This window comes from Pinus tabuliformis, chromosome 5_2, assembly GCF_031772625.1.
Source record: "Pinus tabuliformis cultivar Carrire ecotype Pingquan chromosome 5_2, CPIR1, whole genome shotgun sequence".
Classification (NCBI taxonomy): Eukaryota; Viridiplantae; Streptophyta; class Pinopsida; order Pinales; family Pinaceae; genus Pinus; species Pinus tabuliformis.
In genome coordinates this window covers 739,787,177-739,859,265 of record NC_142306.1, presented here as the reverse complement: position 1 = coordinate 739,859,265, position 72,089 = coordinate 739,787,177, and the positions used below count along the sequence as shown (strand labels likewise).

General features: G+C 35.9%; 3 protein-coding genes across 7 annotated transcripts; 2 read left to right on the top strand and 1 right to left on the bottom strand.

Annotated features, from left to right (window-relative positions):
• The first annotated feature begins 37,017 nt into the window (after positions 1-37,017).
• On the top strand, positions 37,018-41,152 carry LOC149161358 (uncharacterized). Of its 3 annotated transcripts, none has more exons than XM_089436960.1 (7): positions 37,018-37,154; positions 38,510-38,994; positions 39,122-39,568; positions 39,771-39,832; positions 40,045-40,128; positions 40,287-40,389; positions 40,847-41,152. In XM_089436960.1, exons 2-7 carry the CDS (start codon positions 38,560-38,562, stop codon positions 40,874-40,876), a joined length of 1,161 nt encoding a protein of 386 aa, XP_089293086.1. In that variant the 5' UTR covers positions 37,018-37,154; positions 38,510-38,559; the 3' UTR covers positions 40,877-41,152. The 3 variants fall into 3 exon arrangements, with proteins under 3 accessions (XP_089293086.1, XP_089293085.1, XP_089293087.1); XM_089436959.1 differs by lacking the exon at positions 37,018-37,154 and adding an exon at positions 37,187-37,271; XM_089436961.1 differs by lacking the exon at positions 37,018-37,154 and adding an exon at positions 37,486-37,899.
• A 109-nt stretch (positions 41,153-41,261) lies between these two features.
• On the top strand, positions 41,262-42,699 carry LOC149161357 (guanosine deaminase-like). 3 transcript variants are annotated; one of them, XM_089436963.1, is made up of 4 exons: positions 41,262-41,365; positions 41,557-41,799; positions 42,073-42,132; positions 42,455-42,699. In XM_089436963.1, exons 2-4 carry the CDS (start codon positions 41,784-41,786, stop codon positions 42,691-42,693), a joined length of 315 nt encoding a protein of 104 aa, XP_089293089.1. In that variant the 5' UTR covers positions 41,262-41,365; positions 41,557-41,783; the 3' UTR covers positions 42,694-42,699. The 3 variants fall into 3 exon arrangements, with proteins under 3 accessions (XP_089293089.1, XP_089293090.1, XP_089293088.1); XM_089436964.1 differs by lacking the exon at positions 41,262-41,365 and having other exon boundaries at positions 41,372-41,799; XM_089436962.1 differs by lacking the exons at positions 41,262-41,365; positions 41,557-41,799 and having other exon boundaries at positions 41,842-42,132.
• A 7,295-nt stretch (positions 42,700-49,994) lies between these two features.
• LOC149161356 (uncharacterized) lies at positions 49,995-55,829 on the bottom strand. The gene is made up of 3 exons (XM_089434852.1): positions 54,351-55,829; positions 52,896-54,215; positions 49,995-52,760 (listed from the first exon to the last, which is right to left on the bottom strand). Exons 1-3 carry the CDS (start codon positions 55,827-55,829, stop codon positions 49,995-49,997), a joined length of 5,565 nt encoding a protein of 1,854 aa, XP_089290978.1.
• Between the last annotated feature and the right edge of the window lie 16,260 nt (positions 55,830-72,089).

Sequence of the window (72,089 nt, the reverse complement as noted above, 5' to 3'; positions counted from 1 at the left end):
AGACATGAGCTTTAATCATTAGGACCAAGTTAAATTTCAACAAAATTTCATCCAAATGAGTTGGCATTGGAGAGGTCCTATAATTTGCAAGGTTTAAAGAGTAAGTTCAAAACCTTATCTACTCAGCAAATTCTTCACATTCTCACTAGCTTCTCATTGCAAAAATGGAGAGTCACACACTACCTTAATCGCATCAGCATATTGATAGCTAGCAAAAGAGGCGATGAATTGCAGAGTCAATAACTACCAAAAGAGGTGACAGATTGTGCAAACGGAAAATGCGGACACCGCACAAAGAGACAGGTAAAACAATAGTGGAAGAAGCTTTCATTGTGTGGAGTGCAGAGCTTTTCTTATAGATGTGGTATTCTAGCTCTTACATAGCACCTCAATCCTGCACAATTAAATCCACCTTTGCATAGGTTTCCTCTGCATCTTCGTATCTCACATAATGAAAGGAATCTTCGCATAACTTTGTCTAGAATTCTACACTCCCCATTGAAAGCTTGATCCACACCTTCACATTCTGAATGTCTACATTTTCGAAAATTGGCAAAACAACAACTTAGCAAAGCCTGTAGAAAATCACTTTATAGGATCTCAATATTGAATATGTTGTATATCTGTAATGGTGGATCTCCAAGGTATGAAATTTCCTCCTATGGTATCCCTATGAGTCCTTTTTCCAACGCGATAAGTCTGATCGATATTGGATTCTCCAAGAAAGCATTATGCCTAATATCCCACAATGACCTAATTATAGACTCGTTCAGTAGAGCGAACTTATACGAAGTGCCACATGTCATTGTTTCAACCTTTGAACCTAAAAACGATAACTAACAAACTACAGTCCATCCTCTTTCTGTCACTTTTTATGAAGTTCGAATCCGATGCTCAGAGAGAAATTTATGACGATTTTACCAAGGTCACCTATTTGAGATGGAAATCAAGAGCCTACAAAAACCCAAACTTGCTTGGATCATATATCTGAAAATATAGCAAGACAAGATATGAAATTTGGACACGTTGTTCATCAAGATTTCCTCTCAAATGGGTTTTTTTTTCAATATCTAAAGCTTCATAGGAAAAAAGTTATAGCTAAAGTGCCACGATTACCTCTTTGAAGCAGCGAAACCCTAGAATCCAAAGCTCTAATACCAAATGTTATGAAACTAACTTACAAAAAGATAGAAAAGATAGATTAATGACTTTAAAATCAGCCTCTTCGAGGGGGAAAACTCATTTAAATTACACAAATAACAATTCTTGGATGATTCAAATGACAAAACCTCCTTTATATATATAGGAGTTTAAGGGGTCATAATATAATCAGAGCCGACATAACAATAATAATGTAAGAGCACAATAATAACAATAGTGGGCTTCTATGGGGCACAATAATAACAATATGGGGAAAACATGGGCACAACAATAACAATAAGGGCTATAATGAAAATGACAAAGGCGAATACACTAGTATTATAGGGACCTAACAATGGTTGAACATGGTTAATTTACATATCAAGACAATTTTTGTCACAATGTGATGTTTGACCATCGTTGACCATGGTTGGACATGTTTCATTCTATAAAACATGGTTGATCATGACCAACCATGGTTGACCATGGTTGACCATGATTTTGAATAATTGTCCATGATTTTCATATGGAGACAATTTTTGTCATAATGCGATATTTGACCATGGTTGACCATGACTGGCTATGATTGATCATGATTGACCATGATTGATATTATAAACCAAAAGAATAATAAACCCAATGGATTAATATTATAAACCTAAGGGATTAATACTAAAACTCCAAGGGATTATGAACCCAAGGGGATAATATTAAACCCAAGGGACAAATATTATAAACCCAAGGTATATAAACTCTAAGATAAATATTATAGACACATGATTGACCATGGTTGATTTTCATATTGAGATAATTCTGATCAAAATGCGATATTAGACCATGTTTTACCATGGTTGATTTAAATATCGAGACAATAATTGTCACAATACGACGTTTGACCATGGTTGATTTTCATATTGAGACAATCTTTGTCACAATACGACGTTAGACCATGGTTGAACATGGTTGATTTTAATATCAAGACAATCTTTGTCACAATGCGACCTTGGACCATGGTTGACCATGGTTGATTTTCATATCAAGACAATTTTTGTTGCAATGCAACGTTGGACAATAGTTGACCATGATTGTCCATGATTTTCATATGGAGAATTTTTTTGTCACAATGTGACATTTGACCATGGTTGACTATTGTTGCCTATGATTGACCGTGATTAACAATGATTGATATTATAAACCTAAGGGAACAATGAACCCAAGGGATTGATATTATAAACACTAAAAAAAACATGGTTGACCATGATCAACCATGGTGACCATGGTTGACCATGATTGTCCATGATTGTCCATTATTTTCATATGGAGACAATTTTTGTCACAATGCAACATTCGAGGCCATGGTTGATTTACATATCAAGACAATATTTTTCATAATGTGACATTGAACCATGATTGACCATGGATGACCATGATTGATTTTCATATTGAGACAATATTTGTAACAATGTGCAACCATATTTGACCATGATCAGCCTTGGTTGACCATGATTGTCCATGATTTTCATATGGAGACAATTTTTTTCATAATGCGATATTCGACCATGGTTGACCATGACTCGCTATGATTGACCATGATTGATATTGTAAACTAAAGAGAATAATAATCCTAAGGGATTAATATTATAAACCCAATGGATTATGAACCAAGGGGGATAACATTAAACCTAAGGGAGAAATATTATAAACCCAAGGTATATAAACCCCAAGATAAATTTTATAAACACATGGTTGACCATGGTTGATTTTCATATTGAGACAATTCTTATCACAATGTGACGTTGGAACATGATTGATTTACATATCGAGACAATATTTGTCACAATGCGACGTTAGACCATGATTGATTTTCATATCGAGACAATATTTGTCACAATGAAACATTTGACCATGGTTGATTTCATATCGCAACAATATTTGTCACTATGCGACGTTGGACCATGGTTTTCAATGGTTGACCATGGTTGATTTCATATCGAGACAATATCTATCACGATGCGACGTTCGACCATGGCTGACCATAATTGTCCATGATTTTCGTATGGAGATCATTTTTGTTACAATGTGACATTCAACCAAGGTTGACCATGGCTGGTATGATAAACCTCAAAAATTCTAAACCATTTTATAAATTCCCCTTCCAAATATAAGCGAAATATTCTCAAGAAGACATCATCATAATGAATTTAAAACTAATATTTGAAGTTTTGAAGAGCTCCCATATGATTTCCAACATAAACGAAATCAAGTTTGGAAAAAAACAAAAAAGTGAATCTTAGATCACAAAATAAAATCAAAAGAAAAGCAAGAAAGTGGCATTTATTATTAAACATAATCTTATAAACTCTATTTTAACTTAATATAAATTATAAACACAGGTTGCATGTTTAAAATAATTTGGTAATTTGGTAATAATAATTTAGTAATAATTGGGTAAAAATAATAATTATTTATAATTATTTAATTATTTATAATTAAATTAATTATTTATTTATTTAATAAATGGATATAATTTAATTAATTAATAATTATTATTTATAATTAACATTCCATGTTATATTAAACTATTAAAAAAATTATTAAACTGTTTTTTCCCAAGGAAAAATCGTAACTTTCCATTAATTTGAAAAATTACATGTAGTAGATGCCCGTGGCATATGCATTCTGCTGGCTATAGCCTTCAAGTAGTAATAAAAAATAAAGTATGGCCGAAACCATTTCAAAAAGAGATAGTTTTGTACATATATTACCACACAGGGTATACTGATAAGTCTTATAACAGAAATATAAATATATACATAAACATGGCAATAGTTGAGCTATAAACTAATGATAATAAACAAAAATAAATTACGGCATGTCCACCCTTGGCTATGCCCTATCAATGTAGGGTCAGTGATAGTATTAGTATAGTTCTTCACCAATATGTTCTTGTATCAACCACAAGCGTTTGGGATGTGTTGTAGCCTCCTTGGATAATTTGTCAGCAGCCGAGTTACGTTCCTCGTAAATATGTTGACAGGTAACAGAGTTAAATTGTGCTTTGAAGATCTGTATTTCATCCAATATGTTTATGAGTGAATGTGCATGGCATGAATTAATGTTATTGAACCAATTTATGATGATTTTGGAGTCACCGAAGATCTGTAATTTATTGCATGAATGTGCCAATGCAAAATGCAAAAGATGCCTGAGGGAGATCAATTCAGCAAAATTGTTTGTTCCCACTCCCAACCCCATTTGTATTTTGTAGTGGTGGTGTCCAGATAGATGGAGTAAAATTCCCCCTCCACACCCCTGTGCTTGGGCTGCATCATCGAAATAAGCCCATGGAATAGAGTAATCAATCAATTCAGGGGATACTATTCAGTTTGCAGGAGAGTGATCCTCGTCGGGTAGTTCATGGAAGGCAACAATGATTTTTGCAGTGATATGAGGCCATCTAGCCTCTTTCCCCTTAAAGATAATCCCATTTCTTACCAGCCAGATTGACCAACAGACGAGGAGAGGTAGACAGTGTGTTTTTGTGTCATTGCTCGCAGCTCGCCAGAGATCCCATGCTCCAGATATAGTTTGACCCTGCCATCTGATAGGTTTGGAGAGCATATCTAAGACATGTATCCACAGCTGAGCATTCATCGAGCAATGTAGGAACAAATGATCATTGGTTTCCTCAGCCTGTTTACATAGCACACACCAGTTCGGGCCGTAATAGGATCGATGCATAAGGTTATCTCCCATTGGAGTCTTGTTCTAGATCACATTCCACATGAATAATTTCATTCTCTACGGTGCTTTGAGCTTCTAGAGCTTTCCCCACCAGTCCAGAAGTGTTGGTGGTCTATGCGCAGAGTGGATGATGGGGTAACCAACTTTTGGGGAGTATAAGCCATGATCAATCGGAGTCCAGATGAGTTCGTCTATACCTTCTTTGATACGGACATGGGATTCATTCAGGGCATTGACATAAACTTCCCAGTCCCGCTGCCAATGTTCAGGGATATCTAATTGTATCGTTGATAACCAAGCTTGCTCAAAAATGGAGTTGTTCTCCAAATCAGCCACCTGTGCAATTACCTTGATATTCCTCTGATTGAGAAACAGGATGAGGTCAGGGGGTAAACAATACATATTCCCACCTCCCGTCCAGGGGTCTATACCTATACGGACCAAAGTGCCATCATTGATTCACCAAGCTAGCCCATCTCTGATAGTAGGCAAGGTGTGTAAAATTGCTCTCCAGACCATTGATATCCCAGTTCGTGACCAGGAGGGTAGTCGAATCCAATCCATGAGATGATGTGGCCATATATATTTATGATAAGAAACTTCAGTCCAAAGGTTTTTCGATGTGAGCATGATCCATCCCATCTTGGCAGCAAGAGCATGTGCAAAGGCAGATAAGTCCTTCAGTCCCCATCCACCCCATTTCTTGGGTAGAGCAATGTGCTTCCAGCCCACCCAGGCAAATGGTTTGCCCTCCTTATACCCATTCCAAAGGAATCTGCAACAAATATTTTGTATTCAGGAAAGGATTCCCTTAGGGATCCAAGCCAGTGACATCTAGTAGACTGGTGTAGCCTCCAAGACAGATTTGATGAGGACTAACCGACCAGCTCTGGAGAGGAACCTGTGGTTCCAATTTTGTAAACGTTTTTCAATTTTAACCACGAGCCAGATCCAATCAGCAATCCTGTAGCAATGAGGCTTGATCCAGAATCCCAGATATTTGAGGCCATCCTCCAGATGATGGCTCTAAAAAGGAAATTTCTGTTGAGCAAACCTTGCTTCCTGAGGGGATGCATTGGAGAGAGTAATGGTAGATTTTGTGTGGTTTTCTTCCATACCAGTATCCGAGGCGAAGAGTGTGAGTATTTCATAGAAGGTAGAGGTGTCCCTGATGCTTCCATTGAGGAAGATGAGCACATCATCTACGAAGAGAAGATGAGTGAGAAAGAATTGGTCAGATATTTTGAGCCCCTGTAGTCACAAATCTCGTTTTGCAGAAGCAATGAGTCTGTTGAGGCCTTCCATGATAATCAAAAAGACGAGCGGAGGGAGTAGGCATCCTTGGAGAAGTCCTCTCTCAGCATGAAATAAATGTGATGTTGAGCCATTTACGAGAACACTGAAGGAGGCCGAGGTGATGCAACACATAATCCAATCGATGAAGGGGGGGGGGGGGGGAACCAAGATGTGTAAGAATCATCTTAATGTATAGCCAACTGACCCGATCAAATTCTTTAGCAAGGTCAATCTTGAGGATGGCCCCTTTTAGCTTTTTAGTTTTCAGGGAGTGAAGGGCTTCCTGCGTAGAGCCAATAGCCTCATGGATTTGTTTGTTTTGGAGGAAAGAAAATTGCTTAGGGGATATGTGACAGGATAGAATGGGCTTGAGGCGGTTGGCTATGATCTTGGCAATGATCTTGTAGAGGCAATTACAGAGCGATATGGGCCGAAAGTCATTGAAGGATGAAGGGGAGTTGGATTTCGAGATAAGTGCAATGAAGGTTGTATTGATGGCCTCATACATATGTCTTGTATTCCTCCACCACCCTGAGCAGGTCCTGTCCAATGGTCTCATAAAAGGCAAGGTAAAATTCAATAGTCCAACCATTCGACCTTGGACCTTTATCTCTTTTAAACCATTTCAAGGTGCTTTCCAGTTCCGCTAGAGAGACAGGGGAATTGAGCTCCTCGGCCTCATCCAGGTCAACAAATTTGGGGAAATGACCTGCAATCCGAACAATTTCAGCCAGAGAGGCACCTGGAGGGGCCTTGAAAAGATTTCAGAAGTGAGAATTTCCAAGATGGGATAGCTAGTTAAAGGAGGTTGCCAAGCCCCCATCCTCCATGGGCATATTCCAAATAGTATTGCTGACTTTTCTTCCCTTAGCAAAATTTTGAAATAATTTTGTGTTCTCATCTCCTGCTTTTAACCAAACAGCCCGACTCCGGAGGCATGAGGTTTCTTCCCTCTCCCTCAGGATCTTTGACCATTGTTCTTCCAACTCAATGAGGTGGGACTTAGCCTCTACCGAAGTGAAACCCCGACCCTATTCATCCAGTAGAGTGGCCAAAGTTTGTTCAATAGTTCTGAGGGTTTGTTCGTCCCGTTCTCTTTTTTCCTTAGCCCATAAAATGGATAGTCTCTTAATCTCAGTGAGATTGGCACAGAATCCTTCTGCCAAGGTTCTCCCCAAGCATAGAAAATTTTAGGGGCGAATGTTCGCCCTTTGGCGAAATTAAGGAGTTTAAATTTTTAGTGGGCGAATATTTTGTATCATAGCACATTTTTACAAATCACCTCAAATAGCCCACCTTATTTTAAGGGAGAGGGTAAAAAAGGTAAATTTAGCCCTTGAAACTAGGAGTTACAACCTTCCATTCGCCATTTTCAAGAATAGGTTTTATTTAAGTGAATCCATTCACCCATTTTCAAGAATAGGTTTTATTTAAGTGAATCCTATGGGCCAAATACCATATTTATAAAAGAGGTATGGTAAATTAATAAAAATATAAATAAAGGAGAGGTATGGTAAATAAATAAAACATTTTTTATATTTACTCCATAAGTCACCTTATATACATGCAAGGGTGTAAACAAATAAAAATATAAGTAAAGTGGAGGTATGTTAAATAAATAAAATGTCTTTTTATACTTACTCAAAAGGTATGGTAAATAAATAAAAATATAAATAAACTAGACGTATGGTAAATAAATAAAACCTCTTTTTATATTTATTCCATAACCCTCGTTCTATTTATGAAGGCTCAAGAAAGAGGTTTTATTTAAGTGAATCCTATGGGCCAAATACCATATTTGTAAAAGAGGTATGGTAAATTAATAAAAATATAAATAAACGAGAGGTATGGTAAACAAATAAAACATTTTTTTATATTTACTCCGTAAGTCACCTTATATTTACGAACACTCAAAAAATGCGTTATATTTAGGTGAAACATATGGGCAAAATACTATGGGACAAATACCATGGACTAGATTGTTATTAATACCATGCAAAAAAACATTATTAACCCTAATATTAGTATTAATAAAAATAAAAATGGCACATGGTATGAACCATGGTATTCACCAAAATGGCACATGGTATTGACCCATGGTATTCACCTAGAATGTAGCCTATTTAAATGGGGGAATTAAACCAGCATAGATCCATCTTTACTCTGGATCTACTAACCCCCAAGAGGTATCGAATATCGTGATATGCAAACTAGCATAGAGTGAAAAAATATTTGATCCCTCTCGGGGCTTGGTGGATAAAGAGTAAAAATGGATGTTGTAATTTAATGTATGTTAAACATTTTATCTTGGTTAAAATAAAAAATAAAATAAAATTCAACTATTAATTTTATTAATTTTTATAAATTACTAATAGTAATTTTTAAGCTCCAGGTTTATGATAACCCATGGTAATACCATGGTATTCATGTGAGCATAGACTATTTAAAGGGGAAATTCTATCATATCCATCTTAATTCTGGGTCTACCAAGTGCTCATAGGGATAAATAGATTTCATCCCCTAAAAGTGGTAGATGTGGAGTTAAGATGGATATAGGTTGGTTTTTATAATAATGAAGATATTAAATAGACTTACGAAATTATATTGTAAAAACATCTTAAGGTGAATGGTTAAAGCATAGACATTGGACAAGTATATTTATATACTTCTGTTTTAAACTGAAACAAATCCAGGGCTAAAAGGAATGGATTGATTGCACTAGTCATCCTTCTATAACTTTCCAACATATGCTGGAGTAAACAGATTGTAATTTGGGTAATTTTTCTAACTGCAAACAGGAACATACTTGTGTATTAGCAGGGTGGTTACGAGGTCCCTAGAAGTGATGAATTTGAATTTTTCTTGGTTTTATATATAGTATTAGGTTTTTTCTCATGCTTTCTGTGAATGACACAGGTGAATTTTATCCTACACCCACTAGGTTATCGGTATGTAATTTCAGTAATTTTGATTTCAAAAGATATTTTAAAGAATTGCGATGATTTCATTTGTGTATTCAATAAACACAATATTCTAATGGAATTCTACATTTGTGGTTTACCTATATAGATTCCATGGAGAAGTGTTAGTGGTGTGACATCAATTGTCCTCAAGCAGAGGCTTTAGTTTTACTGTTTTTGGAAGCAAATACTTTCTTCCAACATTTTTGAGTTCCATGAAAAATTTGAAAGTCCTAATAGTATTCGATTATGGGTTCAAGAGAGATATAGTATTCAATTATGGGTTAAAGAGATCCACACTGAATGATCTATCAGCCTTATCTTCACTTAGTTTAAGATTATTCACTTGGAGAGCCTGCATGTGCCCCCACTTCAAGAGCATAGTAAAGTCGTGTAGAACTTAGAGAAGCTATCTTTAAGCTTTTAGTGAAGAATGGAAAAATGTTTGGGTTCAATAACAACCAGTCGAGCATTAAGCTTCCAATAATGCTAGATTTTAACCTGGAGCACTTTTGTGATTTGGAGGAGATGCCCCCTCATATTTGTGACACATCTTCAGTTGTGAATTGGACTATTACTAACTGTCATTTCCTTTGAAAGTTACATGATGACTTGGGGAACCTCAACTCTTTAAGAATGTTAAGGAAGGAAAGAAAGTACATTATGCTAAGTTCTCTTATGCTTTTCAAGTTTTTCTTGGATATCTACAACGTTTCAGGTAGGAAAGTACATTCTATTAATGAAAATTTGTCTTGATAGAAAGGCCCAATTTCAAATTCTAATGCTTTCAAAAAACATTGTATAACTGTAATGTTTCTAAAAGGAAAGCATATTTTTCCAATTTAAGTATCATGATCCCATATTCCAACTTATTTTTCAGTAACCCATTAGGCTTTGTAGCTTTGAATAAATCCATGTCTTTTGATAAGATCCTCTTCCAAATTAGAATGCAGTTTCCTTTTGGCAATAACCACATACAATGTCTTGATTTTGTTATTGAGAAAATAGAGGTTGTGAAACAAGCTTGTGCCATACAAGGACTTGATTCATTGATTATGTATCAATTATGGCTCTTGATGTAACAATGTCTTGATTTTGTTGCTTGAAAATAGAGGTTACGCTTTACTATTTCACAGAATTTCTTACAATCTTTCCATAAGTATTGATTTGTAATCTCAGTCACTGAGGGATGACAGTATTGACAAAGGTAATATTCCATGGTTTGAAGTTACCCTCTTACTAAATATTTAAATATATCACCACAATTTAACTGTTAGTTAAAGGAATTGTATTTGATTTGTAAACAATTCATTGCTTGATTTATAGATTTTGATTTTTTCCCTTTTTACTTTTTTTCTCAGATTTGGTATGAGATATCTTCCAATATTTGGGTTCCCTAGTTTCCCCACCATAGCTATGAGGTTCATATGCTATCATTAAATATTCTCAGAACGTTACAACTTTTCTAGTAAGTGTACTTTGAAACATTGTTGTTGATTTTCCATGGTGTTAATGCAAATAAGCACTACAACTAGTGCCATTATTTAGATTAAGTGTCGAAATCTAGGTGGTCTTGTAATGATGGAGTGATTGTTTTCTAGCTACTAAGGCCATATGCATTTTTATCTCTTATGTTGTCCTGAGATATTCAAATTCAGAATAAGAATTGAGGTCTCGTTTCCATTGTAGATTGTAGTCAGTTTCTTGAACATAATATATAGTAGATTATATTTTACTAATCAACTGTGGATGTGATCCCTCGCAGGAAAAGAAATTCAAAGTGACTTTGATTTCACATTGATTTGTCAAAACATCCACACAGGAAAGGAGATTCAAAGTGACACTGATTTCACACTGATTTGTCAAAATGGAGGCAAGAGAAAAGGAAACTTTGTATTCAACAATGCTCTTAATTTCATATGTACATGCACAAACATATTAGTAGAAAATATTGAAGGGTTGCCTAAGTAATATTTTCCATTCCACTACATTCTTTACAGCTTGTAAATAAATAACTCGGAACAATTCATTACACTACTTGTTATTCTTTATTAATCAGTGGTTAAGATTTTGATATTGAACTAGCTAATATTTTTCTTCCTTCTGTGAAATTGTGTGTTCTATAATGCTTCTTTTCCATTCACTATGTATATCATATAAAGTGTGTCTAATGGAGTAGGAAGATTGGAAAGTCTTGTGATCTTTGAACTATGTTACAAGGCAGAAACCCAACGGGGCAGGGTAGGTGCATCCCCACAAAGGGGTCACAAATACCAAAGTTGGTATTGGCTAGTGCCTTGAGCTAGAAAATTTCCTTTACCTTTGTATTAACAGTGAATCCAGAGAGGATTCTAATATTATCTTTATAAGATTTATATTAGTTAAGATTGATGAATAAAATTCAGGAGACATGAGCTGGGATGTCCTTGCAAGGTGGTTGTTGATTATTGGAAGCTATGATGGCCATTATGTCAGGCTAGGTGGTTGCACTCCCTTGATTGTGAGCACGATTGTGATCAAGATGGAAGACTACATAGTCTGGATTGATTGTTTAGCAGTGATAATTAGTGGGCTCATTCACAAAAGCTTCTATTTCACTAATCCTTTTTATAGAGTTGTCAGATTCAATTTCCAAAGGTTTTAATTACACTATAGAGTTGAGTTCTGAGAGAGTTGTGATTCACAGTGTTAAGTATAGCAGCTATGACACTTGAATGAAGACAAGCATAGTAGATGTATCAGACTCTGTTATAAGCTTACCTGCATATTATAAGGGACTTGGTTGGCTTTTTTATAATTTTATAAACAAGTTCCATTTCATGGAAATGTGAAAAAAACAATGATATTGCCACCATGTGGCTCTTGTCATATATGGTTTTATACTTTTTCAAAAAATTCTCTAAGAGTTCACAATGCTAAGATTCACTAGGACCTTACAAAGTTTTATTATTTAGTGAAAGACTCACCAAGATCTTACAAGATTTTATAATTGAGTAAAATATTCGCCATGCCTGGTGAGAGATTCGCCAAAAAATTATATATACATATTATATTATTGATAAAATCGCCTTCCATTTTTCCTATATACCATGGAGATTCGCCCATTTATTATACATATAAATTTAGGGGGGGTTCTTAAAATTTTCCCTCTCCCCAAGGATGGTGGGTTTGATAACCAGAAACTGGTGACCAGTTGAGTATATGAGGGGTCCGATAACCAGGTAGAGTTAAATTTGAATGGTGCCCTTGGTTTCTGAGAGGGGCCAATGATCTCCATGAAAATGGGGGAGTGGTCTGATATACCTCCAAGACCAACCCGTTGTCTGTATAGGGATAGTTTGTGCAGTAGGGAATCCTTGATGAGGAAGCAGTCGAGACACCTGCCTAGGGCAGCCTCCCCAATTTTGCGGTTTCACCGGGTAGGTTGTGGCTTTACCATAGGAATGTCCGTCAAATGATTTTGTTCAATTAACTGCTCCATAATATTCGAAAGAGGATCCACCTAAGAATTTGACCCCCATGGTTCCCCAAATCAAATAGAGAAGTTTAGGTCGCCACCCAAAATGATATTATCAGAATTTGTAATGGAGAGATTTAAGAGATGGTTCTAGAAGACCTCTCTGTTGTGACAAGGACCATATACATTGACAATCCAGAGATCCATGCCCAAGTCTGAGGAAAAAATATCCATTTGAATGAAACTAGCACCACCCCAAGACGCCTTGAGCTGAATAGTGCGGGGGTTTAAACCCAGGGCTAGTCCACCCGATCGAACCATGACTTCAAGGGACTGGAAGGTCCATCCCGGTTTATTGTAGGAAAATAATGTCTACAGCCTCAGATTCGAAAAGTCGTCTGACGGCTAGTTTTTTGGGAGAGCTAGCCAAATCCCAATAATTAAAAGAGAGCCACTTCATGGGGGAGATTTTGGAAGGGTATTCAGTGCTCTAAGTACCCGATCAAGAGATGATTGTCTACCCGAAGCCACTTCAGACCCGGCTAATAGGATAGACTTTAACAGATGGGATTTACGCCCTCTGGTGGATTTGGGAGGGCATGAGGGAGACACTAGTCCCAACCCAGAGGAATTAGAGTAGACAGAAGGGTGGGGAAATGGGGACGGATATTGTAAGGGTGCGGGGGACCAAGGAAGGATGATGAAGAATCAACAGTAGAGGAATGATCCGTGGGAGGGAAGTAGGGAAGAGTATTTGAGAGGACCAGAAGGTGTGAGACGAGGGGACAGGGGATGGGGAGTGAGGAGAAGTCCTGAACCGATGCAAATGCAGTATGCAAATGCAATGCAGAACAATTAAGAGTAGATGCAAAAACAGAGTTAAGGTGAGGAGGAGTACCTGAGGTTCGAGCAGCCTCGGCAGCAACCCTTGATCTAGTCATCAGCAGGGAGGGAGGGTGAGGAGCGCTTGAAGTAGGCAAATGAGTCGGTGCTCCCTTCCTTGTCATCAGTGTAGTAACCGGAGGAGTCTGCCCTGGTGCAGTTGCAGATGCCCTAGCTGCAACACCCTCTGCTTCCTTAGTCGTATCTGTGTCCTTCCGAACCAAGGGGCATTCCTTGTAGAGGTGCCCTACCTTGTGGCATCTACGACATCTAAACGGTACACCTTCATAGTCCAGATATTGAATCCTGGTGAAATTCTTCCATTGCAAGGTGATTTTTTCCTCTAATCCTTCTCTAGTGTCAAGATGGACCAGAATGCGTGCCAGAGACTGGTTGCCAGATTTGATATAAGTCTTGTCATAGTCCAAGTAGGTGCCAAGCGCATTCCCAATATGAACGAAAACGTCCTCGGACCAGTAATGTAAAGGGAGCCTAGGCAGCCTAACCCATAATGGTCCTGCACCGATCTGTTCCCTCTCAGGGTCGAAAAGCGGGCTCCAGCGCTTAAGCATGACCAGAGCCATTTCAATGTGCCAGTATCTGGCAAGTGCCCAGTTGGTATAATCCTCCTGCAGAAAGTGGAGCGCAAACCATCCTCGAGCCAAAGTTTGCACCTCAGGGAGATCCTTGAAGATATTTCCCCATATCTCCTTGACCCAGAGTCTGAGCCGCTCAGCTGAATATGCTTGGCCCCAAACCCTACCAACGAGTACCTTACCAGCTGTGTCGACAACTTCCCCCATGTTCAACCCTTCCCCAAATTTGAGGGTCAGGTCCTTACTAGAGGCCTTCACACACTTGATTTTCCTCTTACCCGATCGAGGCACAGTCGGATGATCCTGCAAGGGGTTCGGGGTGCCCTGGTGCTCCTGTTGAGAGTGTTGCGCAGTGTGCCGGACTTTTATGACCAGGGTCTCAAAACAGCCGGATGGGATGGAAGAGGGGATTGTCGCCACTGCAGAGGTGGAAGGAGTGGTTGACTCAGGCAGGGTGTGTCCAGGCGCAGAGTTGTTACCAACTGAGGAGGGGAGCATGAAAGGCAACAAGTGTGATAAACCCCTTGAAGGAAAGGGATCAAATGGAGGGGAGTACAATGAGCAAGCAATAAGTAGGTGTAGAGTCGTCAGCGAGAGCGGAGGGCAATTGAGCTTCGGGGAATCAATGGAGAGGGCGACGAAGGGGAAGTTGTAAGAAGATGGCCTAGGGAGGGTGACGGCGGGAGGTGAAATGGAAAGGCGCAAATCAGACGGTTCCAAGTGATTAGTAGACGAGAAATTCAGCGTAGGGTTAGGGCTTCGCCAGATAGGGGCATAGGGGTTAGGATCGGCGAAGTAGTCCACATCTTCTAACTCCAAATCCGTCATATTGCGACAGTGCCGGCGAAAGCGATAGACAACAGTGACAACAATGATCACAGAGGGCAACCAACCATTGACAGATTGTGACAGCGTGCGCTTGCAGAGGTCAAATGGCAGCTACAAAAGCAGAGATTTCCTAACCGTAAACCCTACTCTGAGTGACCACCTATGCTAGGGTTTCCATCCTTCTCCGGTCTTATTTAAATGTTGTAATAATGTCATATATTTATTTCATTAATAAAACGAATTTTAAAAAAATGTTTCTTATAGCATAACCAAAGCACATCAAAACACTAAAAACAATTCAAACTAACTACTTCAAACTTCACCATTATAACACTACTATTCTTTAAAACACATTACTCTAACTCCCCATTCTTCCTCTTATAAATGTAGTACCACTACTATGCTAATTTTTTAATATAAAGAGTTAGACTTTTAAGAGCGATATAATGTTATAACATTTTTCCTCTTGAAAAGTTAAAATCTTAGTAATTTGGAACTCTAATCCATTTTTCATGATATCGATTGATTTAAAAAATAAAAAACTTTTTAAAACATTACTTTACTACGTACAAAATACTTGGATTGTGTTGAAACTTTAGTCATACATAAAAAAAATACCTAATTATATCATATTTGCAATTTCAGAAATGTTAAAGACATGTTCCAATGAGAAATTAAAGTGCAGAGGCTTTCAATTATAGTAACGAAATATCTTAAATTATAAAGTCAAGTAGAGAGGCGTAGAACCGAAATCTGATAGAAGGTGTGCCATCAGCCACGCTTGCTCTGTATTTCCCCGACACGTTTTTCCGCAATGATTGTAATTAGAAATCTACCACACCCATTTTTATTTAAAAGGGATGTGCACGGGTGATTTCACTATAAAATATTTAGATCTATGTATTAAATCAAAGGTTATGCCCGGTGCCATGTTTAGAGGCAAATCTAACTCTACATTCCACTAATAATCTTCTACATATGAGCATGGATAAATCTTGCATTGTCGTATTGAAAGAATAAGCCGGCAATAAACATGGTTGGTCTTACACCAAATCTTCTAGTAATATAAAAAATACAAAATGATTTGTATGAGATTGGCTAGGGAGAGAGAAAGTAAAACGAGTGGAATCTTCAACATTTAAATATATTATAAATAAGAAATTTTTAGTTAAAATTAATTGTTATATTCTAATGGTTAGTAAGTTTATTTTTACATTTATTTATTTGATGTTTGGTTTTTTATCTTGTTTTGAAGATGAATCACAGTAGTTGGTTCAAAACACATCGACCATATTTTTTCTATATGATTATCATCGAAAATTTTCTTTTCAATCTTAATTATGAATCACAAAAACTTAAGTTCAAAAACTTTCACTCACATTGAAACTTATTGAATTTAAGCTTTTGTGATCCATATCAAGTTTTTGAGACATGTTTTCCATGATAATCACATCAAAATTCATTTGTCAATGTGTTTCGAACCAACCAGTGTGGTTCATCCTCAGGACAAGATGAAGAACTAGATCATGGTAACAAGTTAAATAGAAAGACAAATCACTCCAATAACTAAAAAGAAACAACTACCTTTGTCTAGACATAAAATTAGAGGAAAAATATTTAATTCAAATTTATGTAAATACTTAAAATATAAATATTAATATCATTTTTATGACCAAAATTAGGGAAAATATTTACTTTTGATTTAAATAAATAAATAAAAATGTAAATTAATATCATTTTTATATATAACTATGAAATACAAAAACAATGATACCCAATTTATAATATGAGCAACAAATCATTTTCTTTTTAATTTAAAAATGTAACTAAATCAAATATGTATATATATATTAATATTATTATTAAAATTACGATGAGATTAATTATATGTATATATATATTAATATTCTTATTAAAATTACGATGAGATTAATTATCCAATTCATACCAAGAGGTTTAGGATAATTTATTAGGAACAAATATAAAAATATTATAAATAAAGCTAAAAAATTGCTAAAATGAATTACCAAAGGCGATGGATAAATATAAATATGAAATAAATTAAATTAAATAACAAAAAGAAAAAGGGAAATAACAAATGGGTTAGAATAAATTAACAAGTAGAAAAGGGAACAAAAAGGAAGCAAGAAATCCCGAGAGGGAATCAGAAGAGACCAGTTTCGAGGAAATTAAAACATTTAATGAGTCAAGGGAATAAAATTAAAACTAAAAAAAAAAGAAATCGATAAAATCAAAGGAATTAAGAAAGGAAAAAAAGGGGCTAAGAGGAAAGGGCAAGGATCCAACAACTGTTAATTTTCCAGCCGTCATCCCTGTTAAGATTACTAGGCCTCCCTAAACTTATGGTGATGAAAATGAGCAATCCTTACAATAATCCGTGCCTTCTCAATGCATATATGATGCTTTATCTTCTCCACATGTTCCGCCAAAACTGAAGAGTGGGTCCTCCCATACTTGATGTAGGTTGTGTGCTCATGAATCCTCTCATTAATAGAACATCCAATTTCAGCAATACATAAAGTCAAATAAAAATATAAAATAACATAAACACTTTTCATATTTTTGAAGTACATTGTATCTTTTACATAAACTTATTTAAACATACTAATACAGATATAAACTTATTTAAACCTACTAATATATAAACTTATTTAAACATACTAATACGTAAAATATATATGTGCCTCAAGACGATATTCTCGCTATCAATAACTCCTAACAATCGAACAATAAATTGTAAGATACAAATAAAGTATGTTTGATGTTTTCAAATAATTAACGGTTAAAGGAATGAGATCCTTGTCTAATAATTTGATTCCATAGAATAATAAATGTTATCCATGGTATTCACATAATTTTATTGCAAATGAATCTTTAAACCTATTCTATTGGCTGGTAAAAGGTCTTATTACCAAATTATTTAATATTCCATAGAACTTTACTAATAAATTTCGTAAATGGTAAAATTCAAATTTATTTATTTATTGCTTTTTATATAAATTAAAACTACATCGAATTAAACTTCAAAGTTTATAACTAAATAAAATAAAACTAAGATAACTAATATTTATTTTTATTATTAATTTAAAATTGCAAATTAACCAATAGAATTTTAAATAAGATTAATAGCTATAATGTAGTATAGTCCATGTCTCTATTGTTAATTAATTGATTAAGAGAGTGCATGGTTTGTATTTTATTGTTATTAAAAAATTTCAATTTTCTGAATTGTTTTCGCAATTTATTATTATTCTCACTTCTGCACATCCTTTTTGCTCACAATGAAAGCCACCTCCACACTTTGCACAATGAAAGTCACCTCTACACTCTACACTTCACAAAATGAAAGTCATCTCTATGCTAATTAATTAATTAAGGTTATGCAGCTTCCACAATCCATCATTATTTCTGCTTCAACCATTTAATGTACTGTTATTTCAACAATTTTTTCATTATTTCGTATAGTTTTCCTCTGTACCTCTATATGTCACATAATGAAAGCCATCTTCGAATAGTTTCATCGGCATTTCCACACTTTCACAAAATTTTCCCATTGCACAGAATGAAAGCTTTATCTGCATCTTCGCATTATGAATGTGCACATTTCCACAATCTATACTTTTGTCGCTGTTCAAGAATGGTCGCATTTCTGAAATGTACTATTATTACTATGTCCGCACCTTAATCCCTACTCTTCTTTTGCATCTCCACACAATGATCTTGGATGAGGGAGAGACATGAGCTTTAATCATTAGGACCAATTTAAATTTCAACAAAATTTCATCCGAATGAGTTGGCATTAGAGAGGTCCTATAATTTGCAAGGTTTAAAGAGTAAGTTGGAAACCTTATCTACTCAGCAAATGCTTCACATTATCACTAGTTTCTCATCGCAAAAATGGAGAGTCTCGCACTGCCTTAATCGCATCGACATATTGATAGCTAGCAAAAGAGGCAAAGAATTGCAGAGTCGATAACTGCGAAAAGAGGTGATAGATTGTGCAAACGGAAAATGTAGACCCCACACAAAGAGACAAGTAAAACAATGATGGAAGAAGCTTTCATTGTGTGGAGTGCAGAGCTTTCCTTATAGATGTGGTACTCTAGCTCTTGCATAGCACCTCAATCCCACACAATGAAATCCACCTTTACATAACTTTCCTCTGCATCTTCGTATCTCGCATAATGAAAGGCATATTCGCATAACTTTGTCTAGACTTCTGCACTCCCCAATGAAATCTTGATCGACATCTTCACATTCTGAATGTCTACATTTTTGACAACTGGCAAAAACAATAACTTAGTAGAGGATGTAGAAAAGCACTTTTTAAAAAATATATGTAACAAGCCCCCTCGAGAACTAATCGAGTATGCATTGGCAACGTACATGTCAAAAAATGCATGATAAACACCTGGACAATGCAACTACAAACACCTTACTTGTTAAAATTCTATTAGGTTCTCTATACTAATTTGGATTTATGCCATGAAAGCTTCATAAAACATAGATTTCCTTGAGAATTTGTGAATTGAACAGTTATTGTCCAACATTAAATGAAATGTGTTTTTAATTTTTGATTTGTGTGCAAGAACAAGTGTACAAAACAACAAACACAATATTTTTACTACAATGTTTCACACTTCTGCATGCATTCTCCCTCCACACAGTTCTCTAGCACACCTTCCTTCCACACAATAATAGTTTTTAAATTATCGGATGCACCGAAACCGCTTGTCAGGTCAAAACACATTAGCACATCTCTCAAATTGAAGATTGCTTAGAGCAAAACAGCTAGTACTGTGCAAAGGCTTCTTTGTGTGGAGCTTACAATGAAAGCCTTCATTGTGCAAAGGAAGCTTCCTCTACACTCCACATTTAGTATAATACTCTTCACACTATCAGATGCACTAAACGCTAAATACCACACTTCCACACAATTCGTTATTAAGGCTATGTCTCTTTATTAATCAAAGAATTAGTGCAATTGTTTATCCTATTAACGCACTTCAATATTACAACGACCAAACACAAGCATGTTGTCGATATCATTTGTACACATCAAACCATATACTGATAGAACGAAGGATTACTAGTAAACATTTGTGTTTATAGCATATTATATTACTTAATATTTGTAATGATAACAGGTAAAGTGCAAACTGTTAAAAGCATTTAGTACCAAACCATGCGAGAAAGGAAAAGTGTACATGGCAACCATATATGGAGAAATTGTGTCGATACGGAAATGTTTATGAAGATAAAAGAACCTGAAGTGACGAATACTAACTACAGTGTAAATGGCTCTGCACTTAGCAATAAGGAATTAATTAAGGCTTAGCAGTACTATTAATAACTATTTAGCAAATTGATGCACAATCAGGTCATCGTTCAAGTGCTTAATATCATTTACTCTAACGCATTATGTAATGATTACTGACTGCAAACATATTAATAAAATTGTATCTATCGATATTATAAAATATTCTTTTCGGCATTTATTCGGTGAATCAATGCATAATCAGCACATCATTCGAGTGCTTAATAACATTTATTGTTTGTAAACAATTCAAGAGTATGCACAAGTCTCTGTAGCTAGTATCCTTCATAGCAAATTGAAACAAGGTCTCAATCACCCTTCACACACTTCTATTCGCATATTTCTTCCTCATAATGGAAGCTTCGTCCGCATATTTTCACTTTGCACGTGTAATTATTATTCGTCACAAACATATCAAGAATATCATATTTATCGATATTATAAAATAGTATTTTCAATATTTATTCAGCGAATCGACATGTAACCAACATAATTGTTAACAAGTCAAGAAGATGCATAGGGCTCTACAACTAGTATCCATTATAGCATATTGAAATGATATGCTTCACACACTCCTTAGGCACATTGCCTTATTTTTTGGTAGCATTTTGGCGATTACCAAATATAAAATAATAATCAATATGTAATCGGGACACCATAAAAACCTAATTAAAAATTAATTCAATGATTAGCAGATACATTTTCATATATTAATGGAAAGTACTATTGAAATCATAAGCATTTGTAGTAGAGTAATGGTAAAATCATTATATATTTAGAGCTTATGTGAATTCAAGTCTATTGAATTTTGTTAATGGTTCTTGTTTCTTAATTATTATTTATTCGTGTTACAAAGTTTTCACGTTCTTACGTTATTTAGAATAAGAATAAATTGTAATGGGTTCCTCTCATCTAAAGGTTGTTCAGGTTAGAATGAATAGGGGAACACAAACAAATGAAATATGGACAATTGTTCAGAATCTAGAAATGAAATGGAGGATGAAGTTTAAGTATTTTTATTTCAACATTGCAGAAAGAAACATGACACAGTAAACATCACTCGGTAAACCCATAATATTTATGATATCAAGGGGAAAAGTTCAGTATACAGAAAGGAATGAAGCAGGAACTCCAATTGACATTTTTGAGAAACTCATAGCTTATAGATGCACTCGTTATGGCAAGAGCATTTATAGTATTGTTTATCTTCTCTATTCAATTATGGTTTTGTTGTGAACAAGGACAATGAAGAAGCTAAGAGACCTCTATAATGTAATACAAAAAGAGGCAATGGTTTCTAATTGTATTTTTTTCAATTCTCAAAGATAATATCCATTAAAGATGATAAATAGGAGAATGGGGTGACAATAGCTCCAAGATTTGTTATGAAAAATACATATGTGTAAAGGACTCGGTATGATATTTGGGTTTGGTTACGTTATTTACATATGAAACAAGCTTTCCAAAACAATGTAGCCATGGGTAGATCTCTATTTTCTACACTCATTACTTAGACAAAATCACATTGAATATAATAAAGCATCAACTATTATTTGTCCAAATTGCATGAATTATAAGCTTTGTTCTAATTTCATGTAATCTAGTTATTTCTTACTAATTTTTTCTATTAACGACAAGACGTGAAAGCCACATTATTTTAATCAATTAATCCCATATCTTCGCACTCCGCAAATTGCAATGCGATGCATAACTATTTCATTACTAGCCTTAATTAAGTTTTTAATATTCGATAATCTACACTCCCAAAACTAGATATGTGCAGATAGGTAATGTATACGGAGGTGTTAAAAATAGGGAATGAAGGTTCTGCCACACATATCGTTCTTCCACGCATCCTTCCAATGTGCTAGAATTGATACTAGTTGCAGAGCCATGTTTATGCATGCATATGTTGAATAAATGTTGAAAATACTATTTTATAATATTGATTGATTTGTTAAAAAGAAATAATAATTATATAATGCATTAGAATATGTTAGGCGTTACACTAGTAGTATAGGGGCCTAACAAAGTAAGTGGTATTAAGTGTTCATACGATCTCTTGATTATGTTTCAATTCACCGAATAAATACTAATGTTAACTAGAAAGGGAAATAGACAAATACACAAATTAAGTAAGGGAAATATTTTTTGGTTAAAGGAAAGATGGAGAAAATAAGATTTTACAACCCCAGCATAGCAAAGGCAAAATCAATGACGATATACATTCATGTAGGGTATAGCCAAAGAATTAAAGAAAGGCATATAGATACATGTTACCCATGGGAATTAAATAATACTTATTCAGAAAATCTGATTATATGTTATTCTATTATTTATGAATTTGATAACATAGGAAGGTGGAACACTTATATCCTCTGGTTTTATTTTTTTGTGTTATTATTACCTGGTATTCCGTAACTTTTCTTTTGCAATCTCTGACTATTAATTTAGACAATTTCTTTTGGGAGTGGTTTTTGGTTCATGATAGTGCAATTTTAAGTGGGTTGTTGTTGTTATTAGTTGAGTTGTTGTTATGTTTAATGTAAAAGCTTTCGTTAGTCTAGCCCCTCCAAAGCATTATTATATTCAAGTCTTTTTTGTTTATGGTAAAATACAAGATTCCATATGCATGAGGCAGAGTGAGGCATGGAGTTTGTGAGTGAGAAGAGTCAAGTCAACATCATCTGGAGAGAATTAGTCAAGGGGAGGCTATAGATCCTAGCCCTGTCAGCAGACTTGATTTGAATGACTCTTCATTTGATCAACATAACTTTGGTAATGAGCTTGCATATCTCAAGATGCTTCAAGAACAACTTGTAAGAAACAAACATGATTACCAGAATACTATCATCTCATTAATGAATGATCTCCAATGCAACCAGTGGCAGATGTAGGATAGATTAGAAAATTTTTAGAGGGTCATGATCGTTTACAAGAAAAACTAAATTGCTTTGAAGGAATATTAGCTCACATGGAGAAACATTTATACTATGAGTTTGAGCTTCCGATGTCAATAGGTTTAGGACTAGAGAATCCGATTCCATAACTACCCCTCATAGTTAATAACTTTTAGGTATGTACTAATTCTGAAAATTTTTTGGATTTATGTTTATTTTCCTTTTTTTGTAGCGAATATTTTTTTTGTCAAGTTGTTATCAACATAGTAATCTTTTTTTTTGCATAAAATTACTTAGTTTCATTAACAAATGCTTTGAACATTGTCAATTGTTCAAGATTCCCCTTTTCCTGCTATCACATCCGCATATTGTTTTGTCTATATTTGCATTTATTTTTATTTAAAATTCAATGTGATTGTTTTGTTTCTTTGGGACGAGGTATCCAATCCGTGTGTGTTGGAATTCATTTTTAGTGTTTAATATATTATGTTTTACGCTTTATTGATCTTCAGTAATTGCTTCGATGCATTAAAATTATTTTTATTTAGCATATCACACAACACTGTGACCAAATGTAGAGTGTTGTTATGAGGTTCAACGAAAAATCGTCGCCTTTTGGAAAATTAAAAGCAATTCTAAAATGCACGAACAAATGGATAAATAGTTTTGAAAACATGTTTATATGACTATCTTAAATTAATTTATTTAATTAAAAAGATAAATAGTTTGACAAATTGTATTATTAAATTTTGGGAAAAACCAAAAATACCTAAATGATATATGCAGAGTGCGGAAGAAGCCTTTATTTTGTTTCATCTGCATTCTCACACATCCACATTCCGCAAATTGTAATGTGAAGAATAACCATTTCATTAATAAAATAATGTTAACACATTATGAAAACAATCTACGAAGATAAAGTAATTGTTATATTTATTTTACCAATAAAAGGGTTGTTGTCAAATGAGAAAATGTGTGTATCAAATAAAGTAAAAATTTGCGATTTGCAGTTTGCAAAAAGAAATATATGGAGGAGAAAATTGATTTTAAATTTTTTTATTCTTTTTTTTGCAGTGTTTTATCTATTGTCCGATCTGAGTCCCCTAATATCTATTATGCAAAGTTTTTTTGGTTGCCCGAAGCTCCACACCCCCAAACTTATTTTGTTTCAAGTCTCAAGTTTGAAATTGGCACCAAAAATTATATAATTGTACCTAGTCGAATTATACTAGGTGTTAACACAAATTCACATAGTATAATTTTCATAACTGAAACTTTTTATGTGTCAAACTTTAATAAGCCCAAATTGCTAAATAATTGATTAATATGTAACATATGGAAATGTATGCAGAGATACAGAACATAAGTTCTATTAAGATTTGAAACGATCTCCTGATTACGTGTCGATTCACTGGATAAATGCGTACATTAACCTGAAAAGGAAATACACAAATACACAAAATAATTTAGGGAAATATTTTCTAGTTGCGAGAGGATGGGGAACTAAGACTTTACTATTGGAGCAAAGTAATGGTTAAATCAACAACGATCTACATTAATGTAGGGTATAGCCAACAAATCAAAGAGAAGTATATAGATACATGATACACATGGGAATTAAATGCTACTTATTCAAAAAATTGAATTATATGTTATTTTCGAATTCGAGAGAAACACTTTATGTAGTATTGAAGTAGTTAACGATTTTGTAGGGAATCCCACATGAGAGTTGAACAATTCATTTCCCAGAAAACATTTTAGACACAAACACTTCATTTTAATTGTTAATGCATTTTTCTCAAGGTATGTTCAGTGCGTCCCTATGTACACAAGACTTATGTTGATGACTCAATTGTTTAATTATACCTCTATGCGTGCTAATATAGCAACCCTTCTTTCCTAGAATTCCTGTACATTTAAAAGGTCAAAGATATACATTAATCGATAAAATGGAGTTAGTAAGCACTCCCAAACTAGGATTTTGATTTCCCATAATAATATATATTGATTCTGCAGTTGACCTCTTGTTAATCATTCCTAGATTTATATGCAATCTATTTCCTACACAATGATTCAACCTCTCCATTAGAAAAATCAAATGGAACGTCGTATTGTTGTTGAGATTTATCATTTGGAATATGAACTTCTAGCAAGGTACATAGACAAGTTGAGCTATGAGGATAATAAGCTTTGTTTCATTATACAGAGAAAAGTTGTGCAGGTATTGTCGCAGAAATCATGTACGGGGAGTGCATTAGAAAGTGTGCATGGATGATGCATGTACGAAGTGATGGTATGGATGATTACTTATAGGATATGACTGCCATGGAGGTAATGTTATTAGATGCATTCTAGAACGATGCTCTAGGGGATGATGCTCTTATCATTAATACCTTATTCGAAAGCCTGAAATCTACTTCCACCACCCCTCTCTTTAGACCTGGTGGCAAGTCAAAGTCTACTTAGTTGGGGACAACAATGTTGTTGTACAACGTGAAACCAAATTTTAGCATTTCGAATGCATGTTTCTTAGAAATATTGATGTAATTGACTTGCAAGATCAATCAAGTTCCTTATATTTCTCACACAATCAAATTTAAAAAAGGTTGACTTTATGAATGTTAAATATTCACATTGAACAATTATATTCCCCATGAACTCTAGGATATTCAAAGATAAGGTTCTTCCGAGTGATAATGTCTTGCCAGGTAGCTGCGAATAGGCAGAGCAATTGTTGAAAATGTTGGGTGCTAAGTACGTATCATATCATGCATATCCGAATGAGTTTATTCTATATAGAGGAGAATATGCAGACAAAGAGATATGTATAAAATGTGGGCATGACAGGTAGCATAATTCAAAAACACGGGTAAATCACATGGTCCTCCTCATAAAATATTGAGGCACATGCCTATAATCCCAAGGATTCAAAGACTCTTTCATTGCAAAGAATTAGTTATATTGCAGGGATGGCATGCCTTACACAAAATTGAGTTACGAGTTATGTGAATCTCAACAGATTCAATAGCCATGAAGCATATAGAGGATACATGGCTTGAAAAATTCAAGGATAAAGTATGAAGTCTACGACTCAGCATAGCCATGGATGGCGTCAACCCATATTCCCTCCAAAACATCAACTACTATGTTTGGTTTGTAGTAGTGATAAATAACAATACCCCCCCATGGTCTTCCATGAAGAATGAACATCTTATGTTGGCTCTCATAGTCCCTGGTAGAATAAAAGTGAAGAATATGGATGTCTACTTACAACCATTGGTATATGAATTTAAGGCATTATGGGAAGGGATACATGTGTATGATGTATCAAGACCGATTAGAATAGAGAGGAGATTTACGTTGTATGGCATATGTGCTTACACCATACATGATTAACCAGTCTTAGGTGTTTGCTCTAGTAAATTACATTCTTATTGATATGTTTAGTACAAAATATTTTTCCACATATTAATTTAATTCATTGCAATTGTTCATATCTTCATGGTCGCTAATGTGCCGGCCTGTATACAATAATTTTGTAGGTCATGTAACAAAAGGGCATCATGGATGTAAATGTTGTGGACCTTCTCTGAAGGCTATGTGGTCTGAACACCTACGAAATCTAGTGTATGAGTGCTCCAAGGTATTCCTCCTAGAAGAACACCCTTACAGAAGAGCAATATCTACATTCAATGGTAAACTAGAGAGAACCCAAAGGCCTGCAAAAATGACACCAATTTAATGTCTTAGAGCATATGAGAGAGAGAAGTAGAAGGAGTTTGCAGAAATGTTTGATTCAAATGGGGAGCACATGTTCAATGATCCATAATTATTTGACACCTATGTTGAGAAATTTCCCATTGGGATGAAAAGGAAATTTGTCTTTTTTGAGCTCCCATATTGGGAGAATCTTAATATTTCCCACTTACTAGATCCCATGGATATATTTAAAAGTGTTTCATCTTATTTATGGAGCCACATATCATCGAAAGAAAGTGACACATTGGTTGTTAGGAGAGATCTTATTTCTTCAAAAACTAAAAAGAAACGTTGGCCAAGACAAGAAATTAGAGGATAGGTTGGTCCCTCTTGGTATTTCAAAGAAGGCGATGTCCCATGTATTTTAAAGAAAGTTGATCTTTCTTTAGAAAAGGAAGTTATAATGAGTGTGAGAGTGTCTTCTTTATATGGACCTTTACTACCACACTGATTCACTATGAAAGATCATTTGTCGGGGTTGAAATCACATGACCATTTGAACCTTGTAAGAGTACGCATGTCAAAAAAATGATTTTATTATTATTATTTTATATAATGGGATATTTTATAATTATATTTTTCATAATGTATTATTTATTGTGCAATGTCATTATCCTCTTCTCGTGTGTGGGTGTGTGAACCATGACTTCCCCCAAGACCTACGACGTGTCATATCTAAACTATCTGCATTTGTACGTTGGATCACATCAAAAGAGATTCATGTGGCTAGCATTATATGGTAGTGTCAAGAGATAGTTGAGATTGCTTGTATGTTTGAGAAGGAGCTTCCGACAAGTTTCATGGACTTGCAAGTTCATCTTCTAATTCACCTAGTAGATGAGGTTGAATTAGTTGGGGTTGTTTCTTGTAATTGGATGTTCTTCTTAGAGAGGTACATGAAGAAATTGAAAAATTTTGTTCGACAAAGGGAAAAACTTGAGGGGTCTATGGCAGAGGGGTATACATCATATGACTATTTCTATTATGCATGTGAGTACATCAAGCAAATCGACAACACACCATGTATAGCGATTTGAGACGATGAAAGGGATGAAGAAAAAATAGAAGGGTAGCTTCTCGAAACGAATGGAAAGAGGTGCATGATAAAGAGCAAGTGAAAGCTTATCATTTGTCAAATTACTACACAGTAACTATTCACAATGAACTTCAAATTAATGCATATTTTGATCTCATACGTACTAAATATATATATATTGGTTTGATTTGATCATCACCAAATTTAGAACTTGAAGCCATCAACAAATTCATTCTTTACAATATGGCAGCAACACAACTGTGGGTCACATGTACGAAGAGAAGAGGAGGAAACGGGACAGTGACAGGAAATAATTCAAATAGTTGAATGGTAGAGGCATGCCTTATCATGATCATTTATAACAAAGTATGCCAATGACATGCCCTAACAGTTGGGTTGTTGATCAAGTCATAGAGAAATATGGTGCATCTATTCATTACCCGTGTGCTGAAGAGGATGCACTAAACATAGGGATTGGGTGCAACAACTCGGTAATTATATTCTCTTTTTGTACAATTTTAACTTCATATTGCACCTTTGAATTGTAACATCTATATATATTTTTTATTTTTAATTATGTTCGGGTTATTAGACACATGACACTGTGATTAGGCTCATTTGTTCCCATCTATGTGGGCATATGGACATCATTTTCGCATGGAGGATGTCGATGATGGATGCATGACACAAGACTATGGAGTGGAAGTTGAGTTCGACCAATCTAGTCATGCTAGCCACCACGATCAAAACCTAATGCATGGGACATTAGGTTACATTGGAAAGATACAAGAGATCATTTAAGTGGACTTCTCTTCGTTCTAATGTGTTATTTTTAGGTGCAAGTGGTGGGACACCTTTGAACAAAATAATGTAAAGGAAGATCATGATAGTGGGTTGGTATCTATCAACTCTAGAAAGATGTGGCATGAAGTTAGGGAGCTTTATGTTTTCCCAAAACAATGCAACCGGGTGTTTTTTTACCCAAATGTGTTGGATAGGGATTGGTTGTTCATATTAAAACACGGCCCTAGATCAAAACATATTTTTTAGAACAACAACGTTATCATGCCAAGTGAGGAAGATAATCAGGGTAATGACAATGGAGAGTGATATGTACTTGTTATTTCATCATTTATACTATTGTTGTATGTTTTTGTTATCATTATTTCACTAATTATATTATTTTTTTATTCCTCTTGTTGAAATTTTATAATATAATTGGTAAGATTCACTAACGTTTTTACACGTTTTTTTGTAGTGGAAACATTTTTACAGTACTTAAAACTAAGTATTTCCAATTGTAATATGAATTTTAGTGACTATCTCATGATAAGTATGTGGAAAAAATAATATTTTTCTGAGTTGTTCATTAAGAAATAATCAAACATACTTTTTGTTAAAAGCTAAATATATTTTATTATCATTTTTGTATTATTTAACTTATATTTATTACTAAACAAATTTAAATTTAAACCAGTACAATATCAAATAAAGAACCAAAATAACATCAAATTGTTATATCTTTATTACTAGAAAAAAATTCATTTGCCTCTTTAAGGGAGAACTTCCAATAGAGGAAATATCCAACTACAAGTAACTTCACATGAAGCCTTATCATGTTACATTTCTTTATCCTCATCTTTAGAGAGAGAAATTTCTAATTTAAATTGGTAAGAGTTGCAATAAATATTAAATTTAAATTGCTTGAAAATCTCATAAATTTAGCAATAAATTAAATTTTATAAAAATAGAATTTTTTAAGTTATATTAAATCTAAATTAATTGCGCCGAGAGGCGCTCTATAACTCAGCATGGGAGAGATGTTGTCACATAACGTTACATTTAAAAATAGTAAAATAATAATTTAAATTAACAAATTAAAAATAGCAATAACAAAAGAAATTGATATCGGTCATGATTACAATACTTCAATTTATACCTTAATCTTATATAAATTTATATAGAGATATAAAGTAATCGAAAGTAAAAAGAATATAATTTAGCTTTTATTATGAGGAATAAATGTAATGAGAAAACAAATATAATTTACTTTTTACTACTAGGAAGAAACATATTTTTTTCACAAGGCAAGAAATAGTATTATTGATATTACATTATTTGTAATTCATTCTATGTTCCATTTATGTGTGATATTTAAAACAAAAAAATATTTTACTAACAACCATAAGTAAAATATTTCAATGTTCATATTAAATAACATGATTTTATAGATACTTTATATAGAGAAAAGTAAAGTAATTTAAATTGAAAATTTTCTTATATTTTCACTTTAGTGAGAAAGATTGAGAGAATTCTTATTCCATTAATAGTTGCTTTCTAATTCAATGTATGAGGGATATTTGTAAAATTTTCAATGTTTAATATGGATTTGATATGTAATATTTTACAAAATATTAATAATAAAAATAATTAAATGTATACATACAGGAAAATATTATGAGGGGGCATATTTTAACATTTTAATGTGGAGAACGTGAATTATAAATAAAATATTTCAATGTCAACTACATATATATTATACCAGCCTAAATCCATATCAGCCTATTATATCAACCTAATTTTACAATCATAGTTTCAACCATACTAAACTTTGTAATTTATAAAAATATCTTTGCATTTTTTTAAAGTAAGTCGTTTTGCATGCAATTTCATAAATAAAAGTTTGATATAGTCTATAATAAATATTATTTCATAAAAATAAACATAATGATGATAACCATCTAACAATCATAAAATCATCTAACATGTACATTTTAATTCACTACCATCATATAATTTTTTACACCTCTAACACACATAAACATTATTAGCTGGCACAAAAATCTAATAATCTAACACGTCATCATCATTGTGATCACATCTAACAAAACACAAACATTCTAATCTAACATCATCACCACACACATCCTCAAATTAATATAAATATCATGTCAAATAACTGTTGTATTCACATACACATCTATCTGCAAGCACATTAAATGAACATATCTAACATGACCTAACAATATACACATCAACACCAACATATAAATTAAGTACATAAACATGAAAAAAAATTGTATTATATATATATATATATATATATATATATATATAAGTGTAATCAAATATCTGATAAAACAGACATAGTGTCAGGCTAGTCTGCAATAGAAGACAATGAATGGTCAATTACTGCATGATCAACATCTAGTGAACTCTAAGGTGGAGGAGGAGGTGGTTGGTCTACTCTACCATGAGAAACATGAAGAACATCCTCTATCTCCGGCATCTCATCATCAGGCGACAGACGGGTAGGTGTACTACTAGAAGGATCACCAACACCCTGACGACCATGATTCGATGGGGTGGTACTACTAGAAGCATCATAATCACCACCCTCATCACCTTGATCATCATCATCACCACCCGCATATGATGTGTATGTTGTTGCATGATGTTGGCCTGCATCCCTCATCATTGTGAGTACCTTACTAGCTTCGATGATATGTCATATAAGAGACATCATCTTGCGCAGACAATCCCTGTACAAACCCATGAAACTATGATCTATGGTGATATCTCAAGGTCTCATAGGGTGGAATCCTGCATCAATCAAAACTTTGTCCAATCTATCATAGTAGTCCATCCGAACTCACAAATCAGGACTACGGCCTCGGACGTCCACACCCCCTAAGGATGTACCTCACCCTCTTGGGCCTCACCCATCTCCTTCGATATCCAATGGGGGAGGAGGCATGTCCCCATCGAATGTGTCAATATCTACAAAATATATAGTACAGATAAATAATTAGACAATTTCATTAAATAATTTAATAAAACAAGTTAAATAACATGTTAGAATAAATTTTATTCTAATTCATTAAAACAAGAAAATGAAACTAGTTGATTAATTTAAAGAAAACACTAATATTACCTCTATCATCTGGAGGCTCGAATTTTGTGAAGAAGATGTTGGGACACCCTCTCCAATCAATCCCCACATACGAAAACATCAATGTGACAAATGCATGGTCATCCTCACTAGCCAGTGGAGTCAGTACGTCATGAGAAATCCTGGTCGGAAACTTTGGTAGGACCCTCTTCGGTATCATCATCCCCCACATGTGCATCCAGACCTCAGTGATTGGCCTAGGCGAGTGACAAACAAATGTAGGTCTCATCTCTTGAAACCTCTCAAAAAATAAACAAAAAATCTCGGAAGCGAAAGGGAAGGTCTCCCTCCCATGTCTCAATGCACAAAATCTATCTAAAGCCATGCAAAACTGCCTCAAAAAAATGGCAGACCATTTGATGCAATGTGGCATCTGAATCAAAGAATCAACATAATACAAAAGAGGGAAACTAATGTGCTTCCCATCATTATTAGAGTGTGCAATGGTGGTGAATAATAATGAGAGCGACCTAACCTCCTCTACAACAAAAGAAGAAACACATAGTTGTCCACCACTAACCTAAAATGTTGATGGATGCACTGCATGAGGCCCGACATATCTTAGAGTGTACACAAGCTGACTGTCAGCTGCAACCCTGTGGGAGGCATCACGGAACTGGGGAAATTCCTCCCCTCCGCTGGATAGGCCAACCACAAAGTACATGTCCTCCTCAATGGGCCTATACCATGCCCTAGGACTAACATGGAAATCATTCTACTGGACATTACATCGGTGGATCAGATGTGCCAAAAAAACGGAGTGCGCCTTCAGGGATGTATCCTCCTCATAGTACTTGAGGAGGCCTACATTCCTCAAGATAACTCGAGTCACTCCATTAATAAGGTGAGGGTATAAATCCCTCTCCCTTTCTTTGGCCTGCCATGATCAGATCATATTGTATGGGTCCTCCTAATGCTCCTGCTCCTTCTATTGCTCCCTCTGCTGACGTCTCTGCTACATAATTGACATATAAAATACATTAGCCTCATGCATAAAATACAATTGCTTTTATCAAAATGAAACATGTATGTATAAATATGGAAACATAAATTTCAATTAAAAAAATGATAGAAAAAATTACCGGTGTGAAATCAACTAAAAGCGCATCGCTAACAGTGCGTAAATAAGTATGACACACTGTTGTTGGTTCACAATTTTCAATTTTTACAGCGGTGTGGACAACTTGTGTGCTGATGCATACAGATAACCTTTTCGCACCGATATGGAATGTTCAAGTTATTAAATGCACCGAGATATGGATATATTTTCAAATATTTAATTTGCAGTGCATTTGATAACTATAAACACATCGGGCGTGATGCATCGACGTATAATTTGTCGCATCAATCCCGGTGTGTTTTAGTTTATAATACATACCACAAAAACAATGGTGTATTATGTTCACACACTGATATGCGGTGCACCCTGTAAATTTACAAGGTGCACCGCTATCAGTGTAAGTCGAACATATCAAACGCACTGCAAAATGAAAAAAATGAAAAATAATGGAAAATTTAGCCTAATTTAAAATTCTAATCCACTAAAAATTTAAATTACAAAGAAACATAGACATTACTTGGACATTTTGTCGTCTGGGAGGCATTGTGGACACGTAATGGAGTAAAACAAATTTTAGGACGGTTTGAAAATTTTGAAAACTAAAATAGTGAGCATGGTACGAAAGGATGGCGAGCAAGAGAAGCACTGATGTCAGGGCACTTGCATGTGGCAAGGGTAGCACTAGTGCTTTAGAGCTCTCCTATACTGTGTATTGTAAAAATGAAAATTACGGCCGAGATGGTTTTTTTTATTTAACACTACTCCGGTGCATTTCGCCAAACACATCAGTGTAGGATATGTCCCAAAGCACCACATTTCTTTTAATTAAAAAATATTGCAATGCTTTTCTTGAGATGACCTAGGGCATTCCTCTACAAGTACCACACAGGTGCTCTATTCTTACTATAGCACCATTATTTTTTTAGAATTTACAAACCACCTAGCGGCGCTTTCTATAAGATGCCCCTGGGTGTTCTATTAAGATTTCCACACCGAGGCGTCGTTGGAAAATAGCACCACATTTCTCTGAAATTTAAAACTATAGTGGTGATCCTCACTGGTATACATAGGGATGTTTTGCTATGTAAAGGGCACCAATACTATCAATTGTTCAAGAACCGATGCATTATGTTTTTTAGCACATCGTATTTTTTTATTTTATAAAATAAATTTTCGATGGTATGGTATGGAACCATGGTGCTTGTATGGATAGTAAAACACTGGTTTGTTTTTGTATTTTAGATGCACCGTTCAAAAAACATCTGCTAAAACATTCGTCCGCCCACCTCTGCTAATGACCTCCCCTACAAAAATATTTTCGGGCTATTTTTATATGGGCTTCCGCAAAAACCTCGGCCAGAAGGTCTTTTCCTTGTAGTGCTATCTCGTGTTGGAATTTAAGAAAAACATATATGGTTTAAAGTAACTGATTTCAGAACAATTTTTTTATTACAAATCAGGGAAACCAATACTAGCCATATTGATGATGATGATTGGTTAATGAATACCATTAAAATTGACAAAAATTAAATGCCCTTTCAAAACTTTAATGTCAATTCATGATTTAAATGACTTATCGCCTATGACACATTATATGTAGTATTGTTGGGCCCTGAATTGGTGTCTAATAGCTCTAGGAAAGCGATTTTCTAATGTTAATTTTTTTGTAGACCCGTTAGCACTGAACTCGCTTCTAAAAGTTCTAGGCAACTCGCTTGCTTCGTTTCTTCTGAAATTGATAAGTGTTATCAGGATTTGCGTAATAAGTCTTGTTGGTATCATTGTTGTTGAAACGGGGGGGTGATGCTCTGCCACTTAGAATACCGCGATTAAGTTGTTACTATTACAATACCAACAACAAGACAAATGGTCAAACGAATCAATGGAAAAAACATACAAGAAGAGGCATATGCAGAGAACCAAGATATCTCAATGCTAGGCCAAAATATCTTAATGCTTAGCAAATATATTTTAACGCTAATGGATAATATATTGCAACTTTAGCAAATGCTTGGGTGGCTGGAAGATGAATTGGACACTGTAAGAACATTATTAGAGGAGCTCTTAAAAAACATGAACGAAGCAATCAGACTTCCATTCTCGCAACATAATTAGTAGAAGTGTCAACCTCCAGGAACTATGGTTTATTAATAAAGAAATTGTTACCAAATTTTCCTACTTTCTCAATCAAGTTTGAAATTCAGTATATGCTAAAGGTTATATATTGTAATTTTCTCGGTACAATAAAAAAAAAACATATTGGAATGTTGTGGAATATACATGTGTGTATACATGCAAAATATGTTGTAAGTTATGTCGCACTCTTCCATATATCGTTTATTCAAATAAGAATTCGGTTTACAAATTTGTTTGAATTCTACATATTAATGATTGGTTTAGAAATTTGTTTAAATTTTGTGTGACAAACCCTTTTTGATAGAAATTATTTATAACAATTTTTTTATAAATATGCCAAAGCATTACAAATAAATGAAGAAATGTATTTCAAGAAACATATAGTATAATAGTCTAATAACATTGCATCACTTATACTTTGATCATGTTCTTCAAATATATGTTTTGTAAATTATACCAAATTGGATCATCAAAATAATGTAAATGCTATGCGTAAAAGTGTTTTCTCTCATTTTCTAATCTAATCAAATTGTACAATTGCAAAGAGATAGAAAGACATTCCTAATATTGTTTGACTAATTATAAGATTTATAAATTTGATAAATCAATAAAACACTCTAAGAAATCACGTTGAAAAAAATAGACACAACATAGCAAAATGAACTAGTTACACAGTACAATAAAAATATAGTTAGTCAAGGCTCCCCTATTTCAATCTAGAGTGGAAAAGTCTTCGTTGACTTTTTTTAATAAAAAAATTGAATGAGCCAGATTAACTATGTGCAGAATATGCTTCATCTGAGAAGCATATCTACGGCTCTCGGTAGAGGGGCATGAAGCGATTTACAAAAAAAAGTTTCATGTTATTTTTCATTTTTAGGCCGATAGGCCTTCCTTTGAAAGAGACTTTCGTCGTCTCTTTGTTCCTCATGCTGACACCTGGAGGGATGGGCAATTCGCTTAGTATTTGTTCAGGCTTGATTATCAGACTGACACCTGGCAGAGTGGTTTCTGCAGCCGATTTTACAGTCAGTTGTTACCCATTTTACGCCGGAGTTCCAGTACACCACTTCGGTGCAGCACAATCCCAAGTCCAGGTGCATGCACCTGTCTGCACAAACTCACTCCTCCCTCTGCATTCGATAGGGTTTAGAGGTCTGTTCTCAGCCTGCAATTCTTGAGGGGGTCAAAATTTCTCAGAGCTCACGCGCTTTGTTAATGGAGTCTCGTATCTGCTTCCTGAATTCTCTGTTTTTCGTTGTTGTTGCTCAGCTGTTCAAGACAGAGATATGAAATTCTTGACCAAGGCTGTTGAAGAAGCACACAATGCAGTTAATTGTGGCCATGGTGGGCCTGTTGGTGCGATCGTGGTTCGTAATGATGAGGTTATTGCGAGTTGTCACAACATGGTTCTCAAGAACATGGATCCCACTGCACATGCAGAGGTTTCGGAAAAATATTGGGGCAGCGTCTCCTCTTCTAGGACATCCCCGCAGTCTCAGTCTTCATGAAGAGGGAACAGAAATACCACGGGAAGGTTAAGTCCCTCATTGATGGCTTGAGAGATTCTAGAGGCAAACCCTGGAAAGGATTTTCTCAATTAATAGAAAAAGTTGCTGTTAGGCCAGAGGAATTTATTGATCCTTATCCTAATACAACCCTGGCTAGCACTGTTATGCTGCAGGGCGTGACAGATGATGCAAATCAGAAAAAGGTTGCAGTAGAGAAACTGAAGGCCTTGTATGGTTGGGCTGATGAGAGCCTGATAGAGGATGTTTTAGTGGCTGTTAATTATGAGCTTGAACAAGCCTCTGCTTCCCTGGAGTCTATGGCTGTGATGACGTTGCCGGAGAATTCAGATCCCTCTGATGCATCTGAAGCTGTTGAGAATTCTCTACCTGATCAGAGTTCTGAAGGAAGTGGCCCTCTATTGCCTGAGTCCTTGGGTTTTGAAAATTTACATGTGACAGTTTCAAGAGGACACATGCCAACTGCTCCCCCTGAGCCAGAATGGGAGGATTCAGATGATGTATATTTGAAACATCGAAAGGAAGCATTGTGGATGCTCAGGTATATTTTGCCAGCCTATTTCCATGAAGTCCATTGAATTTTTTTAAGGTGTATCCAATGAGCGTTTCAATGGCATTCTGATCCTTTGCTGTGTTGAATAGATCCCACATTTTAGAGGTAATATTGGCATTCATATTGGTCACTCTGATTCGCAGAATTCTATTAATCATCTCATTGAATTGATCTATTAATGCGATTTGTTTTGGGTTTATACCGTTGGGAATGTCGATGTGTTGCTGCAAATTTGTTTGGTTTTGATTTGCAATGTTGGGTCGCGTTCCATTGTATTTCCCCAGTGCTGCCATGCATTAGCCCCGTTAAATTCAGATCGCTGGTATGGGAAGTAGAAGCTTGAAATCGGAATGTAGTTAAGAATGTAAAATCGTCTTGTAATTGGCGGTGGAATGAATGTCTTTGCCAAGTTGACCAGGGTTCAATCCAGAAGACAGGTGCTATTCCCCTTTAGGTTGTATATCTCAAAATTATGTAGCTCCAATTTTTTGTTCTCATGGGCATTACGGAAGCAGCTTTAAACTTCTAGGGCAGTATTGTTTCCAATTTTGTGCTCGTGAAGCTCAGGGATCAAATGTAAGTTCGGCCACTTGCAAATATTGTATCATCACAGCATCACAGCCTATCTGTTTAAGATTTCGCTAATAGCGGTCCTGGTGACCCTGGTCTCTCTCCAAATCAACAGCTTAGAAGTTTGTAGAACAATTGGATCTGAAGATCTGCTTGAGCTTAGGTCTGATGTTTCTCTCCTGCAGACAATTTTTCATTTTCATTTTGCTTACCTACTAAACCTTTCTGGTCAAATGTATTTAAGCATACTAGTGTTTCTTAAACTATCTCATTTCCTTGACATCTGATAGTTTCACAGCTTGATTACCCTTTTGGTTGCCTGATTTGCATGAGTTGAGCCATGTAGTGAGAAATTTGATGTTAAACTAATCTTTTTACTGCTTCACTCACATTGCACATTTAACTCTCTATGCAGGGAATTATTTAAGCCTTTACTTTGTATGTTGAATCTAATTTCAAGGTCTTATGGGTTATTGATTGAGGTTCAGACTCTAGAATAGTTTACTCAAATTCTGAAGATATTTATATCTGCAATCATCCTTTTTCATAATTCTGACACTGAATCTCGGTTTTTATGGGCTATTGATCGAGGTCCAGACTCCAGAATTGTTTACTAAAATTTTGAAGATATTGATATCTGCAATCATCCTTTTCTTAATTCTGACATCGAATCTCGGTGTGAAGACTAGCTAGATGTACATCCCTTTAATATGGTCTTTTTATGCTGTTTTTCCTTACCAGTATTGAACCTTACGGTATCCGTTTCTTGCCAGGAGCATCACTGGGTCAATAGAATTGTTGTGCTGGATTTTGCGCTGCACAGATGGATGGAGTAGTAGACATTTCTTCTGGTACCTTAATTCATGAAGAGGCTGCAGAGCAGGATGTGGACATAAATCAGAGTTTCCAGCAAACGAATGGCCATCATGAAAATGGTACTGTGTCTGATGATCCGTCCTCTCAGTTCTCTGCAGATTTAACGGAGTCTAGGAAAGAGAACAATGTGGAAGATGCAGACACAAACATGGGAAGCACAAAAATGGATGGGCTTCAAGAACATCCAACTCTAGCAGAGGAGATTGAATCTGAATTGCCAAGAAAAAGTGAAGGAGAAGTTGAAGTGACCTTAATAGCAAATGGGGGTTCGAACCAGACTGGGGATATGTCTGTTGAACAGGAGAAGCAGTCTAATTTAATTCTTGAAGGAGATGACGCATCAAAGCATCCTCAAACAGAAAACAATCCAATGGCTACTGAGGTATGTTCACCATTGCATGTGTTGTTTTTTGCTCATCCTGAATGATTATTTCCTTTGAATGAACATTTATGAAAAACAAGCATAATGAAAGATTGCCATTATAATGCAATATCTGATTCTATTCCAGGGGGTCAAAAGGGTATCCAATCCACTTTCTACTCGGTTGAAATCAAAGAAGGTTAACTCCACTGTCCCAGAAAATGGTAGAACTACAGAATCTCAGAACCAGAAGTTAAGAAATTCTCAGAAATCAAGTACTTTCTTAAAGGGAAACCCAAAAGCTACAACCAGAAATACTATAGATACAAATTCAAAATCTAAGAAAAATACGGTAGAGGTATCGGAAGCTGATAAAGGCGAAACCACGTTGCCTGCTTCAAACAATCCCCTTCGTAGGTCAGTTAACCATGGATCTGCAAGGTCAAATTACACTGTTCCACAGCCATTTGCTTTGGCAACTGACAAAAGGGCTTTTACTGGAGTTCGACCTGCTGATAATGAAATTGTTGAGGGCAAAGATAAGCGTACCGTTGCAAATAGTATCACATCTTCCTCAGTTTCCAAAAAGACACAGGTAAAAATGATCAAAGCAGGCTTGGTGGATCTATCCTTTAAAAATTATTAAGGAAATATGAAGGGGGGTGTAAAGCTTGATTATTTTGATGGTGTCTGTGATGGGCACATTGCAGTTAATGTATACATAGTTACAATTTTTTTAATATGTGCTCGGCATATCAATTAGTACACATCCTCACCATTTATTTTATGGTTGTTAGTTGGTTGTGAGAACTGCTTCGACCCAAACACCTGGAAAATCTTTGCGTTCTGAGAGCTTGAAGTAAGTCACTTCATCCTTGTTTGTCTGATATCTCCTGGCATATTTTGGCCAGAACAAAGAAGGCCCAGAAAGTAGTACTTTGTTTTGTATTTCAAGACTTATGCTTGTTTTGTGCTGGAAAACATTATTGCCTGGAATTTAATATTAAAATAACTCTTTAATCTGATTTAGTGGTGGAAACATATTGTAAACACTTTTTCTTGTTTTTCCAGGGTGCATGAGCAAAGTATAAAGGTTCCCACACATGTAGATTCAAAGAATGATGAGGAGGAAGACAGCTGTTCTGTTGGCTCCTCGTATCCTTCCATTTGTAAAATTATATGATTGTAAACACAGTAATATGATGTTGAATTATCAGTGAGCAGTATGGCCATTTGATCTTTTTTGGCATAATTGCTTTTGTTTGTAGCTTGCTATTGTCTTTTGCATGTGTGTTGTTCTTAATGAGTTTCAGAACTGCAACTCCAACCCAAGCTTTGAAGGACGGATCAGGCAATGGTGCCTCAGGCATTAGCTTCAGTTTTAGATGTGATGAGCGAGCAGAGAAACGGAAAGCGGTATATTTTATTGTGTTTGGTTTGAATTTATTTGTTTTCTCAATGTCAATGCTTTTAAACATTACTAAGTATCACTCCAGAGTGAATTTAGAGTTGCTATAAACAGTATTATGCTGATATTATGTTTGATTTAATTTACTGATAATTGGGAAGGCATGAACATATATTATCATCGCTTGTTTTCAAGCAGGGCTGCAAATCGACAATGGTGCCTCAGGCATTAGCTTCAGTTTTAGATGTGATGAGCGAGCAGAGAAACGGAAAGCGGTATATTTTATTGTGTTTGGTTTGAATTTATTTGTTTTCTCAATGTCAATGCTTTTAAACATTACTAAGTATCACTCCAGAGTGAATTCAGAGTTGCTATAAACAGTATTATGCTGATATTATGTTTGATTTAATTTACTGATAATTGGGAAGGCATGAACATATATTATCATCGCTTGTTTTCAAGCAGGGCTGCAAATCGACATTCAAGGGAAGCTGAAAGATCTTATTTGCGAGGCGATCACAGCACTGCTAGGAATATTTCTCTAAAATCAAAAGAGGAACATTTGGCTGCAGATAAACTAAATGCTAAGGCAGCTGCAGATATTCTTCAAATTAGAAATGAAAAACATAAGGACATTTGGAAGTTAGATCTCCATGGGCTTCATGCAACAGAAGCGGTGCAGGCCTTGGAATTGCGATTGGAATTGGGCGCACCCGTTGTTTACTACTAAGGGAAAAAGAGGTGGTCACCCTTGGTCGGTGATGGTCGTTGGGGTTCCATACCCACTATATAGGAGCAGCTGAGAGGTGAAAACAGGACAAGACATATCGTAGAAGGAAAAAAGTTCCAATCTTCTTCTCATCTTGTACTGTCCTCCTTGCGAGTCGCTTTAATTCCACGCGAACTTTTTATACATGACAAACTCAGTCCGTATTACACCATCAATTCAATTCGTGTTTCAGGTCCCTTTGTTGATTTTGGGAGGTAAGATTCTCTGATCCCATTCTCATATTTCATATAAGTTTTATTAGTGGGACACTTGTTTTCAGGAGCTTTTCCATTTTATTTTCAGTGGGTCGTATCTGAAACTGGGATCCGGTGGACCCATTACAATCCTATTTTTTCCTATGCATTATCCTCTGTGTTTCTGAACGCAATTTTGCCAATTGGGGTAGGTAGAGAAGACGGCTAATACATCTATAAGGAATGCGAGTGCAAGTTGTGGGGGCATCAAACTGTTTTGGGTGTCTGTGAGTGTGCAGATTTGGGTAAATGTGGAAGACTAAAGCGTGGTTGCAGTATAGCTTTTTGGGCTTCCTGCATTGATAATCTAGCGACCCAGTTTTTATTTTGTCTGAAATCTATAGTTCAATTTGATTTCTTGGTCACCTGAATCATTGATATGGAAGAAGCCAATGGTAAGCAAGCATTCTGGTTCTTGCCTTTTTATTTCGCTGAAAGTTAATTTATTCCGACATAATTTTTCGTTTCTGGTTTTCGAGCTTGTTTATGTGATGGGCATGTGTGCACACACCCATCAGTGCCTTATTAGACGAGATATACGTACAAACCCAAACACATATAATATGCAAATACCCATTCTTTAAACTGAAAACAGTGTGTTTCAATACAAGAAATGAGGAAATAGGAGGACCTTGTTATGACAATTTATCACATGTTTTCTGATGCAGTTGTAGAATCCAAGGATGGGACCATTTCTGCAGCATCGGCATATACAGGTCATCATGAAGGTCAGATTTTGCTAGGTTATGCTTGATAACAATATTTTATGCTACTTTTCAATGGATTTGTTCTATTTGGGATCATGAAGATCGGTGCAGAAATCTGCATATAATTTGCAGAGTGATGTTCTTTTACGGATTTTTAGACAAACTTTTGTTTTTCAAAGATGAATTCTGCGATTTGAAATCTAATCCACAATAGAAAAAGCCACGAGGCATGGATGGGGAAAATTATTTAGCAGCTTTTCAAGTGGACAAATTTTTTAGCAGCTCTTCAAATGAGTCTCGTATCTGCTTCCTAAATTTCCTGTTTTTTGTTGTTGTTGCTCAGCTGTTCAAGACAGAGATATGAAATTCTTGACCAAGGCTGTTGAAGAAGCACACAATGCAGTTAATTGTGGCCATGGTGGGCCTTTTGGTGCGATCGTGGTTCATAATGATGAGGTTATTGCGAGTTGTCACAACATGGTTCTCAAGAACATGGATCCCACTGCACATGCAGAGGTTTCGGAAAAATATTGGGGCAGCGTCTCCTCTTCTAGGACATCCCCGCAGTCTCAGTCTTCATGAAGAGGGAACAGATTTACCACGGGAAGGTTAAGTCCCTCATTGATGGCTTGAGAGACTCCGGTATTCAACTCATCTGAATACGAAAGAATTCTCATTCGCCATTTTTTAATTTTTCAGATGGGAAAAAAACCTATATTTGATCATAAAATTACTCCATGGTTATAACACTAGATGCCAACAAAATATTGCTGTACATTGCCCAATGGGTTTCTGTTGGTGATATGCCATGCCGGAGTTCGCAGCTGGATAATGTATGTGATGGTTAACCCGTTTGGGAATTAGGTCTCTGCATAGGTCAATGAGACTGAAGGATACAATTAATATGAGTACAATGTGGGAGTGCAAACGCAACTCTTAGAAAATGCCAAAGTTCAATCTAAAATAACATGAAATGAAGTAAAAAAAGGATACATAATAGGATAGCCACAGTGAAGTTTAGTATTGTTATCCACATGGACATTAACTAAGGAAAAAAAGGCTGACCATACTTATTGAAAAAAAAAAATACATAATATCAAGTCTTTCTCGCCATCTCTTCTCTATTTCAGTGAAAGTGATATGTGAAAACCCATCAATCTCTGATGTAAGTTTCATGTCTGTTAAGCAAGTCACATGATGGTTGTTTTGTAGTTTTTCTCTGTGTTAGGACAGCTTGATCATTTTCATGAGATATGCAAGGGTGTCACTCTTCTTAGACACCGGTACCACTATCCAATTAGGAGAACTTTAGAGGTTGTAGACAATTATACGAGAGACTGTGTACAATTGGATGATCTTTGGGCGCTGAATTACTTCTTAACCAAAATTGGCAGTGAAGGTCAAGTGAACTCATAAGTTATTTTGTTTTCTCTATTCTAAAATTTGAAACTGAATTCAAAACCTTGACTGTTTTCCTTACACATTTGTTCTTCTGGGTACTGTTTTGTATGGAGGGTTCTTGCTTGAATCCCCTTGTTTTGTATGGAGGGTTCTTGCTTGAATCCCCTTTGTTATTTTATTTTTGGATGAACCTAAATAAAATCTTTCCCCATTTCTACTTTCTACTTTTGAGTGTGTAGAAAAAGGTGAATTGATATCCTTCAGTATCTTTCCAGACACCCTAGATTCCTCAGCAGCTGCTAAAAGGTCCCCACTAATAATGTGCCACAGTTTTTGGTAGAAATCAATAGGGAAACCAACAGGCCTGGGGCCCTTACCAATTTCCATTGAGTACACAACTGATCTCAGTTCTTCCTGGACGAGGACCCATGTTTAGTCAGAAGCTGCTAAAAGGTCCCTACTAATAATGTGCCACAGTTTTTGGTAGAAATCAATAGGGAAACCAACAGGCCTGGGGCCCTTACCAATTTCCATTGAGGACACAACTGATCTCAGTTCTTCCTGGACGAGGACCCATGTTTAGTCTGCTATCGGGATTTGAGATATCAAAAGGCTCTGTTAGCAGGTTTTGGTGGTAAGATTTTGCTGCTGTCTTAATACACAGAGCTGATCTGAGTTCTTCTTTCCAGCCTTATTCTATATGTCCTGTTTGCTTCTCTTCTCCCTTCGGTAGTTGTGTGAAAGAAAGCAGTTGTCACGGACCAGAGCTTTCCCCCTTCACGGTTCATTCATCAGACAGCACCAGTAGGCTATGATATCCTCATGGCTGTGCCTTTATGGTCCTCAGACCTTTCTATTCTTTTTCCTCATGGCTAAGATCTTGTTTTTAGATATATAGGTCCATTTTTATAGGAGATTGCTTTTGCACTCCCCTTTGGAGCAATTGTATGTATGTGGAAGGAAAAGCAATTATGATATCGCTATTGATTTGCCAAACCATTGTTACGTACTTTTTCAGGTCTAAAGATGTGTAACTTGTGGTTTAGCTTGGTACATTCTCTTGTATACCAGTTTACTTTGAATTAGTAAATATCATAAGCCCAGTAGCGATTTAAGTGTATGTCTGCATGGAAAACTGCATTGGGCTTGAACTTTTCTAAAAAATTAAGTTGTATTTAAAGGAATATGGTGTCCAAAAAAAATAGAACTCCAAACATCAAATCTCTTTGCTCCTTCTAGGCTTGAACCAACATCTCTTTAAGAGAAATTCAACAATTCTAATTTAATAATCCTATCGGCCTCTCTTTGTACCTTTTGGGACAATTGCTAGTTTTACCACATGGTGAATCGGTAATTGTGAGGCCTAATCTATGGGAGACCAAGGATCAAATCTCATAGCTGCCACTATAACACCAAGAGTATAACCAATCACCTGCAAGTCAGGTATACTAAGTTCCTATGATTTTAGCAAGAGCAGACTCACGGAAAAGAAGAATCCGCCCCGTTATTTTTTTAATTGAACCCGCCTGGAAAATTTAGAGAGTCGTCAACGGCTACGCCTTCTCTTCCATATTGTGGTTGAATGTGCGTCGATACAGTCGTTGCTTGTAACGTGGCAGAGCCTTCCTTGCACTTCACTGGATGCAGGGCGAATGAATGGATGCAGCGTGAAGGGATCTATGCAATTAATCGATTGATTCATTTGGAGGAGGTTGCAATTGTTATTCCACCGATTTCACTTTTTGTTTCAAGTCTGGCAAGTCCCTGAAATCATTCCATGTAATGAAGTACAGGTACCAGAGGAACATAATAAGGTATAAGGAATTATGGTAAGGATGTATAATACAACAAGGCTGTGAAAAAACACATCGATTTATTTTTTTAATCTCTGTTACGGATTCCATATAGAGTTTCTCACATCTACAATTTTTTTTCAATGTGCATTTGGGTAGAGGTTAGTTTTTCAATATCATTTCGGTTTTGATACACCAGAGTTGTATGTGATAGTAAGGTCGTGTAAACAATACATAGTGTTGCATATTATAGGTGATGAATTTTTTTCCAAAACTCTTGTGAATCTTAGATAATGTATCTGGTGCATAAAAAGCCTACGTACATCCATCGATCGGAGCATGGAGCACCAAAAATAATATTGAGAGTATAATAGCGTGGATCATGGCATGGAATTTTTGTATGGACCTTCCTGTGAACTTTTTATAAACAACGGTGAGGCTTTTGGTTAATACGTCCTATTTATCCACACATCTGGATGTGAACACATCATAATAATAATAAAAAAATTATTCATCATCCCATCCTTTAGAACCCTAACAAATTACAGATGGGCACACTATGATCATATATTTTGGTTTGTTATGAAAATAGTAGGCTACTGTGCTAATTTATGGCTTTAATTTCAAATTGGCAGAGACTTGTGACCTCATGAGGCCTTGAGGCCTTACCAGTTTTTATATCAGTTCAAATCCGTAGAAAAACAAACTTGATTAGAACTTTCAGATCTTCTTTTTTTAAAAGCGGTCTTGATTTGGCCTACCAGAGTGCTGCCTGAGTGAAAAACAATCTCTCTCTTCCTAGGCAACAGAGTAATCAGCAAAAGCAAGGTTCCCTTGCCAATTGTTTAGGGTTTAGCCAGAGTAGGATTTGTTTGATTATTGTTTTTATATTTATTATTATTTAGATTCATTTGTGGATTTTATGGAAGGTCTCTGGAAACAAAATTACAATCTTAAATGCATCCACTTATATCAATTTATTTATCAACGAAGTTACATGGGAACCAATCTGATAAAGAATTGAAAGAAACCTAGAGTAAATTCATTGTTGTGTCAATATTAAAGTCATCCATTGTCCTGTCAATATTAAGGTCATCAAGTTTGTGAATTTGTTTAATAATTAAAATAATCCTAAGTCTTCCCTTCAAATTTAAAGGTATTCAAATATCTTTATCGAAGAATATTGGTGGAGATTAATTGGTTCAATATTTGAAAGAAACATAGCTCCCCTCAGGAGAAAACATGTAAAACTTGAAATTTGCCTTTAATGAAATCTACGAGTCAAATGGATTGTTTTGATCGAGAAAATCGTTTGTATTTTTAATTATAATGATCCTCTATGCATAAAAAAATTTAAACCATTTAATAAATCCAAAAAAGCACTAATATAAATATGTTATATCTTAAAAACTTACTCAAATCATCTAATAAACCTCAAAACTATTAACATGAATTTAGTCTCTTATATAAACCTAAAATATGTAATAAATAAATAAATTATTGTTACTTTGGTCAAAAGGTAGCGTGAATCCCACCGTCCCCGAGGATGACAAAGTTATTCCCATCCCTAAAACATCTAATAAATAAATAGATTATTGTTACTCTGGTCAAAATATAGCATGAATCTCTCAACCATAACAAAATTACTTCTATCATATTTGTTAAAGTAGAATCTGATTTTTAATCAGATTAACCTTTCTCTGAATTGATTAAGATTTCTTTGAGAGAAAACATTTTTCTTAATAGTAAAGTCGGTTGAGTTTAATTTTGTGGATTATTTTGCATGTCTAATTGTTAATATGACCATGACGCTTGAGTTAATGCATCATTAATTTATGCTTGGTGATTGCCTCAGCCCAATATTAACTGATGTACTTTAAAGTTTTCGAACAAAATAAAGTAGCTCTTAAATTTCAACCATTTTTTTTTTGGCGTCTTTGAGATTAGTCATGGAACCAAAAAACTCAATAAGGCAGGTTAGACACAGGCACATAGGCTCGATAGTAAGTTAGGAGATCCAATGTCACTTATTAAAAGGTGACAATATCAAACCCTTATCACCACGCAACCTGTAAGAATCAATGGTCAACCATGGTCTAATATTGCATTATGACAAAAATTGTCTCCATATGAAAATCATGGTCATCCATGTTTTATAAAACGAAACATGGTCAACCATGGTCAATCTTGGTCAACCATGGCCCAATGTCACATTGTGACAAAGAATGTTTCGATATGAAAATAAATCATGGTCAACCATGGTTAACCATGGTCCAATGTCGCCTTGTTACAAAGATTATCCTGATATGTAAATCAACCATGGTATCGAATGTCACATTATGACAAAAATTGTCTCGATATGAAAATCAACCATGGTCAATCATGGTCTTACATCGCATAGTGACAAATATTGTTTCAATATGTAAATCAACCATGGTCTAACATCGCATTATGACAAAGATTTCCTCAATATGTAAATCAACCATGGTCTAACGTTGCACGTTGCATTGTGAACAATGTAAACTTTGAAACGGGAACTGATACTGTTACCCATTTCGTAGAGATAGCAAAAAATTGACCCGATTTTGAAAAGGGGCGATGCAGAATACACATATTTTTTTTAGAACATAGTTTTTGGCACTTTAAATAACCGATACGATTACCCGTTTCATAGAGGTAGTAAAAACATGACCCGATTTTGAAAAGTGGTGATGCAGAATACAATACTTATTTTTTGGAGCATATTTTTGACAATTTAAATATTCTTATGTATCAAATATAAATATTCGTTTTTAAATGTTAGTGATTTTTATGCTGATTTTGAAACGTGTTGATGCAACGCGTTATACATCATACCTTTTTTTTTAGAGGACTTATTTTTCACACTTTAAAATTTATTGTCCATTTTTTTTTTTAATTATGATTACTTAAAGAATTTTTAAGTTGTTTTATTTTTTTTTTTAAATGTTGATTACTTCAAGAAAGTCATTAAAAAAAAAAAAAAAAAAAATATATATATATATATATATATATATATATATATATATTCTAATAAACTATAAAAGAATTTGAAAAAAAAAAAACAAAGCAAAACCATAATTTAAAATATATATATATATATAATTAAGTAAGTCAAAATACAAAAATTAAAAAAAAAAACATTAAAAAAAAAGAAGAAAAAAATAAAAAAATAAATGAAAACAAATTATTTTTTTTTTGTAGGCTAAGGTATGATTCATTAATATAAAAATAGAGAAACTATGTACAGATAAATTCCGTCACACCTGCCCCGAAGGGAAACCAGGCAAACTTCCAAAATCAGGCATGTCCAGGTGAGTATATGATCAGAGTGTCTAAACAAGAAAGAAAATACTACTGTTCAGCCATAACATACTAAGCAAAAACTGCGAGACTATGCATCCAAAACTAAAATGAAACAGCTCGCAAGGAGAACAAAACCAACGGAAAGAGTGGTTTATAAGAACCGTCAGACGCTACTGCTTCATGTCTTGTGGCTGGAGATCCGGTTCCACCTTAGCAATGCCAGCATCGCGAATGAGCTGAGTTAACTTATCAAGCTTCCTGTCCTGCATCATAAGAGTAATCTGGATGTTCTGCAGTTCTTTTTTCAAATTGGCTTGGGCAATGTCCACCATCTCTGCTGCTACCTGTTCCATAGACTTTGCAAGCAGACGCTTGAGACCCCAATAAACATGAAGAGATTGCTTATATAGTGACATCCGCCCCCTGGAGTGGCCAGGGTCAGGGAGATAATGCTCCCAATCCGCCATCTCCGGATCCGATTGCTCCTGCAGGGCCTCCTCCTCGAGATGGTCTACAATCCGCCGAACCTTTGGATGAGTGTCATGCAGATAGGCACGCTCAGCTTCAGCCAATTTACGACGCATATCCCTCTTTCCTCGCCCCCTTCCCGGAACTCCAGCTCTGTCGCCTTCCTCGCGGGCAGGACCTCGACCACGGCCACGTCCTCGGCCCCGCCGGCCTCTTCCGCGACCACGACCACTACGAACCACTTCGTCGTCAGCATCCGCAGGGCTGCTATCATCATCGTCCACACCTTCATCACCACCTAAGGACCCAGAACGCCGTATCCACTTGCCGACCTTACCGCCCGAGGGCAGGCGTCGGGATGCAGCTCCAGAATTCTCTCCTGCCTGATCAGCCGAAGCATCAGAAAGGTCTACGGGTATGTAGCGCAAACCTTCATCGTCGGCCTGGTTCCCCTGCTCCCCCAGAGGCGTCCCCTGACTGCGCGTTCGTCGGCCCTCAGAGCGAAGTGCAGCCATACTTGCAGAGAAAGCAATACGGAAATTCCTCAAGAAATATAGCCGAGACGTTGAGAAACCAAGTCTTATATAAACGCGGCGGAACAAACCGGTTGCATGGAGGCTGATACCTGTCCACCACCCTCCGTCGTCATGGTAAGGAATGTCTTTAGTACACGTCGCGGGATGAGAACTGTGATATGATGAGCAGTGTGTCCTCCCGATGCCACCACATACCCACCACTGTATCCACACTGCCGTCGACCTTGAGAAGGGCAATTCCGCGCATGTCGGCAATAAATTATTCTGCCATATGGGTAGGTTTCCAAATTCATACCGAATCCCACCGCAGAGATATTTATGATGCCACTCCTCGCGCCCCCTGATCATTATATGGCGGATGCTAGACGGTCCTTTCACCCCCCATGGCCTCATCATTATCCTGACGGAGGATGACTGCCAGCTCAACCCAGCATGGATCCTCATGGATCGAGCCCCAACTACCATCCAACACCCGAGCTGAATCAGCAGTAGCCCAATTGGCTAGATAATCTGCCGCGCGATTACCACGACGTAATACATGAGTAAGTGTTATGTAATCTACCCTCCTCACCTGTTCCTCAATATCCTGAATAATAGCAGCAACCCGCCAGCTCTTGGCAACGTGATCCCATTGTTTTCCCCGCTGCAGTTTCCTCAGCATTTCGATAACAATTTGGGAATCACCTTCGACAACCAGATTATGATATCCATTCCTCACCGCAATGCAAAGGCCATGGTAGACCCCCCAGAGCTCGGCCTCGTTATTGGACATCTCCCCTCCCCATTCCGCATATGCCCAACGCGCCCTGCCTCGGCTATCACGGAAAATCCCACCCCAGCCTGCCTCCCCTGGATTACCCTTGGAGGCACCGTCAAAGGACAACTTAATTTGCTGCTCATCGGGAAGGCGAAAGAAGTTGGGGCTCTGCAAACTCGGTCGACGAAGCCGATCAGTGTTAGGGTATAGCATCGTAGAATCAATGCCCAATTTGAGTAAGATTCGCTGCTCAGCCATATTTAGTTGCCAATCCTCCTCTGCCCATGATTCAGAGAGGACAGTTTCCTTCAGCGACCTACAGATCACCTCCCATATGCCAGCCTCGCAGCAGCTGCGTCCCTGAAAAATTCGGCGATTACGTTCCTTCCACACCTCCCAAATGACAAAACCCAACGATAAACTCCATAACCTCCGGACAAGTTTACTGTGAAAATGTCCCACTCCCCATTGCATAATGGTACCCCTGAGACTGTTGGGGTCTCTATGCAAGTAACCAAAAAGACTCCGAATTTCCTCCCACAGGCTTTGAATATACAAACAGCGATTCAGCAAATGCTCTTGTGTCTCAAATTCCTGATGACAGAGAGAACAGTTGGAAGGACCGATCATACCTCGTTTCTGGAGATTATCCCACGTTAAAATCCTACCACGGCACACCAACCAGGCGAAAATTGTCACCTTGGGCCACCATTTTGCTTGCCAGAGTTTTTGCCAAGGCGTTGGGTCGACCATGGCATCATCCTTTGTTATCCAGTAGTAGGCCTCCTTTACCGTAAACATACCTTGCGATGCTTTCCCCCAGCGAAGGAGATCATTGCCTGGACGGATCCGAATTTTCCGCGTATCTAATTCCCTGCTATAAATTTGTTGGATGTCCTGATTGATTCTCACATTCCAGTCTGGAGGGCTCTTCCATACACGCCATACTTCATTTGGCCCTGCCGGGCGCCAATAATCCTGAACACATTCAAGGCCCGCCTGATGTGCACCAGCCTGTAAGGCATGCAGAGTGGGGTGACTCTCCAGCTTGGCCCGTTGCTGCCAAGCATCCTGCCAGAAACGTGCTAAATTTCCACCACGAACTTCCCAAAATGCGAAGTCCCGAACCAAATTTTTGTTATGTCGGGCAAGCTCCCAAATGTGCGATCCACGTGGAGTGTCTTCAACGCGGAGGCGGCCTGCAACTGTATGTGGCATACGATATTTGTGATTCCAGATTCTCTTCCATATATCCGCACCCCCCTGCACCCATCTCCACCATAACTTAGCTCCTAAAACCTTATTAACGAACTCCAAATCCCTGATACCAAGACCACCCTCCTCTTTCCGTTTAATGATCTGTTGCCATGAAACCAATGTCCATTTTCGTTGCTGGTTGGGCCCTTCCCAGAGAAATTTACCAAAGAGTTCCCTAAATTTACAGAAGACTCCCTTAGGAGCAGGCAGAATGGATAATGGGTAGATAGGAATGGATAACAGAACAGATTTTAAAAGGACAACTCGACTTGCGAAATTCAATATTCTAAACGACCAATTTTGCAATCGTTTGCGAATCCTATCCACAATAGGTTGCCAATTCTTGATACGCAATGAATTAAGATCTAATTGTATGCCTAAATATCTAGTGGGTAACTCACCCTGCCGGAAGCCAAGCAGACGAGTTAAGTGGACCTTAACAGCAGCAGGCGTATTAAAAATGAAAGTACAAGATTTATCATTGTTGATGGCCATACCTGAAGCAGACATGAAAGCCTCTAACACTCGCTTAAAACCCCTTACCTCTCGGAGTGATGCCTCTCCAAACAACATTATATCGTCAACAAATTGCTGATGTGTGATGACAAGGTCAGCTCCCCATAATCGAATGCCTTTGAGTCCTCCTATCCTGACCTCCGTCTTTATTTTCCTGCTTAATCCTTCCAGTGCCAGGATGAACAGGAAAGGCGAAAGAGGGTCGCCCTGTCTGATACCCCGTGAAGCCTTAAACAAAGTCGTAGGTATCCCATTAAGCAATATGGAAAAGGTCGGAGTGGAAACAAGGTTAAGAATCCAAACTATCCATCGATGGTCAAAACCATAAGCTGCAAGGACTGCTCGCAAATAGTCCCAATGCAAACGATCATATGCTTTTGATAAATCCAGCTTCAGGAGCATTCCTGGTCGCTTCCTCTGTTTTAAAGAATGTATCACCTCCTGGGAGACCACAATGCCATCCAAAATTTGCCTTCCCTCAACAAAACCGGTCTGCTCAGGCGCAATCAATGTGGGGAGAAGAGGCTTCAAGCGCTTCGCTATCACAGTCGATATGATCTTATAAAGTACATTACATAGGGCTATTGGCCTGAATCCCTGTGGTTCATCCGAGGACTGAGTCTTAGGGACCAAAGTAAGGAAAGTAGAATTTAGAGCTGGCCTTACTTGCTGTCTGAGTCAGGATTCCTCCACCACTGCCAAGATGTATGGCCCTATAAACTTCCAACTAGCCTGAAAGAATTCAATGGTGTAACCATCAGGTCCTGGAGCCTTATTTGTAGGCATGTTCATCACAACTTCTTCCACCTCTTCCAGAGTGACGGCCCGCATTAATGCCCTATTCTGGTCAGCTGTAACAGTTCTTGGGATGTGTCGACAGATATTAGTAATAGCCTCCCGGCGATCCCGCTGAGTCTCCGTGAGAACCCCCCGGAAATACTCGACTAGAGTGTTTTCGATGTCAGCCTGCTCCACCACCCGTTCCCCTGCAGCATTCTTGAGAGAGAAAATCCGATTCCTATGCCTGTGCTGAATCATGGTTTGGTGAAAAAATTTTGTATTCCGCTCACCTTCTCTCAACCATCGAACCCTAGATTTTTGACGCCATAAAATCTCTTCCTGTTTACGACGTTCCTCTAACTGACTTATGAGACAGCCTTCCTCGCGGCTGGTAGCTTCATCACGCCCGTCCAATATTATTCGTTGCTGTAAGATCTCCAAGGCACCTTCTAACCGCTGCTTAGCTTCGTGTATATTGCCAAATTCTTGGCGATTCCAATCCTTAATTTTCTGCTTGAGTTCCTTAAGCTTCAGCTGAACGGTATGCATACTGCCATTGCCACGACTAGTGCTTTGACTCCACCACAATTCCAGTTGTTGGACAAAATGAGGATCTCGTAACCAAAAAGATTCAAAACGAAAAGGTTTTTTGCCTTTGATACTCTTGATGTCGACCTCCAAACGGATGGGCCAGTGATCAGAGCCAATGCTCGGGAGAATGGTGGATTCAATGAAAACATCCCAATTTAAGATGGACTCCGATAATAAGAAGCGGTCGAGGCGAGAGGCAATTTGGTGCTGGCCGCCACGCCGATTATTCCAAGTATGTACACCATTGATAGTATTAATATCCACTAAGTGTAACTCTCTGATCAAATCATTAAACTCCTCCATGAGTGAATCCTCTCGCCTAACCCCTCCTCGCTTTTCACCTAAATTGCGAATGAGATTAAAGTCGCCCCCAATCATCCAAGGAATGTACGGCAAAAGGTTCCTCATAGTATGGAGGTTCCGCAAGAACCCCTGCCGTTCCCGATGAATATGAGGCCCATACACCCCTGTGAATAGAATATGTTCCCCCATTCCGACTAACCGAAACACTCCTGAAAGAATTCGTGGAAGAGAATACCAATGTTCGAAGATTACCACCTCTGGGTTCCATAACACTGCTAATCCCCCTGCTGTGTCTATTGCATCTAGAGCCATAACCTCGTAACCAAGTTTCAATTTCGTAACAACCACCGCCAGCTGCTGACTTTCCATTTTCGTTTCCTGAAGTACCAGAATACACGGCTTATCTCTCATAATACGTTCCTTCAAATATCGTTGTTTTCCTCGACTATTAAGTCCCCGTATATTCCAGCTTAATACTATCATTTAAAATTTCCGAGGGTTTGGGACAAATACCTCAGACAGAGGTATCACCTTTCCAGAGTTTACCAGATTCTCACCCACGGCTTGAATTGATTCATTTAACGTGCGTCGCCCTTTCTTCCGACCGAGCTTACCTAAGCTATCCCCTTCCTGAGCATCATGCAGCAGCCGCGTGTCTAAACAACCAGCCGTCTTCTCCTTGTACCGTTGAAAGGTTTCCTTATACAATTGTTTCTCATTCTCTGGGATGAATCGTTCATCCAATTTCTTCCACTCAGTAAGCAGCTTTTTAAGAATAGATTCCTCCTCATTACCCACTACCTTGAGAGCTTCCTGGCCCTCTGAAGGTTGAGCAATAGGGGTATCATCACGAGTTTTGTCAGCGCTTTCCGAATCCCGACTTGGACTTCGACTCTTCCTCTTGCCATCCTTGATAATTTCCATCGGTGCACTGACATTATTTTCCATATCCCGTTCAATGAGGGTGGTGTCCGTACCCTGAATGCCTTCAGCAACATCTGTTTGGAGAATAGTGTACTGATTGTGACTGACAGGGAGGGTATTGTGGACCGGGTTATGAACTTTAACATTCCCAGAAGGTGGTCGCCGTTTCCGTTGCACTTCTTGAAAGCCTGAGGCATCCCCCTGTTTCCTGTCACTTGATGGAGCAGTATCATTCATTCCCTTTGTAGGCTGTGGGTTATTATTCCTCGGTTGGTCAATACCCTGTGGGCAATCCCTGGCAAGGTGACCATAGACATGACAGCGGCGACAGCGAAACGGGATGTGCTCATAGTCAATAGGTTGCAGCCAAATTTCGTCCTGATACTCCAGCTCAATAAAGTCTGGTAAGGGAGCTGAGATGTCCATATACACGCAAATGCGAGCGTACGAAGTATATTTTCCCCGCTTTGTGGTCTCGGCCACCTTAACAAACGATCCTATGGAGTTTCCGATCCCTTCTAATATTTCTGGATCCCAGAATTCATCAGGGAGGCCAAAGAGGCGAACCCATAGCGGTGCAGCTTTGATTTGCTCAGCCTCCGGGTTGTACCTGTCCTCCCAATACCGTATAAACAAGCCTGCGTTATTCATAAAATAAGGACCGTTTTCAAACATCGTTGCCTTGTCCTGTAAATTGGAAAAAATGACCGTAAAGAACCCCTTTGCACCTAGTTTAAGATCGATGTGGCCTCGTGGTTTCCATCGCTGTTGAATCCAACGCAGGAGATCCCGCTCAGAAGGCCAATACCCAATGAATTTACAAATCAACGCATGTTCACGCATATAACAGCGATAATCCTCCAACTTGTGACTCGGGATTACATACCTGGGTTTCTTTTGGGCCCGGGGAAGGCATTTGTTCACCAGCCGTGCCTGCCACTGGTGCCCCATGACTGGAGTGCCATCATCGTCATCTCGAAGCGGTTCTTTCCCTCGGCTGGTGCTGGACTGTCCCGCCATGACATCCCGAAAGGAGGGGGTTTCACCCCTCCCCTGCCGTGCAGCCATAGCAAACCTCGAAATCGGGCAGGTATTCCTTTGTGCAAAATTACGTAATAGGCAGTGTGCATTTATGAATAAGGCGGTGAGGCGGTGAGGCGGTTATCAAACAACAACTTACTTAATAAATGAAAACAAATTAGATTAAAAAAAATAAATAAATAAAATTAACAAAAATAAAAACAAAAAACTAGTAAAATTAACAAAAAAAAAAAAAAAACTAAAAAAACAAAAATACACTTTAAAAAAAAGGAAAGAAAGAAGAAAAAGAAGATCTAAAAATTTTAAAAATATATGTTTAAAAAAAAAAAATTAAAAAACATGTATTTAAAATTAAAAATTAATTTTTTCAAGAATCATGTATTTTTCTATTTAAAAAATAAAAAACAAAATTGATTAAAATAAAAAATAAAAAAATTTTAAACTTACTTTTTTTATTTAAAACACCAAAAAAAAAAATTAAACTTTTTTTATACAAATCGTTTTTTTATTTAGAAAAGTATATATTAAAAATTTTTAAATTAATTGCTAAACAATTTTGTTTTTTTTTTAATTATTTAAAAAAAAAAAAAACAATTATTAAAAAATGTTATTTTTTTTAAACAACTTATTTTTTTATTTAAAACAAATTTTTTTTAAGTTTTTTTGTTTAAAAAAAAATTATTAAAAGAAAAATTTGGGCCCTCCGGCCGCCCGCGGTGGCGCGGCCCCGAGCGGAGGCCTGCGTGCAAGACCTCCGCCCGGGGCCGCGCCACCGCGGGCGGCCGGAAGGGCCCAAAAATTATTTTTTTTTAATAATTTTTTTTAAATAGAAAACCTTTAAAAAAATTTGTTTTGAATAGAAAAAATACCTTGTTTAAACAAAATAACATTTGTTAATAATTATTTAAAAAAAAATGTTAAGCAATTATTTTAAAATTTTTAATATATATTTTTTTAAATAAAAAAAAAAAACAATATGTATAAAAAAAATTTAATTTTTTAAATACATAAATAAATGTTCTTTAAAAATTTTAAATTTTTTTTAATTTTTTGGTTTTTTTTTTTAATTTGAAAAGACATATTTTTAAATTTTTTTGGTTTTTTTGTTTTAATTTCGGTGTATTTTTATTTTTTTAGTTTTTTTTAAATGTTTTTTATGTTAATTTTACTAGTTTTTTATTTTTATTTTTGTGGATTTTCTATGTTTTTTTTTAATCTAGTTTGTTTTTATTTTTTTTTCCTAGGTTTTTTTAATGTTTTTTTTTTCCTATTTTTATATATATATATATATATAAGTTCTATTAAGATTTGAAACGATCTCCTGATTACGTGTCGATTCACTGGATAAATGCTTACGTTAACCTGAAACGAAAATACACAAATACACAAAATAATTTAGGGAAATATTTTCTGGTTTGCGGAAGGATGGGGAAACTAAGACTTTACAGTTGGAGCAAAGCAATGGTTAAATCAAAACCGATCTACATTAATGTAGGGTATAGCCAACAAATCAAAGAGAAGTATGTAGATACATGATACACATGGGAATTAAACACTACTTATTCAAAAAATTGAATTATCTGTTATTTTCGAATTCGAGAGAAACACTTTATGTAGTATTGAAGTAGTTAACGATTTTGTAGGGAATCCCACATGAGAGTTGAACAATTCATTTCCCAGAAAAACGTTTCAGACCCAAACACTTCATTTTAATGCTTAATGCATTTTTCTCAAGGTATGTTCAGTGCTTCCCTATGTACACAAGACTTATGTTGATGACTCAATTGTTTAATTATACCTCTATGCGTGCTAATATAGCAACCCTTCTTTCCTAGAATTCTCGTACATTCAAAAGGTCAAAGATATACATTAATCGATAAAATGGAGTCAGTAAGCACTCCCAAATTGGGATTTTGATTTCCCATAATAGTATATATTGATTCTGCAGTTTACCTCTTGTTAATCATTCCTGGGTTCATATGCAATCTATTTCCTACACAATGATTCAACCTCTCCATTAGAAAAATGAAATGGAATGTTGTATTGTTGTTGAGATTTATTATTTGGAATATGAACTTCTAGCAAGGTACATAGACAAGTTGAGCTATGAGGATAATAAGCTTTGTTTCAGTATACAGAGAAAAGTTGTGCAGGGATTGTAGCAGAAATCATGTACAGGGAGTGCACTAGAAAGTGTGCATGGATGATGCATGTACGAAGTGATGGTATGGATGATTACTTATAGGATATGACTGCCATGGAGGCAATGTTATTAGATGCATTCTAGAACGATGATCTAGGGGATGATGCTCTTATCACTAATACCTTATTCGAAATCCTGAAATCTACTTCCACCACCCCTCTCTTTAGACCTGGTGGAAAGTCAAAGTCTACTCAGTTGGGGACAACAATGTTGTTGTACAATGTGAAACCAAATTTTGGCATTTCGAATGCATGTTTCTTAAAAATATTGATGTAATTGACTTGCATGATCAATCAAGTTCCTTATATTTTCGCACATAATCAAATTTAAAAAAGGTTGATTTTATGAATGTTAAATATTCACATTGAAAAATTGTATTCCCCATCAACTCCAATATATTCAAACATAAGGTTCATCCGAGTGATAATGTCTTGCCAGGTAGCTGCGAATAAGCAAAGCAATTGTTGAAAATGTTGGGTGTTGAGTACATATCATATCATGCATATCCGAATGATTTTATTATATATATAGGAGAATATGCAGACAAAGAGATATGTATAAAATGTGGGCATGACAGATAGCGTAATTCAAAAACACAGGTAAATCACATGGTCCTCCTCATAAAATACTGAGGCACATGCCTATAATCCCAAGGATTCAAAGACTCTTTCCTTGCAAAGAATTAGTTATATTGCAGGGATGGCATGCATTACACAAAATTGAGTTAGGAGTTATGTGAATCTCAACAGATTCAATAGCCATGAAGCATATAGAGGATACATGGCCTGAAAAATTCAAGGATGAAATATGAAGTCTACGACTCAGCATAGCCATGGATGGCGTCAACCCATATTCCCTCCAAAACATCAACTATTATGTTTGGCCTGTAGTAGTGATAAATAACAATACCCCCCCATGGTTTTCCATGAAGAATGAACATCTTATGTTGGCTCTCATAGTCCCTGGTAGAATAAAAGTGAATAATATGGATGTCTACTCATTGGTATATGAATTTAAGGCATTATGGGAATGGATACATGTGTATGAAGTATCAAGACCGATTAGAATAGAGAGGAGATTTACGTTGTATGGCATATGTGCTTACACCATACATGATTATCCAGGCTTAGGTGTTTGTTCTAGTAAATTACATTCTTATTGATATGTTTAGTAAAAAATATTTTTCCACATATTAATTTAATTCGTTGCAATTGTTCATATCTTCATGGTCACTAATGTGCCGACCCATATACAATAATTTTACAGGTCTTGTAACAAAAGGGCATCATGGATGTAAATGTTGTGGACCTTCTCTGAAGGCTATGTGGTCAAACCACCTACGAAATCTAGTGTATGAGTGCTCCAAGGTATTCCTCCTAGAAAAACACCCTTACAGAAGAGCAAAATCTGCATTCAATGGTAAACTAGAGAGAACCCAACGCCCTGCAAAAATGACACCAATTGAATGTCTTAGAGCATATGAGAGAGAAAAGTAGAAGGAGTTTGCATAAATGTTTGATTCAAATGGGAAGCATATGTTCGATGATCCATAATTATTTGACACCTATGTTGAGAAATTTCCCATTAGGATGAAAAGGAAATTTGTCTTTTATGAGCTCCCATATTGGGAGAATCTTAATATTTCCCACCCACTAGATCCCATGGATATATTTAAAAATGTTTCATCTTCTTTATGGAGGCACATATTATCGAAAGAAAGTGACACATTGGTTGTTAGGAGAGATCTTATTTCTTCAAAAACTAAAAAGAAACGTTGGCCAAGACAAGAAATTAGAGGATAGGTTGGTCCCTCTTGGTATTTCAAAGAAGGCGATGTCCCATGGATTTTAAAGAAAGTTGATCTTTCTTTAGAAAAGGAAGTTATAATGAGTGTGAGAGTGTCTTCTTTATATGGGCCTTCACTACGACACTGATTCACTATGAAAGATCGTTTGTCGGGGTTGAAATCGCATGACCATTTGAACCTTGTAAGAGTACACATGTCAAAAAAATGATTTTATTATTATTATTATTTTATATAATGGGATATTTTATTATTTTTTTCATAATGTATTATTTATTGTGCAATGTCATTATCCTCTTCTCGTGCATGGGTGTGTGAACCATGACTTCCCCCAAGACCTACGACATGTCATATCTAAACTATCTGCATTTGTACGTTCGATCACATCAAAGGAGATTCATATGGCTAGTATTCTATGGTGGTGTCAAGAGATAGTTGAGATTGTTTGTATGTTTGAGAAGGAGCTTCTGGCGAGTTTCATGGACTTGCAAGTTCATCTTCTAATTCACCTAGTAGATGAGGTTGAATTAGTTGGGGTCGTTTCTTGTAATTGGATGTTCTTCTTAGAGAGGTACATGAATAAATTGAAAAATTTTGTTCGACAAAGGGAAAAACTTGAGGGGTCTATGGCAGAGGGGTATACATCATATGATTCTTTCTATTATGCATGTGAGTACATCAAGAAAATCAACAACACACCATCTGTAGTGATTTGGGACGATGAAAGGGATGAAGAAAAAAGAGAAGGGCATCTTCTTGAAACAAATGGAAAGAGGTGCATGATAAAGAGCAAGTGAAAGCTTATCATTTGTCAAATTACTACATAGTAACTATTCACACTAAACTTCAAATTAATGCATATTTTGATCTCATACGTACTAAATATATATATGTTGGTTTGATTTTATCATCAACAAATTTAGAAATTGAAGCCATCAACAAATTCATTCTTTACAATATGGCAGCAACACAACTGTGGGTCACATTGTACGAAGAGAAGAGGAGGAAATGGGACAGTGACAGGAAATAATTCAAACAGTTGAATGGTAGAGGCATGCCTTATCATGATCATTTATAACAAAGTATGCCAATGACATGCCCTAACAGTTGGGTTGTTGATCAAGTCATAGAGAAATATGGTGCATCTATTCATTACCCGTGTGCTGAAGAGGATGCACTAAACATAGGGAATGGGTGCAACAACTCGGTAATTATATTCTTTTTTTGTACCATTTTAACTTCATATTGCACCTTTGAATTGTAACATCTCTATATATTTTTTATTTTTAATTATGTTCGGGTTATTAGACACATGACACTGTGATGAGGTTCATTTTCTCCCATCTATGTGGGCATATGGACATCATTTTCGCATGGAGGATGTCGATGATGGATGCATGACACAAGACTATGGAGTGGAAGTTGAGTTCGACCAATCTAGTCGTGCTAGCCACCGCGATCAAAACCTAATGCATGGGACATTAGGTTACATTGGAAAGATACAAGAGATCATTTAAGTGGACTTCTCTTCGTTCTAATGTGTTATTTTTAGGTGCAAGTGGTGGGACACCTTTGATCAAAATAATGTAAAGGAAGATCACGATAGTGGGTTAATATCTATCAACTCTAGAAAGATGTGGCATGAAGTTAGGGAGCCTTATGTTTTCCCAAAACAATGCAACCGGGTGTTTTTTTACCCAAATGTGTTGGATAGGGATTGGTTGTTCATATTAAAACACGGCCCTAGATTAAAACATATTTTTTAGAACAACAATGTTATCATGCCAAGCGAGGAAGATAATCAGGGTGATGACAATGGAGAGTGATATGTACTTGTTATTTCATCATTTATACTATTGTTGTATGTTTTTGTTATCATTATTTCACTAATTATATTATTTTTTATTCCTTTTGTTGAAATTTTATAATATAATTGGTAAGATTCACTAACGTTTTTACACGTTTTTTTTGTAGTGGAAACGTTTTTATAGTACTTAAAACTAAGTATTTCCAATTGTAATATGAATTTTAGTGACTATCTCGTGATAAGTATATGGAAAAAAATAATATTTTTTCTGAGTTGTTCATTAAGAAATAATCAAATATATTGTTTGGTAAAATTTAAATATATTTTATTATCATTTTTGTATTATTTAACTTATATTTATTATTAAACAAATTTAAATTTAAACCAATACAATATCAAATAGATAACCAAAATAACATCAAATTGTTATATCTTTATTACTAGAAAAAAATTCAGGTGCCTCTTTAAGGGAGAACTTCCAATAGAGGAAATCTCCAACTATAAGTAACTTCACATGAAGCCTTATCATGTTACATTTATTTATCCTCATCTTTAGAGAGAGAAATTTCTAATTTAAATTGGTAAGAGTTGCAATAAATATTAAATTTAAATTGCTTGAAAATATCATAGATTTAACAATAAATTAAATTTTATAAAAATAGATTTTTTTTAAGTTATATTAAATCTAAATTAATTGCGCCGAGAGGCGCTCTACAACTCAGCGTGGGAGAGATGTTGTCACATAACGTTACATTTTAAAATAGTAAAATAATCATTTAAATTAACAAATTAAAAAGAGCAATAACAAAAGAAATTGATGTCGGTCATAATTTCAATACTTCAATTTATACCTTAATCTTATAGAAATTTATATAGAGATATAAAGTAACCGAAAGTAAAAAGAATATAATTTAGCTTTTATTATGAGGAATAAATGTAATGAGAAAACAAATATAATTTACTTTTTACCACTAGGAAGAAACATATTTTTTTCACAAGGCAAGAACTAGTATTATTGATATTACATTATGTGTAATTCATTCTATGTTCCATTTACGTGTGATATTTAAAACAAAAAATATTTCACTAACAACCATAAGTAAAATATTTCAATGTTCATATTAAATAACATGATTTTATGGATACTTTACATAGAGAAAAGTAAAGTAAGTTAAATTGAAAATATTCTTATATTTTCACTTTATTGAGAAAGATTGAGAGAATTCTTATTCCATTGATAGTTGCTTTATAATTCAATGTATGAGGGATATTTTTAAAAGTTTCAATGTTTAATATGGATTTGATATCTAATATCCTACAAAATATTAATACTAAAAATAATTAAATGTATACATAGAGGAAAATATTAAGACGGGGCATATTTTAACATTTCAATGTAGAGAATGTGAATTATAAATAAAATATTTCAATGTCAACTACATATATATTATACCAGCGTAAATCCATATCAGCCTATTATATCATCATAATTTTACAATAATAGTTTCAACCATACTAAACTTTGTAATTTATAAAAATATCTTTGCATTTTTTAAAGTAAGTCGGTTTGCATGCAATTTCATAAATAAAAGTTTGATATAAGTTCACCAATACATAATCTATAATAAATATTATTTCATAAAATAAACATAATGATGATAGCCATCTAACAATCATAAAATCATCTAACATGCACATTTTAATCCACTACCATCATCTAATTTTTTACACCTCTAACACATATAAACATTATTAGCTGGCACAAAAATCTAATAATCTAACAGGTCATCATCGTGATCATATCTAACAAAACACAAACATTCTAATCTAACATCATCACCACACACATCCTCAAATTAATATAAATCTCATGTCAAATAATTGCTATATTCACATATACATCTATCTGCAAGAACATTAAATGAACATATCTAACATGACATAACAATATACACATCAACACCAACATATAAATTAAGTACATAGACATGAACAAAAAATTGCATTATATATATATATATATAAGTGTAATCAAATATCTGATAAAACAGACGTAGTGTCAAGCTAGTCTGCAGTAGAAGACGATGGATGGTCAATTACTGCATGATCAACATCTAGTGAACTCTAAGGTGGAGGAGGAGGTGGTTGGTATACTCTGCCATGAGAAAAATGAAGCACATCCTCTATCTCTAGCATCTCATCATCAGGCGATAGACGAGGAGGTGTACTACTAGAAGGATCACCGACACCCTGACGACCCATCATAATCACCACCCTCATCACCTTGATCATCATCATCACCACCCGCATATGATGTGTATGTTGTTGCATGATGTTGGCTTGCATCCCTCATCATTGTGAGTACCTTACTAGCTTCAATGATATGTCATATAAGAGACATCATCTTGCACAAACAGTCCCTATACAAACCCATGAAACTATGATCTGTGGTGATATCTCAAGGTCTCATAGGGCGGAATCCTGCATCAATCAAAACTTTGTCCAATCTGTCATACTAGTCCATCCGAACTCACAAATCAGGCCTATGGCCCCGGACGTCCACACCCCCTAAGGATGAACCTCACCCTCTTGGGCCTCACCCTCTTGGGCCTCACCCATCTCCTTCGATATCCAGTGGGGGAGGAGGCATGTCCCCATCGAATGTGTCAATATCTACAAAATATATCATACAGATAAATAATGAGACAATTTCATTAAATAATTTAATAAAACAAGTTAAATAACGTGTTAGAATAAATTTTATTCTAATTCATTAAAACAAGAAAATGAAACTAGTTGATTAATTTAAAGAAAACTCTAATATTACCTCTATCATCTGGAGGCTCTACTTTTGTGAAGAAGATGTTGTGACACGCTCTCCAATCAATCCCCACGTACTGAAACATCAATGTGACAAATGCATGGTCATCCTCACTAGCCAGTAGAGTCAGTACGTCATGAGAAATCCTGGTTGGAAACTCTAGTAGGACCCTCTTCAGTATCATCATCCCCCACATGCGCATCCGGACCTCAGTGATTGGCCTAGGCAGGTGACAAACAAATGTAGGTCTCATCTCTTGAAACCTCTCAAAAAATAAACAAAAAATCTCGGAAGTGAAAGGGAATGTCTCCCTCCTATGTCTCAATGAACGACATCTATCTAAAGCCATGCAAAACTGCATCAAAAAAATGGCAGACCATTTGATGCAATGTGGCATCTAAATCAAAGAATCAACATAATAAAAAAGAGGGAAACTAATGTGCTTCCCATTAGTATTAGAGTGTGCAATGGTGGTGAATAATAATGAGAGCCACCTAACCTCCTCTACAACAAAATAAAAAACACGTAGTTGTCCACCACTAACCTAAAAAGTTGATGGACGCATTGCATGAGGCCCGACATATCTTAAAGTGTACACAAGCTGACTGTCAGCTGCAACCCCATGGGAGGCATCACGGAACTGGGGAAATTCCTCCCCTCCACTGGATAGGCCAACCACACAGTACATGTCCTCCTCAATGGGCCTATACCATGCCGTAGGACTGACATGGAAATCCTTCTACTAGACATTACATCGGTGGATCAGATGTGCCAAAAAGACAGAGTGCGCCTTCAGGGATGTATCCTCTTCATAGTACTTGAGGAGGCCTAAATTTCTCAAGAGAACTCGGGTCACTCCATTAATAGGGTGAGGGTATAAATCCCTCTCCCTCTCTTTGGCCTGCCATGATCAGATCATATTGTATGGGTCTGCCTAATGCTCCTGCTCCTGCTATTGCTCCCTCTGCTGACGTCTCTGCTACATAATTGACATATAAAATACATTAGCCTCATGCATAAAATACAATTGTTTTTATCAAAATGAAACATGTATGTATAAATATGGAAACATAAATTTCAATTAAAAAAAAGATAGAAAAACTACCAGTGTGAAATCAGCTAAAAGCGCACTGCTAACAGTGCATAAATAATTATGACACACCGTTGTTGGTTCACAATTTTAAATTTTTACAGCGGTGTGGACAAATTGTGCACAGATGCATACAGATAACCTTTTCGCACCGATATGGAATGTTCAAGTTATTAAATGCACCAAGATATGGATATATTTTTAAATATTTAATTTGCAGTGCATTTGATAACTATAAACACATCAGGCGTGATGCATCGACGTATAATTTGTCCCATCGATTTCAGTGTGTTTTAATTTATAATACATACCACAAAAACAATGGTGTATTATGTTCACACACCGATATGCGGTGCACCCTGTAAATTTACAAGGTGCACCGCTATCAGTGTTAGTCAAACGTATCAAACGCACTGCACAATGAAAAAAAATGAAAAACAATGGAAAATTTAGCCTAATTTAAAATTCTAATCCACTAAAAAATTAAATTACAAAAAAACATAGACATGACCTGGACATTTTCTCGTCTGGGAGGCATTGTGGACACGTAATGGAGTAAAACAAATTTCAGGACGGTTTGAAAATTTTGAAAACTAAAACAGTGAGCACAGTACGGAAGGATGGTGAGCAAGAGCAGCACTGATGTCAGGGCACTTGCATGTGGCAAGGGTGGCACTGGTGCTTTAGAGCTCTCCTGTACTGTATATTGTAAAAATGAAAATTACGACCGAGAGGGTTTTTTTTATTTAACACTACTCTGGTGCATTTCGCTAAACACACCGGTTTAGGATATGTCCCAAAGCACCACATTTCTTTTAATTAAAAAATATCGCAATGCTTTTCTTGAGATGACTTGATGCATTCCTCTACAAGTACCACACAGGTGCTCTATTCTCACTATAGCACCATTATTTTTTTATAATTTACAAACCACCTAGCGACGCTTTCTATAAGATGCCCCAGGGTGTTCTATTAAGATTTCCGCACCGAGGCATCGTTGGAAAATAGCACCACATTTCTTTGAAATTTAAAACTATAGTGGTGCTCCTCACTGCTATACATAGGGATGTTTTGCTATGTAAAGGGCACCAATACTATCAACTGTTCAAGAAACGGTGTGTTATGTTTTTTAGCACACCGTATTTTTTTTATTTTATAAAATAAATTTTCGATGGTATGGTATGGAAGCATGGTGCTTGTATGGATAGTAAAACATTGGTTTGTTTCTATATTTTAGATGCATCGTTCAAAAAACATCTGCTAAAACATTCGTCCGCCCACCTCCGCTAATGACCTCCCCTACAAAAATATTTTCGGGCTATTTTTATATGGGCTTCCACAAAAACCTTGGCTAGAAGGTCTTTTCCTTGTAGTGCTATCTCGTGTTGGAATTTAAGAAAAACATATATGGTTTAAAATAATTGATTTCAGAACAATTTTTTTTATTACAAATCAGGCAAACCAATACTAGCCATATTGATGATGATGATTGGTTAATGAATACCATTAAAATTGACAAAAGTTAAATGTCCTTTCAAAACTTTAATGTCAATTCGTGATTTAAATGACTTATCGCCTATGACACATTACATGTAGTATTGTTGGATCTGAATTGGTGTCTAATAGCTCTAAGAAATTGATTTTCTAATGTTAATTTTTTTGTAGACCCATTAGCACTGAACTTGCTTCTAAAAGTTCTAGGCAACTCACTTGCTGCGTTTCTTTTGAAATTGATAAGTGTTAACAGGATTTGCTTAATAAGTCTTGTTGGTATCATCATTGTTGAAACGGGGGGGGTGATGCTCTGCCACTTAGAATACCGCGATTAAGTTGTTACTATTACAATACCAACAACAAGACAAATGGCCAAACGAATCAATGGAAAAAACCATGCAAGAAGAGGCATATGCAGAGAACCAAGATATCTTAATGCTAGGCCAAAATATCTTAATGCTTAGCAAATATATTTTAACGCTAATGGATAACATACTGCAACTTTAGCAAACGCTTGGGTGGCTGGAAGATGAATTGGACATTGTAAGAAAATTATTAGAGGAGCTCTTAAAAAACATGAACGAAGCAATCAGACTTCCATTCTCACAACATAATTAGTGGAAGTGTCAACCTCCAAGAACTATGGTTGATTAATAAAGAAATTGTTACCAAATTTTCCTACTTTCTCAATCAATTTTGAAATTCAGTATATGCTAAAGGCTATATATTGTAATGTTCTCGGTACAACAAAAAAAAAATATATATATATATTAGAATGTTGTGGAATATACATGTATGTATACATGCAAAATATGTTGTAAGTTATGTCGCACTCTTCCATACATTGTTTATTCAAATAAGAATTCGGTTTACAAATTTGTTTGAATTCTACATATTAATGATTGGTTTAGAAATTTGTTTAAATTTTGTGTGACAAACCTTTTTTATAGAAATTATTTATAACAATTTTTTTATAAATATAACAATGCATTACAAATAAATGAAGAAATGTATCTCAAGAAACATATAAGTGGTCGAAAGATACTAAGTGTAACATCGGAGTTAAACAAGGTTGCCCCCTCTCCCCAACCCTATTTGGCATTTACATCGATAAGCTCGAAGGCTATTTAGAGGAAGCAAGATGTGATGGCACGATCTTAGCTGGGATAGTCGTCATCCTTCTTCTTTATGCTGACGATATTGTTCTTTTGGCAAGGTGCCCATCTGATCTTAATAAGCAACTCAGGCTTCTTAAGGATTTCTGCTCTACCATGGGTATGACTGTTAACACTGACAAAACAAAAGTTATGATTATCAAATCCAAGAAGGACACTTACGCTAATTTTATGTATGACAATAATAACTTGGAGGAAGTGTATTCTTTAGAAGTACCTAGGAATTGATATTCATCACAGGCTCAACTGGAACCATAGCATTGAGAAAAGGATTAATGGGGGGTGGAAAGCTTACTTTGGTCTTAAAAATAACTGTAAAATAGCAAACCTCGTAATGTGGGATAAAAAGAAGTTCCTCTTTGAAACTTTAGTCACTCCTGTTATCTTATATGGCTATGAGGCTTGGGGTTGTAGCATCTCCAGAGAATCATGGAGAAAGATTGACCAAATCCATAAGCATTTTATAACTTATAACCTGCAAATTAAAAGTAATACACCCTATCATATTCTCCTTATAGAAGCAGGTCTTTCCCCTATTGAGAGCCTAGCTATGCTTAGGTTTCTATTGTACAAGCACAAAATCAGTAACATAGACGATCATAGACTTCCTAAGCTAGCTTTAAATTCTAGCCAAAACCACCTAAGGCTCAATCGAGGGTGGCATAAAGACACAAGGGCCTGGTTAAACTATTGGGAGATCAACGAAAATGATGCATTGCAAAACATAAATAATATTAAAGATATTGTTACTTCTAAGTTCAAAGAAAAAATGTGGTGTGAGAAAGATTTAGCGGCTAAAAGAAAATTAAGTTATTATAAGAAGGTCATCAACCCCACCTTAGAATATCAAAAGTATCTCTCTATTTTAACTAGCTCAAAGAAGAAAATTAATATAGCAAAGATTAGAACGAATTCTCATGAGCTCCATAGTGAAACAGGTCGTTGGGCAGTTCCTAAAACGCCATGGACGGAAAGGATCTGCCATATATGTGAGAATAGGGACATCGAGGATGAAAACCACTTCCTCTTAGAGTGCCCCGCGTATAACCACATTAAATCTCAGTTTCACAATCTTTGTTACAATACTGATCTTCCTAGCCTTTTACAATGTCAAAATTATAGTGAGCTCGGGAGGCTTCTCTCCAAGCTTTTTGAGCATAGGAATAAAATCTTAAATCAAAATAGATAATTTGTTTCTTTAGGTCCGATAGACCATTATTTGGTCTCAGCGGACGTTAACCATCATCATCATCATAGTATAATAGTCTAATAACATTGCATCACCTATACTTTGATCATGTTCTTCGAATATATGTTTTGTAAATTATACCAAATTGGATCGTCTAAATAATGTAAATGTTATGCGTGAAAGTGTTTTCTTTCATTTTCTAATCAAATTGTACAATTGCCAACCAGAGGAAATACATTTTCTAATATTGTTTAGCTAATTATAAGATTTATAAATTTAATAAATCAACTGTAAGAAATCACATTGAAAAAAATAGACACAACATAGCAGAATGAACTAGTTACACATTACAATAAAAATATAGTTAGTGGAAGGCTCCCCTATTTTAATCTAGGGTGGAAGAGCCCTCGTTGACTTTTTATAATAAAAAAATTGCACGAGCCAGATTAACTATGTGCAGAATATGCCTTGAATATGCTTCGTCTAAGAAGCATATCTACGGCTCTCGGTCGAGGGGGCATGAAGCGAACTACAAAAAAAAGTTTCATGTTATTTTTTTAATTGAACCCACCCGGAAAATTTAGAGAGTCGTCGACGGCTACGCCTTCTCTTCCATGTTGTGGTTGAATGTGCGTCGATCCAGTCGCTGCTTGTAGCGTGGCAGAGCCTTCCTTGCACTTCACTGGACGCAGGGCGAATGAATGGATGCAGCGTGAAGGGATCTAGGCAATTAATCGATTGATTCATTTGGAGAAGGTTGCAATTGTTATTCCACCGATTTCACTTTTTGTTTCAAGTCTGGCAAGTCTCTGAAATCATTCCATGTAATGGAGTACAGGTACCAGAGGAACATAATAAGGTATAAGGAATTATGGTAAGGATGTATAATACAACAAGGTTGTGAAAAAACGCATCGATTTATTTTCTTAATCTCTGTTACGGATTCCATATAGAGTTTCTCACGTCTACAGTTTTTTTCAATGCACATTTGGGTTGAGGTTAGTTTTTCCATATCATTTCGGTTTTGATATACCAGAGTTGTATGTGATAGTAAGGTCGTGTAAACAATACATGGTGTTGCATATTTTAGGTGATGAATTTTTTTCCAAAACTCTTGTGAATCTTAGATAATGTATCTGGTGCATAAAAAGCCTACGTACATCCATCGATAGGAGCATGGAGCACCAAAAATAATATTGAGAGTATAATAGCGTGGATCATGGCATGGAATTTTTGTATGGACCTTCCTGTGAACTTTTTATAAACAACGGTGAGGCTTTTGGTTAATACGTCCTATTTATCCACACATCTGGATGTGAACACATCATAATAATAATAAAAAAATTATTCATCATCCCATCCTTTAGAACCCTAACAAATTACAGATGGGCACACTATGATCATATATTTTGGTTTGTTATGAAAATAGTAGGCTACTGTGCTAATTTATGGCTTTAATTTCAAATTGGCAGAGACTTGTGACCTCATGAGGTCTTGAGGCCTTACCAATGTCTATATCAGTTCAAATCCACAGAAAAACAAACTTGATTAGAACTTTCAGATCTTCTTTTTTTTAAAAGCGGTCTTGAATTGGCCTACCAGAGTGCTGCTTGAGTGAAAAACAATCTTTCTCTTCCTAGGCAACAAAGTAATCAGCAAAAGCAAGGTTCCCTTGCTAATTGTTTAGGGTTTAGCTAGAGTAGGATTTGTTTGATTATTGTTTTTATATTTATTATTATTTAGATTCATTTGTGGATTTTATGGAAGGTCTCTGGAAACAAAATTAAAATCTTAAATTCATCCACTTATATCAATTTATTTATCAACGAAGTTACATGGAAACCAATCTGATAAAGAATTGAAAGAAACCTATAGTAAATTCATTGTCGTGTCAATAATAAAGTCATCCATTGTCCTGTCAATATTAAGGTCATCAAGTTTGTGAATTTGTTTAATAATTAAAATAATCTAAGTCTTCCCTTCAAATTTTAAGGTCTTCAAATATCTTTATCGAAGAATATTGGTGGAGATTAATTGGTTCAATATTTGAAAGAAACATAGCTCCCCTGAGGGTAAAACTTAGAAATTTGCCTTTAATGAAATCTACGAGTCAAATGGATTGTTTTGATCGAGAAAATCGTTTGTATTTTTAATTATAATGATCCTCTATGCATAAAAAAAATTAAACCATTTAATAAATCCAAAAAAGCACTAATATAAATATGTTATATCTTAAAAACTTACTCAAATCATCTAATAAACCTCAAAACTATTAACATGGATTTAGTCTCTTATATAAACCTAAAATATGTAATAAATAAATAAATTATTGTTACTTTGGTCAAAAGGTAGCGTGAATCCCACCGTCCCGAGGATGACAAAGTTATTGCCATCCCTAAAACATCTAATAAATAAATAGATTATTGTTACTCTGGTCAAAATATAGCATGAATCTCTCAACCATAACAAAATTACCTCTATCATATTTGTTAAAGTAGAATCTGATTTTGAATCAGATTAACCTTTCTCTGAATTGATTAAGATTTCTTTGAGAGAAAACATTTTCTTAATAGTAAAGTCGGTTGAGTTCAATTTTGTGGATTATTTTGCATGTCTAATTGATAATATGACCATGATGCTTGAGTTTATCCATCATTAATTTATGCTTGGTGATTGCCCCAGCCCAATATTAACTGATGTACTT

What these genes read in the sequence shown, in the direction of transcription:
- LOC149161358 (XM_089436960.1), top strand. Translation starts at nt 38,560, where the DNA reads ATGGATGGAGTAGTAGACATTTCTTCTGGTACCTTAATTCATGAAGAG. An exon ending in CAGTTTCCAAAAAGACACAG is followed by an intron (nt 39,569 to 39,770) that starts GTAAAAATGATC and finishes TATGGTTGTTAG; the next exon opens with TTGGTTGTGAGAACTGCTTC. An exon ending in AGCTGTTCTGTTGGCTCCTC is followed by an intron (nt 40,129 to 40,286) that starts GTATCCTTCCAT and finishes AATGAGTTTCAG; the next exon opens with AACTGCAACTCCAACCCAAG.
- LOC149161356 (XM_089434852.1), bottom strand. Translation starts at nt 55,829, where the DNA reads ATGGCTGCACGGCAGGGGAGGGGTGAAACCCCCTCCTTTCGGGATGTC. An exon ending in AGGTGATACCTCTGTCTGAG is followed by an intron (nt 54,216 to 54,350) that starts GTATTTGTCCCA and finishes CTGGTACTTCAG; the next exon opens with GAAACGAAAATGGAAAGTCA. An exon ending in ACACCATTGAATTCTTTCAG is followed by an intron (nt 52,761 to 52,895) that starts GCTAGTTGGAAG and finishes GATGAACCACAG; the next exon opens with GGATTCAGGCCAATAGCCCT.
- LOC149161357 (XM_089436962.1), top strand. Translation starts at nt 42,042, where the DNA reads ATGACAATTTATCACATGTTTTCTGATGCAGTTGTAGAATCCAAGGAT. An exon ending in ATATACAGGTCATCATGAAG is followed by an intron (nt 42,133 to 42,454) that starts GTCAGATTTTGC and finishes GTTGTTGCTCAG; the next exon opens with CTGTTCAAGACAGAGATATG.